General features: G+C 47.6%; 2 protein-coding genes across 2 annotated transcripts; one reads left to right on the top strand and one right to left on the bottom strand.

Annotated features, from left to right (window-relative positions):
* The first annotated feature begins 25,775 nt into the window (after nucleotides 1-25,775).
* Nucleotides 25,776-40,825, top strand: DELE1 (DAP3 binding cell death enhancer 1). Its single transcript, XM_055332810.1, has 13 exons — nucleotides 25,776-25,916; nucleotides 26,488-26,602; nucleotides 26,694-26,817; nucleotides 28,868-29,015; nucleotides 30,172-30,333; nucleotides 30,582-30,670; nucleotides 30,772-30,868; nucleotides 34,408-34,550; nucleotides 35,396-35,554; nucleotides 35,649-35,741; nucleotides 38,320-38,485; nucleotides 38,999-39,238; nucleotides 40,225-40,825. Exons 1-12 carry the CDS (start codon nucleotides 25,886-25,888, stop codon nucleotides 39,235-39,237), a joined length of 1,566 nt encoding a protein of 521 aa, XP_055188785.1. The 5' UTR covers nucleotides 25,776-25,885; the 3' UTR covers nucleotide 39,238; nucleotides 40,225-40,825.
* A 5,406-nt stretch (nucleotides 40,826-46,231) lies between these two features.
* PCDH12 (protocadherin 12) lies at nucleotides 46,232-61,072 on the bottom strand. Its single transcript, XM_055332840.1, has 4 exons — nucleotides 57,873-61,072; nucleotides 53,255-53,352; nucleotides 51,127-51,275; nucleotides 46,232-47,150 (listed from the first exon to the last, which is right to left on the bottom strand). Exons 1-4 carry the CDS (start codon nucleotides 60,750-60,752, stop codon nucleotides 46,663-46,665), a joined length of 3,615 nt encoding a protein of 1,204 aa, XP_055188815.1. The 5' UTR covers nucleotides 60,753-61,072; the 3' UTR covers nucleotides 46,232-46,662.
* Between the last annotated feature and the right edge of the window lie 319 nt (nucleotides 61,073-61,391).

Genomic DNA, 61,391 nt, shown 5'->3' with positions numbered 1-61,391 from the left:
GGGTAAGAGGACTAGGGTTCTGTAGGGCCTGGCACTGTAACACAAAGGTTGTTTCTGATGGCAGCTCAAATGCTGTTGCAGTGCTATGCTGCTGATGTGCATAGGCTACAGCCAGAACAATAACCAGATTACCAAAGAGTCTGTTGCCAAGCCGTGTGTGTGTGTGTGTGTGTGTGTGTGTGTGTTCATGTGTGCATTTTGGCAGGAGGGCTGTAACTGAAATGCCATTGGGCCTGGAGCTGTAGGTGAAAGGCTGGCACACCTGAGAGTGGCTATATAGCAAAGAAGCAGTTCTCTGATAATATGACGTAGGTCGAGCTGTAGCTGGATCCATGGCCTAGGTCCTAGGAGATGAGAGGCTGTTGCTAGGAGCCTGTACCTGGGAGGAAGTCTGTTACCTGGGATAAGAGCAAAGCTACTGTTGTGTATATGACTGTAGCTGGGCTGCTATTGGTCCTGAAGCTATAGCTGTATGACTGCATATCAGGGATTGGCTATAGCTAGGATGCTGTTGCCCAGGCTTGTGGCTGTGCTGTTACTGTGTGCAGGATTCTAGCTGGGATTCTGTTATGCCTGCAGCCATAGCTCTGAAGCTCCAGTGTAGCTGGGAGGCCATTTCCTAGTGATATAGCTGGACTACTGTAGTGTGGGGGCTGTAGCCCAGGCTCTGTTGCCTGGGAGATGAGAAGCTGTTTCCCAGGATGCTGTTCTGGGAGGCAGCATGCACCCTGAGATGGGGCTGATCTGCTGTTGTGCTTGGGATGGTTCGGAGTGTCTGTTGTTGCGCTTGTGGCTGGCTGGGTGGGGGAAGGCAAGCCAGTTCTGCCTTGAGGTCTGGGAGATGCCAGGAGCCTGAGGCTGGGCGGGGGCTGCCACTCTGGGGAGGCTTCAGCAGCTGCTCTGCTGTGGAGCTGGGAAGCCTGTTTTCATTACTGTTTTAACTCTTTTTTTAACCTTGTTTTTCTCTCGGCTGCACTTTCGCTCACTCATTAATTTTGGTATTTTTCTCACGGTGCCTCAGCCCCTGTCACGGCTGCCATGGCAACAGGAGGCAGTGTGCATAGTGCCAAAATATCTGATCAAAAAATAACCAAAATAAGCAAACACCAAAACGGCTGTGCTAGGGGCGATGGCCAAGAGAGAGCCCATGGCTCAGGTCCAGGAAACCCAAGGCTCCCAAAGGACCCCTTTCACCACCCCCTCTTCTTCCTCGGAGAAGCTTTACTGAAACTCCTTATAACCTGGAAGGCCCCTTCCCAAGAGAACCCCACAACACATTCTCCCAGGATTCTGATACTTCCAGTGGTCCCTCCCCAACAGGCAGCTTTGCCTGAGCTGGGAGTATGGGGAGGCTGTGAGAGCTTGGGCTCTCTTCCCAGGAGCTGACAGTCAAATACCTAAAAAGTGGCCTCTAAGAAATGGGCCCTAAGGGCCACACACATCCACACCCACTGACCCACCCTTTTCCTGGGCCCTCCTTCCTTAGGCTTCTTTTGCCTTCTCTGCTCCCATCCCCTACTTGGCCACATCTACTTTCTTCCCTTCATGCCCCAGCATCCTGACAGGATGGATGGAGAGGAGAGAGCTACAGCCTTCAGGCCTGCAGCCTTAGTAGAGATCCCAGGGAGAGATGCCACAAAAGTATCTGACTCTTATAGGTCCTCTGGCCACCTCGAGGTCCAGCTGCCTAGAGGTAATTCCTGAACAGCCCTGAGCACCCACACCCCTCCAATTTCCACTCCTCTTTCCTGGCAGCCTTCTCATTTTCTGGGGAGCCTGCTTCTCTCAAGTTAACATGTCCCCAGGAGAGGTAAAATGATAGAGCTGCATAGGAAATAGCAAAGGGCAAAGGTCTTGGTATTACCTGTCTCCTTTCCCTCATCACCCACTCACCATTCACTTCCCAGCAGTTATATATCGGGCTACTCTTCTTGATATTCTCTCCCCCAACAGTGATAGTTTGATTTCCAACAGGTCTCTGTCCCTACCTGGGAATAGCTAGGCCTCACCTTGTGCTCCTTACTTTCAATTCCTATCCCTGCTGCCCCACTGCCCGCCCCCTGCCCCCACTCCCAGCAGTACTGGCCTTGCCCTCCTAGCAGAGCCATCCTGGGCCTGTTGCCATAGAAACTGGGTAGTCTGCACAGTGTGAGAAGGGGAGGGGAGACAGGAGCAGGGAGGAGGGACCAGACCCTAGGGCCAGTCCTAGGAGAAGGCATATGGGCACTGAGAGAAGGGGGCAAGCAGCCCTGTCCAAAGGAAGGGTGGGACCCTGATTTGGGAAGGAGAACAAGGAGACAGCAAAAGCTTGGCAGGTTCTGTACCCATGCAGCTTGCTCTGCTGCCTCCTGAGGAAGGGACACTCAACTGTGTCCTCCCCTGGCAGGGGAATGGACAGTCCTCTCTCCCCAAACCTTAAAATCCTTCTTTAACAAGAACTGCCTGGTCCAGGATGAAACTCTTTTCCAGAGCCACCACTCTCTTTAACAGGGACTTAGGACACCTTCCCTCCTCTAAGAGCTTCACACTAGCTCAAGCCTCGTGGCTCCAAGCTCTGGAGCCTGAGCAGCCCCAGGACCAGTGGCCGCTGCTGACCCCGTGGCGTGCAGTTCTCAAAGGCCCCATTCATCTCTGGGGGCTGAAGGCGCCATTGTCCCCGGCTGGGGGGTGGTGGGGGCAGTGGGGGGTCTCGACTCAGAAGGAAGGAATGTGTCTGGAGAAGTTGCCCCCAGGGCTCCAGTCCCCAGATCGCCACCAGATCTCCATCAGGACCCCTTCACGACCCCAAGCCCTTTCCCCCATGGGCTCCCAGCCGCCTTCCTGCGGTCTTCACAGAGTGGGAACTGCCCCACCCCTCCTGCTCTCTTCCAGAAACCTTTTCCAAGGCTGGGAGCTGTCCAGCACCTCGGGTCCTGACGGGCCTCAGATTCGCCTTGATCAGAAAAGAGGGTGCTCAGGGCCCTGTGGGCTTGAGAGCTCTCCTCCACCCCTACCAAGACCACAAACCACACCTGGCCTTGGGTACAGCTCTGGACATGGGAATCCATAAGTGCTGAGAACTGACCTGAGGAGCAACTGATGCCTGCCCTATCTTAGCAGAATTGAAGGGTTAAGCACCACCAGGCCACTCCCCTGGAATTCTGTCTCCAACTGGGGCAAAAGAAATAACCATGAGAGGTCAGGCCCTGCCTCTCCCTGCCCCCCAGTCTCTCCCTAAGCCTCTGTTTCAGTTTTCCTCCCGCTGTCTCCCTCCTCCTCTCTTTCCCTCCCTGCTGGGCTGGGGGCTGCTGAATTATCATTTCTCAGCTCTGCTAATGTGCTCCCTGCTGCGGGGAGGGATCATAATTCTGGGAGATGATTAAGTTTCAAATTGTTTTTCTTTGTGTTGTGTAGATGAGGTTTTAATATGGTCCCTCCCCAGACAGGGGCCTGGACTGGCCCCAGCCGCCTGCCCCCATCTCCTCTCTTATAGACCAGGTCTGGGACTATGTCCTTTGGGGTCCCCGCTAAACTTTTGTCCAGGGGGTGATGGGGGCACCATTGTACCCTCGACTCAAAGGGGAATAGATACGATATAGTGGTGAGGAACGCTGGTTTTGAAGTCAGACAAATTAGAATTCAAATCCTAACTCTGCCACTTACTACCACCGTTATCTTGGATGAGTTACCTAAACTATCTGAGCCTCAGTTTCTTCATCTACTAATTGGGGATAATTTAATAGCTGCCTCATAGAGTACTTGTGTGGATTTAGATGATGCATGTAAGTGCTTAGCAGAGTGCTTGGCTCATGGTAAAATTTAGTAAATCTTAGTGGTTATTAATATACACATACCCCACCTGTGTGATCCTGCCTCCCTCATCCTCCTTAATTTTGTTCTTCAGTTCAGTAAATGTCTATCTAATGCCTAATATTTTCCAGGCCACTGTGCAATAGAGATGAAGTTATCTAGGTGTGAGGAGGTTAGTCTGCCTACTTATCTTCCCTAAAACACCCCTTCATTCACCTCATTCCCTCCTTTACAATTTAAATTCACTCTCATTATACCCTCCCACCTACTTCTAGCTCTTCCTTCATTATTCCCACTCAATTCTTCCTTCTTTCACTGCAGTCTTATTACCTCACCTTGATTCTTATCCTCCTAACACACATTCATCTTTCACCTTTTACATCATTCTTAATCCCTTTTGGGGCCATCATAGGAAATAAAGGGGTTGAATTTTCAAATGGGGAAAGAGAATCCTGAGTTATATTCTGTATGTGTGTGTGTGTGTGTGTGCATGTGTGTCTAAGGGTCACACATCACACATGAGTTCACATTCAGCAGTGAGTCTAGAGCAGACTTGTTAAGTGTCATATTTGAACTGCTTATTTGCTTGTCTATCCTCTATGTATAAGCCATACAACCCTTGAAATAGAAGTCTATTTCTTAAACAAACTGAGGGTTAGGAAACCTGGGTGGTTCAGTCAGTTAAGCATCTGCCTTCAGCTCGGGTCATGACCTCAGGGTCCTGGGCTCCAGCCCCAAGTCATCTCCCTGTTCCTCAGGGAGCCTGCTTCTCCCTGTCCCTCTGCCTGCTGCTCCCCTTGCTTGTGCGCTCTCTCTCTCTCTCTCTCTCTCTCTCTGTCAAATAAATAAATAAAATATTTTAGAAAACAAAACAAAAAACCAAACAGGGTTGATGGAAGGAAGGTGGGTGGGAGGATGGGGTAATTTGGTGGTGGGCATTAACGAGGGCACATGATGTGACAAGCACCGGGTATTATATTCAACTGATAAATCACTGCACACTACATCTGGATCTAGATATGTACTTTATGTTGGCTAATTGAATTTAAATTAAGAAAAAAAGAAGTCTATTTCTTTTTTTTTTTTAAGAAGTCTATTTCTTTACCTACCTTCCTTCCTGCTCTGCCCTGCCTCTATCTTTATTACACTCTGAATGGGAAAGCCTGCTGTTTGTCAGTAAGAAAAGCTGATTTATGATAATGTATTTTTGTCTCTGCTTAACTGGCTTTCTACCCTTCACCATACTGGCTTTTTTTGCCCAGTTTTTCCAAGATGTCATTTCACGACTCTTTGAGGGCTTCGTTCAGTGTAAAAACAGAAACTACTCTCTGTATTTTAAACTGAAAGAAAATTAATATAAGGAATTCAATGCTTGCAAAAACATTGAAAACACTTGTGGAATAGACTCCCAGTAACTGTACCAAGAAAGCTAATGCCAGGAGAGCTATATATGTATGCCATGATCAGAAAGATGGGACTCATCATGCCACCATTGAAACAACTAAAAGAACACATTGCCAGAGATTTGCCATCTAGGAATTAGAAGAGACAGGAAATTGGAATGGCTGTTACAGGAGAACCCCATGTCTACAGGATCCTGCTTGCCAGCAGAAAGCCCAAAATAGCAGAAAGAAGGCCTCTTCCTCCTTTTTGTCTTCCAGTCACACAAGTGCACTTAACTGCAAAGGAGTCAGGGAAATGTATTCTAGCTTTCTGGTAGTCTCTGTAACACAGTAGAAGAAAGTAGAATTCAGGATGCATGCCAGTTGACCATATTCAAACTAAGTTGGACTCTGCCCTTTAGAAGTTCACAAACTAGAGGAGATAACACCAGGATCAATGCAGATTGAAAGGATAAGCCAGAAAGTTTCTGTGATGGACCAAACTTCAGCCTCATGAGGTCTGGGACCTTAGCAGTAAACTGATTCCAGACCTAATTTGGACTGTGGAGCTCAGACTCTGCTAATCGCTGGAGGAATAAAGCTGAGGGCAGTGTACTAAGGAGAGGGGAAGAGACGATGACCCATTTGTCCAAGACAGTTCTCATTTCTAGCAAAGGGCTATACATGGTAATCTAGGGCCCTGGGCACAGTCCCAAGAAAGCAAGGCCCATGTTCAGTGGCAGCTTTGCCCACACATTGATTGGTTTTGGTTTATGTGGCCTTATGTGGCTCACCTGTCACCTGCTTCAAGACCATCATTCTAAAATGATGCCACCAGGATCACCACTGGAAGAAGAAAAGCATGGAGGGAAAAGACTAGAGTGGGCCCATCTCTCCAGCAGGTGTACCTGTGCCCAGGAGTGTTTTACTGGGCAATTCTGAGGAACTGACACCTTCCAGCTGTCTATATCTTCTTCCTCCTACAATTCCAGATGTTTTGGCATCTCTCCTCTTCTATGACTCCAGGAATCAGGTCCAGGTTCTAAGGCAAGGAAATAATGGCGGCCTCCAAAATCCCCAATAAATCACAAGTCCAAAAATGCCTTCAGTTTATATCTACTAAGTGAGTTTAAAGGTTTAGGTGTAAGGAGTAGACTGGCATTTCCATATGGCCTTAAAGTGGAAGGTAACACATGCTGGTGGGTAAAGGCGTGTCCTCAAGAGTCCTGTCCTGAATTAGCCACTTACTAATTGTATGACCTTGGGCCAATGATTTAATCTCTCTGAGCTTGTTCCCTTTCTGTAAAATGGGAATAATGAGTACTTATCTCATAAGATGGTCGGATAATTAATTGAAATAATAACACATAAATATGCATAAAGTGCTTAGCCCAATGCCTAGCATGTACTTAACTTTGAATAAATGGTAGCTGGTAGTATTTTTTTTTAAGATTTTATTTAGTTATTCATGAAAGTCACAGAGAAAGAGAGAGAGAGAGAGAGAGTGGCAGAGACACAGGCAGAAGGAGAAGCAGGCTCCACACAGGGAGCCCGATGTGGGACTCGATCCCTGGACCCCAGGATCACGCCCTGGGCCAAAGACAGGCGCTAAACCACTGAGGCACCCAGGGATCCCCCATATTTTTATTATTTCTATCAATATCATATGTTCTGAGCGACAAAAATCTTCCATCTTAATAATCAGGAAATATATAGAAGAGGAGATTCTTGGAGTGCCTGGCTGGCTTAGTCAGAGGAGGATCTAGCTCTTGGTCTCAGAGTTGTGAGTTCAAGCCCCACATTCAGTGTAGAGATTATTTAAATACGTAAAAACTTAAAGAGAGAGAGAGAGATTTCCTTATGCAAAGCTTTCTCCAGAAATATGAGCTCTTAGTCACATTCTAGAAAAATGGGGAAGCAGATAGGCCAGGATGCAAGCCTGTTGCCTCCAGCTGAGCAGTCTGTCACCTTCAATCCTAATGCTGTCCCTGTGTGGTTCCAGTGGGCATCTTAACATGGCCCAGGAGGAGGGGAACATGGTGTCACTTGGGCAAGTGAGGAAGGGAGAGACTGGTGATGTTCAGAGGCCCAAGATCAAAGCAGTTTGGAACATCTGGTCTGAACTTTTTTGCTCCTTTTTCTGCTCTGCTCTCCTTTCTCCAAATTTTCCAGCTACATTTCAATTTTAGTGAACATCTACTGGGCACCAGGCACTGTGTTAGGTACTGTTTGTACAGTTAAGAACAGAGAGAAAGGCAGTTCCTAACCAACTGGCACTCTCAGTTGAATGGGGTTACAAACTATACAAATATATCACACAAATAACCACTTAACTATAGTTATAATAGGTACTTCCAAGGAAAATGTAAGAGAGTAATGAGAATGGATTATAGGGGAACTTAACCTCCCTTGTTAGTCTAGAAGAAGAGGGAAGAGGTAAAGAAGGCCAGATTAGACCTGAGGAATAAGAGTCAGCCAGTCAAGGATGGGGAAGTGCCCTGGGCAGAGTAACTTCCTGCCAAAATGTTAGATGATAACTCTATGGTGTGTTGTCTTGACCAGAGGTATTTGATTCTTAATTGGGGACTTCCAAAAGGATAACTATTTAATTGTGGGATTTTTGAGAAAAATGTGACCAGCTGGCTGTTAGGATCAAGAGGCTTTCTCAACAGCATAAAAGCCAAACCATGTGGCCAGGAGGCCTATCTCTGGGTGATTGGTGTGCATGAGTGTGAGTGTGTATGTGTAGGAGTGTAAAAATGCATGTTTGTGATAGTGAATGTCAGTGCAGGTGTCTATGGATAAATGCAGAACTGTAACTAATTTGACATCTGGGCCGAGCAGCAGAAACACATCTTTTTTTTTTTTTCCAAGATTTTATTTATTTATTCATGAGAGACAAAGAGAGGCAGAGACACAGGTAGAGGCAGAAGCAGGACCCATGCAGGGAACCCAATGCGGGACTCAATCCCTGGGACTCCAGGATCACGCCCTGGGCTGAGGTGCCCAAACACTGAGCCACCCAGGTGTCCCCAGAAACATATCTTTAAATTCAGAGATACTCCAGCTCATGGTAGAATTGGGGGAGAAAAGAGAAAGAAAAGTGTTCTCTCATGTGCATACAAGAGCCCCAATAGTTGGATTCCTCGCCTACAACTTTGGACATTCCAGATCATCCATCTCTGCCAAGTATCAGGGGCAAAATAGCCAACCCTGCTAGGAAAGCATTGGTGTTGAAGGTGGGGAAGGAGGAGAGGCTTTAAATTTCCACAGGCTGTTAGAAAGTATCTGAAATGTTGGCACCCTCTATATTTTTGTTCTTGGGCTCCTGGGGAGCATACCTTTTTGAGACTTTGAATATATACATGCGTATATATGTGTATGAAAGTTGGTTATATGTGTGTATACGTATGTGTGTATGTATATCATGTGTATATGTATATTATGTTTGTATAGGTATACTGTGTGTATATGTATGTATATTATGTGCGTATGTGTATATTACATGTGTGTTTGCATGTGTGTAGATGTATATTATGCTTGTATATGTATATTAGGTATATATATGTGTGTGTATGTAAATTATGTGTGTGTTTATGAATGGATGATTGGGGACTACAATGTAAATTGTGATAATTAAGAACCCCTGTGTGTTTGGGGCCAGCAGGCATGTTCCTGTGCTTTTTCTCTCCCACTATGCCTATCTCTGCTGATCTCACAAGGAACAGAGGCGGTGATTGTCTGCTGGTCAGGGCTGAGTACCTTCACATTAACAACAGTCTGAAAATGTACTGACCGCAACAAGGCAAACTAAAATAATATGCTCACGTTCACCTCCATTCCATAAAGCAAGTGGAACCTGGGCCCATTGCAGTGAATGAGCTTCAATAATTCATCCCAGCTGCCGATGTGATCTTGATATAAAGCTAATTTAACACTGGGGGAACCAGGAGAGGTGAGGAGCAATTATGCCATCACCTGCAGCACATTCTGCTACCTCTCTGGTGCCACGGTAGAAAGCAGAATCCCAGAGTGCGAAAAGGGCCAGAGAGGTCAGTTGCCCCCTTTGCAGACAGTTGACTTTCTGAAGCTGTTAGGATGGTGTTCTATTTTCTTCTTGATGATATTCCCTTTTTTTTTTAAGGTTTTTATTTTTAAGTAATCTCTACACCCAACGTGAGTCTCAAACGTATCACCCTGAGATCAAGTCACATACACCACTGACTGAGCCAAACAGGCCCACTGATGATTTTTTTTTCCTTTTAAAGATTTTATTTATTTATTTGAAACAGAGACACAGAGAGAGCACTAGCAGGGGGAGTAGTAGGCAGAGGGGAAAGGAGAAGCAGGCTCCCCGCTGAGCAGGGAGCCCAACTGGGGCTCTATCCCAGGACCCTGGGATCATAACCCAAGCTGAAATCAGACACTTAATCCACTGAGCCCCCCAGGCTCCCCCTTTTGCCACTTTATAGTTAGGTTGCCTTGGGCAAGTTACTTCTTTCCTTTAAGTCTCAGTTATCTCATCTATAAAATGGAGATGATAATGCCCCCCACTTCATAGAACTGTTGTGAAAAATTAAGTTAAATAATGTTCTAAAGTGCTTACCAGTGGTTGGCATATGCTGTCAATAAATTACTATTATTGCTGTTCTGATTATCCTCAGATGCTCCAAGTTCATTATTACCCCCAGGCTTTGTTTGGCACAATTTGTTCCCTCTGCCTGGATCACACCCCATTCTCTTTATTCATTTATATGCATCTTTCAAATAACAGTTGAACTGTATTCCCTGGAAGGACTTTCTTGACCCTTGTATCACTGGTTCTCAAACTTTAGTGCATATAAGAATCACTGTGTGTGTGTATGCACACGTGCCTATTATAGAACCCATTACCAGTTTTGACAAATTACCATGGTAATATAAGGTGATAACATCAGGGGAAACCAAAACTAAATGAAAGATAGACAAGAATTCTCTCCACTAACTTTACAACTTTTCTGCCAATCTAAGATGGTTCCAAAGTAAAATTTTATTTATTTGTTTGTTTGTTTGTTTGTTTGTTTTAAAGATTTTATTTATTTATTTAAGAGAGAGTGAGAGCCCAGGACCTTGAGATCATGACCTGAGTAGAAGGCACACTTAACCAACTGAGCCACCCAGTGCCCCTATTTATTTATTTATATATTTAAAATATTTTATTTATTTATTCATGAGACACAGAGAGAGAGGGAGAGAGAGAGAGAGGCAGAGACACAGGCAGAGGGAGAAGCAGGCTCCATGCAGGGAGCCCGACGTGGGACTTGATTCCAGGTCTCCAGGATCATGCCCTGGGCAGAAGGCAGGCGCTAAACCGCTGAGCCACCCAGGGGTCCCTATTTATTTATTTTTAAAGATTTTATTTATTTATTTATGAGAGACACACAGAGAGAAACAGAGAGGCAGAGACACAGGCAGAGGGAGAAGCAGGCTCCCTGCCAGGAGCCCGATAAGGGACTCAATCCTGGTATTCTAGGATCATGCCTTGAGCTGAATGCAGGTGCTCAACCACTGAGCCACCCAGGCGTCCCTGATTTTGTGGTTTTAAGTTCAAGCTCCACATTTGATATAGAGATTACTTTAAAAAATTAAATCTTGGGAAGCCCTGGTGGCTCAGTGGTTTAGCAATGCCTTCGGCCCAGGACATGATCCTGGAGACTTGGGATTGAGTCCCACATCCGGCTCCCTTCATGGAGCCTGCTTCTTCCTCTGCCTGTGTCTCTGTGTCTCTCATGAATAAATAAATAAAATCTTTTTAAAAAATTAGATCTTACAAAAAATTTAAACAGCAAGTTTCTGGGCTTCAACTTCAGAGCCTTTGACTCAGTAAGGAAATGGAAAAGCTGATCCTAAAATTCATATCGAATTACAAGGGACTCTGAGTAGCCAAAACAATCTTGAAAAAGAACAAAGTTGGACCACTCACTTTTCCTGATTTCAAAACTTACTACGAAGCTACAGTAATCAAAATAGTGTGACACTGTCATAGAGATAGATGTATAGATCAGTGAAAGAGAATTAGGAATCCAGAAATAAACTCTACACCTATGGTGAACTGATTTCAATAAGACTGACAAGACCAGCCAATAGTGGTGAAGAATAGTCTCTTCAACAAATGGTACTGGAGCAACTGGATAGGATATCCACATAACAAAATGAACAAACAAAACAGAAAAAAAAATGAAGTTGGATCTCTATCTCATATTATATACAAAAATTAACTCCATGTGAATGGAAGGCCTAAATATAAGAGCTAAAACTATAAAACTCTTAGAAGAAAACTTAAAGGGCAAATCTTTATGACCTTGGGTTTGGCAATGGCTTCCTGATATAACACCAAAAGCACAAGCAACAAGAGAAGAAAAGGATAAATTAGACTTTCCCAAAATTTAAAACTTTTGTGCATCAAAGAACACCATCAAAAAAAAGGAAGACATATTTCCTCTTTCTTTTTTCTTTCTTTCCTCCCAAATCATATATTCATTAAAGTTCTCATATACAGAATATATGAAGAACTCTTACAACTCAATGACAAAAAGACAACCTAATTAAAAATGGGCATAGGACTCAAAGGATTTGCATAGACATTTCTCCAAAGAAGATGCAAATCCAAATAGAATGAGAGAGCACTTCACACCCACTAGAATGTCCATAATAAAAAATAATAGAAGCACCTGGCTGGCTGAATCAGTAGAGCATGCAGCTTTTTATCTTGGGGTTGTGAGTCTGAGCCCCATGTTGGGTATAGAGATTATGTAAAAATAAAATCTTTAAATAATATTAATAAAAGGAAAATAACAAGTGTTGGCAAGGATCTAGCAACATTGGAGTTCCCATACAACTCTAGTCAGCATGTAAAATGGTACAGCTGCTATGGATAAGTTTGGTGCTTCCTTAAAAGGTTAAACATGGGGGCACCTAGGTGGCTCAGCAGTTGAGCATCTGCCTTTGGCTCAAGGTGTGATCCTGGGGTTCTGGGATCAAGTCCCTCATCAGGCTCCCCACAGGGAACCTACTTCTCCCTCTGCCTATGTTTCACCCTCTCTCTGTGTCTCTCATGAATAAATAAATAAAATCTTAAAAAAAAAAGTTAAACATGGAACATGGAATTACTATATGACCCAGTAATTCCACTCCTAGGTGAATTGAGAACAGGTACTTAAACAAATCCTTGTCCAAGAATACCCACAGTAGCAATACTCACAATAGCCAAAAGGTAGAAATAAATTTCTGGTAGATAAATGGATAGACAAAATGTGATATATCCATATAACGGAATATTATTCATCAATAAGAAGAAATGAATGAACCTCAAAAACACTGTGGTAAGTGAAAGAAGGAAAACACAAAAAGTCATGTATGATTTCATTCTATGAAATGTCCAGGATATGGGATGCCTGGGTGGCTCAACCGTTGAGCATCTGTCTTCAGCTCAGGGCATGATCCCGGAGATCCAGGACTGAGTCCTGCATGGGGCTCCCTGCTTCTCCTTCTGCCTGTGTCTCTGCCTCTCTCACTCTCTCTGTGTGTCTCTTATGAATAAATATATAAAATCTTAAAAAAAAAGAAATGTCCAGGATAGGTAAGTCCATAGACAGGACGCAGATTAGCAGTTACCAGATGTTGGGAGGAGGAATAGGGTGTGACTACTTGTTGGGTATGGGGTTTCTTTTGGAGATTTTGAAAATGTTTTGGAATTAGATAGAGGTAAATGACAGCACAACACTGGGGTTGTACTAAATACCAATGAAGTATACACTCTTAAATGGCTAATTGCATGTTAGTTAATTTTGCTTCACTTTTTAAAAAAGCATATTCCTGGCCCCACCTTCCAAGCTTTTGACTCAGTGCATCTGGCAAGAGGCCTAGGAATCTACATTTTGTACAAGTATCTCAGTTGTCTCTGACACAGGTAGCCCAGCTACCATATTTTGAGAAACTTTACTGAACTATGTTAAAACTTCTTTGATCCTCTCCTAAAGATCTCTGAGCCTCTCCATTTGTAACACATCTCCTAATTGTACTTATCTGTCACCTCTTTCCCCCTAGACCATAAACTTCTTGAGTCAGGGTCCACATCTTCCTCATTCACCACAAGATCCTCAGCATTTGAAAAGCACCTGAACATTGAGTGTCATCAGCAGATATAGGGTGAATTGAATTACTAAACTGGATTAGCTGGAAGGGGTGAGGGTAATGGGGGGAAAAAATCTAAGGTGCCTCAAGCCCAGGAATCCAGAGTCTGTGTGGTGAGTCCAATGTTTGAACTCTATTCTCTTCAGGACTTCTGTCGCATGACAAAGTGTATCAGCCCTTGGTGTGGAAATCAGCACACTCTGGTTTAGAAATGCCTTCCCCAGTACTGCATACTGGGCTCTTTATGGGAGGTACATCTAGGGAGCTCGTGGCCAAGCTGGGGTACGCGACTTTGTTCTGAGACCTGTGGACATGGCAGGCAGAGGTGCACACCCCAGTTGGCATCACCTGGCAGGAAGACCTTGGCCAGGTTTTCCTGGCTTCCTGGCTAATCTCAGCATCTTTTGGCTGGGTAGCAGGTCTCATTCTTGGCTGCTTCCACAGTGCCTTAGAGCACATAGTCAGCAGAATGGCTTTCCTCATTGCCACTGAGCTGGGCCTGAGCCATCGACTGTGTCCTGTGCTGACTTCTGAGGCCACATCCACACTGGAAGTATGATGTAGCCATGAGGGTATAGGTAAGACATCTCAGGGACTGCCTGAAGCCTCATGCCTGGGCCTCCCATATGGGGCCTACACAAATGCAATTTTCCCCTTACTGCTCTTATCCCTCTCGTCCAAGTCCCCAGAGTCCTCCTCCTCCCTTTGTCTTCTCTGAGTGGGAGAGTGAAGTTTTCTGACTCTGCACTAAGTTTATGAATGTCAATCATAACATCATATCTTCTTACCACATGTAGGAGTTCCAGAAGACATCATATATGGATGGAGGGTTAAGGGCATGTGCATTTCCAGGTTGAGCTTAGTACCAAATCACAGAGTCCTAGATATGCAGCCATACCCTGTCCCGCAAGGAGAGTTCCATGTAGCATGTGCAGAGAAGCTTGGACTGGATGGGATATATATCAGGAAGGAATGGGAATTCAGTATGTACTTCACAAAGGATGATGCTGTGCAATACATCTCACATTTGGAGTAATTCCACCATCCCACTCCAGACTGGAGATACAGCCTTTGGCCTCAACACAATAGGTTTTATGGGGCTTGGTCTGTGGTCATCATGGTTTTTTACATTCAAATGGTCCCATTCAGAGGTCTGTAAGTCTCTATTACCTAGAGGCATCCTCAAATAGAACAGACTGCCCAACAAGGGGGTGAATTCTCTGCACCTGTCAGGGAAGCCTGCAGGAATGAGGTAGGAGACAGGATGAGACAACCTCAAGATCCTTTCCATGTCTGGGCCTATGTTCTAAGTTTCAATGGATAGTGTTCTAAGGTGTCAGACATCCTGAACCATTCATTTCTAGTCTTCTCTTCTGCCTAGTGGAAAAGAGGGTACCCCCTTTCTGCCAGGCAGAGGGTCAGTCCTGGGAAACTTGAAGGAGCAGCTGGACAAGGGGTGGGGGTGAGATAGGATGAGGATGAGAAAGGCCTAGATATGTGTCCTGGTTCTAGTCTACTTGAGCAAACCTCTTAACTACTCTCTGCCTCTGTTTCCTCATTTGGAAAATGTATCAGAAAAAGAAGTAATAATCATTCCCATTTTATAGATGAGGGATCTGAGGCTCAGAGAAGATAACCCGCTCAAGAATTCCTGCATTCAGGATTCAAACTTCAGTTGACTGCAAGGTTGAAGCTCTTCCTTATTAAGAATTACTACTGAGGTGGGGGTGTGCAGGATGAATTGGGGGGAGGAAGAGATACTGTAAAGTATTAAATGCGGACATCCACAGTCACGTATTTTCTGGTTTCCAAATTGTTAAACCAAGAGCAAGTGTTTTAGCTTCAAGGGAACGCGGTATTGTGGGTGGGCTGGAAGGAGAAGGGATGGAGACGCAATATGACTTGACTGTCTCATGCTGTTTCTTTCTCGGGTTTACAGCCTCCGGCAGGCCCCAAGCAGAGGAAGTGCCACGTTAGCGCGTGGCTAGGGCGCCTGTCCCCCAAGATGAGACCCCCAAGGTGCAGGCCTTTTCTGCAGGGTGCCACTGACTCTCCCTACACCGCCCGCACTCCTTCCCCCAAGCCAAGGTTTGGAGGAGGGTGGATGGGGTGCAGCGGTTGCCACAGTTTATGCTCCTCCAGAGCTTCGGAGCAAGATTTCCCCAAAAAGCCATATTAAATAAATAAAAGGAAATTCAGCAGATGGGAACATGAATCAATGAAAACTCCCATATGAGTGCAAAGATTTATGTCAAAAAACAAAACATCAACATCTGGGAGCTGCCGCGTCTCCTCTTGGCTGCTCGCTCGGAATGGATTCTCACTGTCGCTTTCCGCCTCTTTCTGGCCCTGGGAGAGGACAGAGAAATAAGGAATGAAGCCCATTTAAAAAATAGTCATTTTTAATCAGAAATGAACGCTGTTTTCCCCCTCAAGGCTGGAGAGAACGTGATCCGGCGGCGGGGCTGCGGCGCCCGGCTCCGGGATCGCGGGGAGACAGAGCCCCCTGCCGGACGCGAAGGGCCGCCCCCGCGCCCGCCGCCCCCGCGCCCGCCGCCCCCGCGCCCCTCCCGAGTCGGTCACCTCGGGATCGCAGCTGCCGGGCAGCGGGGCGCGCACCCGGGGGCCTCCGCACTGCGGCCGGGCCCCGCGGCTCGATGGCTCCGGCCCCAGCCCGCCGCGTAGGCGGGGGGCCGCGCGGGGCCGGAGCGGAGGCTGCAGCCTCTCGCCAGCGCAGCGCGCTGCCCCTGGGGCCATAGCCAGCCTCTGCGTGGGTTTCCGGGGAGAAGAATTGCCGACATGCGTGCGGCGAAAGAGGAAGCCAGGCCTGAGGGACGTGCAGCTCGGATCAAAGGCCGCAGGTAGCTCTAAGGCCTGGCCACGCAGGCATTATGAGGGCAGGCCCTGGATCCTGATATCCGGGTTCAGATCCACTTCTGCCACGCCAGCTGTGTGACCTTGAGCAATTTAACTTCCCTGGGCCAGGGTTTCATTATCTGTAAAATGGGAATAATAGCACCAGCCTCCTAGGGGACTTGTAAACAGTATATGAGAAAACATGTCCTTAGTACATTGCTCATATACATAAAATGGAATGTTCGCTATTATCATTAGGCTAAAGGCTCCAATCCTCATCATAGTCTGCAAGGCTCTGCCTAACGCATGCTGCTAGCACTGTGGCCTTCATCACCGAGTTTTGGCTGCATTCATCTCCTCTGGCTGCATTTAACCATCCAACAGCCTAGTTCCCTTCTGCCTCAGGACCTTTGCATGTACTCCTTCATCTGTTTGGCAGGGTATTTTCCACCTTCCACTTCAAACCAGCCTCACCTTTCTTAGAACTTGAATTTACTGGGGATCCCTGGGTGGTTCAGCGGTTTAGCGCCTGCCTTTGACCCAGGGTGTGATCCTGGAGTCCCGGGATTGAGTCCCACATCGGGCTGCCTGCATGAAGCCTGCTTCTCCCTCTGCCTGTGTCTCTGCCTCTCTCTGTGTGTGTCTCTCATGAATAAATAAATAAAATCTTAAAAAAAAAAAACTTGAATTTACTTGTCGCATCATCCGGGAAACTCATCCTGATTTGCCCCTCCCCCAGATGTAGCTAGCCGCTGCTCTATACTTCCTTTTTTTTTTTTTAAGATTTTATTTATTCATGAAAGACAGAGAGAGAGAGAGAGAGAGAGAGAGACAGGCAGAGGGAGAAGCAGGCTCCATGCAGAGAGCCGGATGTGGGACTTGATCCTGGGACTCCAGGATCACACCTGAGCTGAAGGTGGCGCTAGACCGCTGAGCCACCCAGGCAGGGATCCCTGCTCTATACTTTCATAGCAGCCTGGGCTTCTCCTTGCTAACAGTGCTCCTAGTTGAAATGTATCCCCAATTTTGTTATGTTTAATGTCCACCGCCTCCTGAAGAGTTTGCTCCAGGAGGCCAGAAGCCCATCCCATTGCATTCATCTGCCATCTCCAAGCCCCAGAACAGTGATTGGCTTGGGTTCTCTATTTGTTGTAAGTGATCCAGGGTGGATGGTGAGACCCTGAGGCGGGAGAGAATCTTAAATCCTCTATACTGTTTCACCAGTTCATTCCAACAATGGCATTCAAACAGGGGCACATTCTGCTGTAGAGTCAGAGCTCCTACTTGTTTGGCCTTTCTAGCTCAGAGCAAACAGCTCTGAAATTACCCTCCCTGCCCACGACCCCCTTTGGCAGTGGGTGTGAGCAACTCATCACGTTGCTGCCAGTAGGAGTCCTGCCACCCAGAAGCAGAGAGGCAGGTGGGAGCAAGGGGCTGCGGGGCAGGTGAAAGTTGTACACTCCACTTCACACATTGAGCTTAATGAGGAATGTTCACAAGAGTGGCAAAGGAGACCGGTAACAGCTCAGCTAAAAACAGGAGTGCCTCTGGCTTCTGTGCTGCCAAATCCCCAGCACTGGAGGGAGGCCCCTGCCTAAGCCAGCCTCAGCGCCCTGAGGGTGCTGTTCTCACCTTTCACACCCACCTCAAAGCTCCACTGATCCGGCTACATCTCCTCTCACTACCCCTGGGGCTTTTTTTTTAAAAGGTTGGATTCACATCCTTCATTTGCTCTCTTAATGGCAGCCCTGCCTGCTCTCCTGGATTCCAAGAGTCAGCCAGCAAAAGGTTTGGAGGCTTAGGGGGGGTGGGGGGAGCTGTTCTTCAGAGTTTTCTCTGCAGAGGCCTGGCTGAGGTTAGGTGCGGGCTCCTTCGAAGATTCAGTGAGACCACCCTTCTCTGTTCAGGTCCCCTCCATTTTCCATGTCTCAGAAAGCTGCATCTTCCAGCAGTGCCTGGTGAATTCTGACAGGTGGATGGATCTGAGGTCACAGCAGGACATCTAATGGAAAAGTCTAGCAGATGATGTCAGGCTAGAACTCAGGAAAAAGAACAAGGGTAAAGCTAATAACTGTTGTCATCTATTGAGTTCTTTCTGTGTGCCAGGCGCTGTGCTAACAAAGCACTTTATATATGATTGCTCAGTGCATCCTCACATCAACCCTGTCAGGAAGGTACCAGTACTATCCCCATTTCGCAGATGTGGAATTTAGGCTAAAAAATTTCAAGTCACTTTGCCAAATTCGCACAGCTAGAAAGTGGTGGGGGATTCAAGTCCAAGCTGTTAGGACTCTGGAATTCAAACTCTTAACCACTCTACTCTCCTTCAGGAGCCAACAATACAGAAGAGTTCAAGAAAAGGGCAATGGACAGAGAACTGAAACATAGGCAATGCTTGGACTCCAGGTCAGGAGGAGGAAAAGGCAATGGCAGACACAGAATGATAGGGAGGTAAACAAACACAGGAGATGCAGTGCAAGGGAAGCTGGAGAGGAAACAGATTCAAGGGCCTGATGTAAAAGATGGTGATTTTTTTTTATCAGTCCTGGGGCCTAGGTAAGTGTGGGAGTATCAAACACCTTTGGGGAATCTGTGCAGATCACAAGAAATCCAGAAAGAAAGCTAGAGACAGGAGACTCACTTGATTGAGTCCTAAGTATACAGTCCTGGTCTTTCCTGGGTTTCAGCTGCAGCCTGCCTTTGGGGTGCATTAGATATCCCGCCCCGCCCCCCGTATTCTGATAAAGCTTTTCCAAAAAGGTAGCTTTCAATGAATTTCTAATATTTGCAGTAAAAGTCAAGACTAATGTGAGAGCAGAGAGGGGAGTCGAGCTAACCCTGAGTTCAAGGTTTCTTTCCTGAATGGCTTGGGGAAATGATACAATTGACAGAAATAAGGAAGTGGGATGATGAGGCCGTTTTGTATGTGGAATTAAGGAGTGGACAGTCAACTGGGTCAAGTGCTCTGGGCCTGGGAGATTGATTGAGCAATGGCTCACTGGTGGTTAATGAGGTGGTCTTTGATGACCACACTGACAGCTGTGTCAAAAGAATAGTGATGGAAGCTGGGAGACAAAGCTGAAAAGCAAAGGAGTGGAGAAGTCATGGGAGGCAGTATGTGTGCTATTTAATTAAGAAACCTGGCAGTAGAGAGAAAGAAACAGAATGATAGCTGAAAAGGGCGGGAGGATCAAATAAAGGATTTTCCCCCCAAGATAGGAAAGGTTCTTGTATATTTCATAGGAGGAAAGAAAATAACTAGTAGAGAGACATATGCTTTGGCATGAGGGTCAGGATAATTATAGAGACAGGGTTCTAGAAAAGACAGGAAGAGAATGGGACTAAGAGCAAACACAGAGTTTGGTCTTAGAACAAAGGGAAGAGACAGACCTCTCCAAGTGAGTCTATGTTCTTGTGATTTCCTCTAACTCATATTCATGCCTTACATTTATTTGTATAATGTGCAATTAAACATCCACAGCTATGCTCATAGCAGCTCTCAAGTGAGAACTTTCTTCATTATCACCATTTATTGACCATGTATGTGCCAGGCAATGTATGTACTGTTATCTCACAAGGAGGCTATAATTGTCATTCCCATCTTACAGATAAGGAAAGTGAGGGAATAGATTTTATCATTTAAGCCTTTTAGTACTGTTTGACTTTTCCCTAGAATAGGGGCTCCTTTTTAACCAACCATCACTTAACTGAGGGTAAAATCCATTGAGCCTGGCCTGCTCCCTGTTCTTGGCAGGCAGGCTCTTCCTGAACACACTTAACACTTAAGTACAAATTGTTTGACCACCTGACCAGCCTCATGTCCATATCCTACCAGGTAGCAGGCTTCCTATGGTATTTTTTTTTTTTTTAAGATTTATTTGTTGGGCAGCCTGGGTGGCACAGCGGTTTAGCGCCGCCTGCAGCCCAGGGTGTGATCCTGGAGACCCAGGATCGAGTCCCACATCGGGCTCCTTGCATGGAGCCTGCTTCTCCCTCTGCCTGTGTCTCTGCCTTTCTCTCTGTGTGTGTCTCTCATGAATAAATAAATAAAATCTTTTAAAAAAAGATTTATTTGTTTATTTTTGGTTGAGGAAGAGGCAGAGGGAGAGAATCTCCAGCAGATTCCCAACTCAGGGCTCCATTCCACAACCCTGAGATCATGATCTGAGCCAAAATCAAGAGTCAGGTACACAACTGACTGAGCTACCCAGGAGTCTGGGTTCTTTCATGTTCTTCTCAAAATAAAAACAAAAACAAACAAAAACTTGTAAAAAGAGCTTTTTTAAAAAATGAAAATTTCCACTAATAGGGGTGACTGGCTCAGTCAGTAGATTATGCCACTCTTCTTTTTTTTTTTTAAGATTTTATTTATTCATGAGAGACACACAGAGAGAGGCAGAGACATAGGCAGAAGGAGAAGCAGGCTCCTTGCAGAGAGTCTGATGTGGGACTTGATGCCTGCACTCGGGATCACACCCTGAGCCGAAGGCAGACGCTCAACCGCTGAGCCACCCAGGCCTCCCAATCATGCCACTTTTGATCTCAGAATACTTAAAAAAAAAAATCTTTAAAAAAACCCCACTAATAAAGTGCAAAAAGAACTTGTATCATTGCTAAGGTGATGACTCAGTCTCAGTGACAAAGGTGAAGTTGATCACTGAATAGAAGGTTCTGGGTGAAAATGAAGATTTGACCCCCTCCAACCCATCCCCCACATAGCAGCCAATAGTCTGTGTAGGGTCCTTCTGGCCTGATCATGCTCCTTCTTCCTTCCTTGGTGTCCCATGCCCTTAGGACAGAGTCCAGACATCTTGAGGCATTTACAAGACTTTATGATCTGGCCCCATTTATCTTTCCAGACTAAAGGGCTATCACTATCCCATACTACCCCCTCCACCACCAACACCACTCCTCACCCAGCTATAGCCACACTGATCTTTTTTTTTTTTTAAGATTTTATTTATTTATTCATGAGAGACACACAGAGAGGGACAGAGACAGGCAGAGGGAGATACAGGCTCCCTATGGGGAACCCAATCTGGGACTCGATCCCAGAACCCCAGGATCACGATCTGAGCCAAAGGCAGGCCCTCAACCACTGAGCCACCCAGGTGCCCCCAGCCACACTGATCTTAAGTTGTGCTCTCTTTGCCTCTCTGGGGCTTTGCACCAGCTGTTTCCCCTACCTGAACTGCTTGCTCTTCCCTTCATCTGGTTAGTTCCCAGACCTAGTCATAGAGGTTCATCAGTTAAGATGTTGCTATTTCCAGGAAGTCTTCCTGACATCCATCCATAGATGTTCTCATAGCACCCTGTACTTTCCCCACTAAGCCACACTTCCTAGTATTTGTGCTGATGTGTCTTCTCCTCTTCATTGCTTGTGAGCTGACTCCAAAGGAGTATAGGTGCAGGCCCCAGCTTAAGGCTTAAGAAACCTGGCAGCTTGTACTTTTGGACATTCAGAAGCTCTGAGCCACCATTTAAGTTCAGCTGCTCAGCCAGAGAGGCCCTGAGACCACATGGAGAATAGAGGGTCAGCCATTCCAGTGTCCTAGTTGAACCTTCATGACTCCAACTGCAGTTGCCATCTGACTGCCACCTCATGAGAGATGTGAAGTGAGACCAGAATTGCCCAGCTGAGCCCAGTCAGTTCATAGAACTGTGAGAGATAATAATAGTTTTAAGCCACCATATTTCAGAGCATTTGTTATGCTGCAGTAGCTAAAACACCATGCCGTATTTTAATTGTCTACTGAGTCTGTCTGCCCTGCTAGACTATTTTCTCTGTGAGGGCAGGGACCACATCCATTTTTTTAAAAAAAGATTTTATTTATGTATTTGAGAGACAGCTTGAGCAGGGGGAGATCAGAGGGAAAGAGAGAGAGGGATAAGCAGACTCCCCACTGAGCAGGGAGCCTGATGTTAGCCTCAACCACATCCATTTTTTTTTTTTTTTAATTGTGAGAAGGCACCTGGGTGGTTCAGTCAGTTAAGTGTTTGCCTTGGACTCAGGCCATGATCTCATGGGTCCTCAGATCAAGTCCCACGTTGGGCTCCCCACTCAGCAGGCAATCTGCTTCTCTCTCTCCCTCTGCCCCTCCCTGCTGTTCATGCACTCTCTCTCTCTCAAATAAAATCTTAAAAAAAAAAGTCACCATCAAAATAAAATTCCCATTCCAGAGAATTTGAGTTGGTCTGGGGTGTAGCTGGTTGTCTACCTTAGGCTCAGGTCATGCTCCCAGGAGTCCTGGGATTGAGTCTCACCTGGCTCTCCCTGCTCAGTCGGGAGTCTGCTTCTCCCTCTGCCCCTACCCGATTGTCCTCTCTCTCTCTCTCTCTGAGGTTTATTTAATAAATAAATAAAATCTTTTTTAAAAATTGTAATATAGTCAGGACATTCTCTATAGCATAAGCACTAATATATTTGTTTTTTATTTTTTTAAATATATTTTTTAAAGATTTTATTTATTTACTCATGAAAGACACACAGAGAGAGAGAGGCAGAGACACAGGCAGAGGGAGAAGCAGGCTCCATGCAGGTAGCCCAATGCGGGACTCGATCCCGGGTCTCTAGGATCACACCCTGGGCTGAAGGCGGTGCTAGACTGCTGGGCCACCAGGGCTCCCCACACTAATATATTTGATTAAATTCAGAATCTTTACAAAAACAAAGACAATAAAAAAAATGTCTAGTACACTCACTGTGAATATACGGTGTCATCAACAAAAGGTGAGAAACTGGATATCTGGGCAGTAGGTTCCTAATATTAAGTTAGTTTCTTTCTTTCTTTTTTTTTTTTTTAAGTTAGACAGTTTCTAGGATCGAGTCAAATTGATTGGGCCACAAGCTCACAACAGACAGCAACCTTGGGACCTGAAGAGAGTAGCCAGTGACTAAGCCAACAAAGCTAAAGATAAGGGAAGAAAGCTGTCATTCTGATGGTGCTCCTCTGGGCAGCACTGAACAGGTGATCTGGTGTGCTAGTGAGGACTCCAGCTGCCCTGCCATCGACCCCTCCCACAAGTGGTTAGTGTTTAGATTTCTTTTTTTTTTTTTAATATTGTTCTTATTTTATTGTTAACTTCATTTTTTAAAATTTTTATTTATTTATGATAGTCACACACACACAGAGAGAGAGAGAGAGAGAGAGAGAGAGAGAGAGAAAGGCAGAGACATAGACAGAGGGAGAAGCAGGCTCCATGCACCGGGAGCCCAACGTGGGATTCGATCCCAGGTCTCCAGGATCGCGCCCTGGGCCAAAGGCAGGCGCTAAACCGCTGAGCCACCCAGGGATCCCAGTGTTTAGATTTCTAGTGACAAGAGACATCATAATGTCATTTTACACAGGGAAACAGGACACCTTATCTTCACAATTTTTTCAACTAGCTTCAGATATGAAGAGCCCTCAGTGTTTGTATGTGGAATGAATACGTTCCTACCCAAATCAATAAGTCCCCGATTCGGGTCTGGTGCTCTTGTCTGTAATCAGCAGCAGCACAAGGTGTCCAGTCAAGAGACATTGTTTGACAATTTATGTCAAGTTCTATGTGGGCCACAAAATGGGCAAATGCCATCCCTCCCCTGAGGGAAAGAACTGGGGAGAGTAGACTTACACAAATGAGATAATTAAATAACAGGACAACATATAATTACTGCTAAATTGTGTGGTAAGAAATTAAGTGCTACAGGAATTGGGAAAAGCAGAGAACAGTGAGGGCTCAAACAGTTGGGGAGTCATCACTGAAGAGCTGGATGTGGCCCAGCTCTTGAAAAGAACTGCAGACGGGCTGACAGGAGGAAAGGTGCAGAAGTCCCAGGAGGAAGAACAGAGCCAAACCAGCACGCTGGTTATTTTGAGGCAGCAACACAAGGAATGTGAAAGGTGGCTGCCCCAAATCCCAAAGCAACGGTATCTCTGAATAGTTTCCCAATATTTGCACTCCTGGGCCTTTATTTTTTGTTTCTTTCGCTTCCAATTGCTTTCTCCCTTCTCCACCTAGCAAACTCTTCACTCCTATGTAAAGGTCCAGCTCAAATGCAACTACTTTTCTGAATCGTGCCTCAGTACCCCATAACGCAGCGCTCATGCTTCTATTGGAACCTATCTATTGTTTTCGCCTACTCACCTCCACCACTGCAATGAACAGTCACTTATGTTAGGCTTACTACGTGCTACAGGCTATGCTAAACATTCTATTTTATTTAAAGATTTTATTTATTTATTCATGAGAGACACAGGCAGAGGAAGAAGTGGGCTCCATGCAGGGAGTCTGACGTGGGACTCGATCCCGGGTCTCCAGGATCACGCCCTGGGCTGAAGGCGGCGCTAAACCCCTGGGCCACCGGGGCTGCCCTAAACATTTTAAGTGTACCATTTATCCTCAACACTTTCATAAGGTATTCTGTCTATCTTATAAAGAACCTGAGGCTTAAAGTGCTTAAGTAAACTGCCCAAGAACACATAGCTAGGAAGTAGGAAAGCTACGAGATTCAAGCCATTTGTGGAACACCAGAGGCCCTTCTTAAAACACTGGACCGTGTGTTCGTCGAGGCTACAAATGTTCTTTACTCATCTGTCATCTCAGATTCTAGGATGGAGGCTGCCATATGGCTCAAATAGTGTTGAACAAATACAACTTCCTATCACATGCCAAGGTCTAAAAATAGGTGATCCCAGCAAACTGTTACCGCAGGTGTAGCCTTCCACCCAACCAAAAGTCACGTATCTGGGGGAAAAGAGGAGAGTGGAAGTATAAGCATCCTGCATTTGAATGAGTTCCTTTATTTTATAGCTTCTAGTGTGGTGAAAGAAGAACCTTTCTCTTCCACACAAAATGCACAGATAACACTGGGTGGGTCTGAGGATGAGGACTCTAACAGTGTGTGTGTGTGGGTGGGGGGGAGTCTCCTCTTAGGTATTTCGAAAGCAACTCAGGTTGTTTCTGTCAAGGCAGGAAAGACTAGTCGAAATCCTTCCATCAGATCCTTATCAAGGCACAGGCCGAGGCCCAGAGAGGGGAAGGGGTCGTGAGGAGCATATGCGGCGACACAATGCTGAGCCAGAGCTGGAAGCCCGGAGGCAGAACGCTGCTGCCTCTCCATCGCTCACCCCACCCCGTCGTCGGTCTGGGCCGGGGCCGGGGCCGGGGCCGGGGCCGGGGCCGGGGCCGGGGCGGCTGGGACTCCCGGCTTCCCGTCGGACGCTCGCGCTCCTCTCCTCCCCCCACCGGCCCCGGCTTCCACCGCCTCGTGGTCCAGTGGCGGGGCTGGGGAACAGGGTTCCCCGTTCGCGTTTCCACGGCGTGTGCAAAGTCGTCCTCTGCTTCGAGGCCGCCCTAGCCCTGCGTCCCCGCAGTCCCCTTCCTGACGCGGCCCGGCTTCGCCACCTGCGACCTCCCGCCGCCGCGCGCTCTCCCCTCCGGGCGGGCGGCCCCTCGGCCACGGGGAGGTGGGGCCCACGTCCCTGCCCTTGCCGCAGTTCACCTCCTCGCCAGCCCCGAAGACGCCCGCACCCCCACTTCCTGCAGCGCGGCGCGCGCCTTCCGGCCGCTCTCCTTTCTAATTGGCCGGCCGAGCGCTTCCTCAGTCCGCGGCCCCGCGGAGGGTGCCGCAGCGGCCCGTCGAGCCGCCGCGCCGGGGTCTGGGCTCGGCCTCCGGACTGCGAGTTCCCTATGCTGTTGGCGACATGTGGCGCCTCCCGGGACTCCTGGGCCGAGGTAAGGGGCGCCAGAGCCGCGGGTCGTTAGGCAGCTGAGACTTCGAACGGGAGGAAGAGGCCCGGCCAGAGGACGCGGCCCAAGCATTAGCAGGCGGGGCTGGAGGTGAGGGAAGGCGGGGCCTAGGGGGGGCGGGGCTGCTCCCGCCTGACAGGGGCCGCGGGAGTTCGAGGTGTGGGTGGGGCTCAGGGGAAGAGGGTGGAGCTTAGAGTCTCGGGGACGGGCGGGGCTATTGGAAGGGGGAGGAGTCAAATAGCTGGTGCTCGGCGTCTATGAAGGATGAGGCGGGGCCAGTGGGAAGGGGCGGGATTTGGGGACGGGGAGCTTCAAACACGGAGGGAGTTTGTGTGTGAATGTCTGGTGATTTTGTTGTAACAGTAATTGTCAGCACTGGGAGGACATCAGAACACCTGGGGAGCATCTTCAAAATATGCCCTGAGTGATCCTGGTTTATTGGTTCAGGATGGCACTTCAGAAACTGTACTAAGCAAGAGTCCCACGTATGTGCCTGTTTAAGAACTGCCTCATTTCTGTGTATGTCGAGGTGATTGACCTTTGTTGTTCTACACAGTTCTTCCCCGACTGCTGGGACCTGGCCTCCGAGGGGTAACGCCCAAGTCCACCAACCCAGATGGGTCTCAGACTGCCTGGTCCAACCTGCTGGTCCCTGTGACCAGCTTTGACAGGTCAGATACTTCCATTCTGTCACCCATCTCTTCCTCTGGTCTCCTCCTCTCACTTGGGATAGAAGTTGATAACCTTTCTTGCTTTATCTAGGGCAGGCCCCCATGGCCCAGGCCCAGGCACAAACAGGGGCCCAAGGTCCCATGGATGGAAGGATGCTTTCCAGTGGATATCTACCCGTGTTTCCTCAAACTCCTTGTGGGATGCACTATCATGGGTAAGGCTTCCCTAGCTCTGTACTTGACCTTCTGTGTGGATGAGAATGTTCCTGCATGGGAATAGAGCCTAGAAACAAGAGCTAGGGCATCATTGTCCCCACACTCAAAATTTGATTAACCCATGGCATTGGAGCCTATTTGGGGAAGTATTGCTGCTTCCCATCCCCCTGCCCTATTCCTCCTTTTTCCAATAAACATTTTTTTAATACCCCTGAGCCAGGCATTTTTCTTAGGTGCTAGTGACACAGTGGAGAATACGATAGATATGATTTTTGCCTTGATGAAGCTTACAATGAATAATACTAATTAGCTAACTTCTTGTGTATTAATGCAAATATCATATATGCATTACCATATTTAATCCTTAGAAATATCTTGGAAGGGAAATATAATCTCCATTTTATAGATAAGGGAAGTCAGGTTCTGAAACTTTAGGTAACATGCTTAAGGTCATAAGCTATGAAGTAGGGAAGCCATATTTCTTCAGGAGCTCATGCTCTTAGCTTCTGTGCTCTACAGCTTATTGTTTATTTCTCTGTGTACTCAAATTCTTTCTCCCTCAATGAAGATGTAAACTCCATGAGGACAGAGGCTGTAACTTGTCTTTGCCAGTGTACCCAGCACCTGTTGTAATAAGTATTTGGGTGTGCACAGGACAGATCCTGGTCCATGATTAGTTGCTCAAAAAAATATTTGTTGACCCTGATCTATAAAGTCAGTGCTCATTAGCGCACACTAGGTCCAACAAGGCAGAATCTCTGCCATGCAGGCTCTGCACATGTGCCTCTGCTTCTGTCACATGTCTTCCCTATCACTTCCATGCTATGTAACTTGGACAGGTGACTTGACTTCCCTGAGCATCAGTTGACTCATCTGTATATTGGTGTCATCAACAGAAAGGAGCCTGGAGTCTCCATGGCAGGGCCACTTCTCTCTGTGGAGCTGTGGACTAGGGGCATAGCGTACCTTGGAGAGCAGAGCATTTGCCCAATTTGTCAAAGATTGGAGCCCTAGAGCAATTCCACAGAGAGTCCTTCTAGAAACTGGACCTGGAATCCAGGGGTCTTAATGCTGTTCCTCACTGCCTTTGTGAAAGGTCCTGAGTACAAGCTGTCCCCACTGCCATGGATACACGTCCCTGTTATTACATGCTGGCACCTTCCCTTCCTTCTGGCTTCAGCTCACCCATCACCCCTACAGAGAGGCTTTCCTTGATGCCCTATTTTGTCAGACCTCCCTCTTATGCTTTGTGTAAACTCCTGGTTTGTTTCTTTTTTGGCATTTATCATAAAGTTATTGTGCTTATTTCTCTGTGTACTCGAATTTTGTCTTTCTCCCTCAGTGAAAATGTAAACTGCATGAGGACAGAGACTGTTAACTTGTCTTTACCAGCGTACCCAAAGCCTATTGTAATAAATACGTATTGGGTGTGTACAGGAAGGGACAGAGAAAAGCACTCACTGGGCTAGGAGCTAGCTTAGGTCTTCCACAGACCTGTCAGAGAAGAGACACCTTCAGCAAGTCTGTACCTGTGAATGTGTCTGTAGTGGGGTGGCTTGGGCAGAGGGAAGGGAAGAGTTGTACTCCAGGCTAGAGAAAGAGACTGAACCTGATGGGGACCTGTAACCTGTCACTGCATTTGTGGCCAAGCCCCAGCTTAGCACGTTATTTCTTGCCTGCTTAGACTTTATTTATTCACTAACTCATTATGCATTTAATAAATACATGCATGTATATATTAGTTCTTTATCTTAGTATTTTCCTAGGCTCCGGGGACACATTGATGAGCAAAGCAGACATGATTCCTACCCTCGTAGTGCTTAGAGACTAACAGGAGAGACAGACCTTAGCTAAATAATTGTTGAGGTGATGATTTAAGTACCAGGGTGACCAGGGCTCTACAGGGGAAGTGTGGGCACTGGGAGAGTATGAGTTGGCCTCAGCCAGGAGTCTGGAAAGGTTTCTCGAGGAAGTGATGTGTGAGCTGCAGGATGAGGCTGGAGGAGGTGATGAGTGCAAAGGCGGGCCCTGACGTGCTGTCTTTCCCAGGGCACCCTGGCCGTGCTGGCCCTGCAGCTGGCAAGGCAGATCCACTTCCAGTCATCCCTACCAGCAGGACCTCAGCAAGTGGAGCGTGGCTCTTGGCACAGTCCCCTGGACCATTTCCTTTCGTCTCCCTTGTGGCATCCGTGCTCCTGTGAGTTCTTAGTCCCAGGGACAGGAGGGCTAGGCTGAGAGTTTCTCTGGGCCAGGAAGCATCTCTGGACACACCTCAGGAAAAGAGCCATCAGCAGCTCCTTGCCTTTCCTATCTGAAGTCAGAGGAAGGAGAATGTGAGGAAGTTCTATCCACCCAGGGTGTGGGCCACACCTGCCCTTCAGTGTCCTCCCATGTCCTCCCCTCACCTCCCATGGAGGGAGCCCCGCAGGGATCCAGGCCACTTTAGATCCTGGGTGTGGCTTCCTGCTTACCACTCAGCCAGTTGGGGCATTCTCTGGCTAGTCATTCATTAATAAATGAATCTTCATTGAATAGCTATTATGTACCATGGTACCCAGGCAGTGCTGCCTAGTGGTTAAGTCCCTAGAATTAGTGTCAGGGTTCAAGCCCCAAAGCTGTTGCATACTAGTCTTGTGTCCATGAACAAGTCACTTTTAACTTAATTGTGCCTCAGTTTCATCATCTATAAAATGGGATAATAATAAAACCTACCTCATAGGTTTTGGGGAGAAGTAAAGGAGTTAATACATGCCAAAAAGTTAGAATAGTGCCTGGCACATAGTAAGTACCCAGTACATCTTAGTTTCAGTTCTTGTTCTTATGATTATTATTATTATTTTTTAAATATTTTATTTATTTATTTGTGAGAGACACAGAGGCAGAGAGAGAGGCACAGGGAGGAAGGAGAAGCAAGCTCCGTATGAGGAGCCTGATGTGGGACTTGATCCCGGGACTCCAGGACCACACCCTGAGCCAAAGGCAGACGCTCAACCATCGAGCCACCCAGGCATCCCTGTTCTTAAGATTATAATCATGATTGATACTATCATCAAACAAAGTGCCAGGTACTGGGGCTATAATAATGAAGAAGATAGATGCCTCCTTACCATTGGAAGAATTCAGGCAGAGGAATGATTTATACCTTCAGGCAGGAGATCCACATAAGTGTGGGCCCCTCTTGACCCCTACAGAGGGAAGTGGCAAAGGAAATGGAGAAGGGGGGTGGAGGTGTGTGAAGGAGGTGTCAGGAGAGTCCACAGTCTTCCCCCAAATCTCAGGGAACACTCAGTAAAGCCTGAAAAGACCGAGCTGATCCCTCTTCTGATGTGATTGCTCTTACTGGGTCTTTCCAGCACTTCGGAGGCACATCCTCCCCAGCCCTGCTGGCCCAGCTCCCAGGCATACTGGTCTCAGGGAACCCAGGCTGGGCCAGGAAGAACCCTCCACTCAGCCCGAGAACCTCTCTTCACACAGCTCTCTGAGGGCATCCAGTCTTCAGGATCCCATTGAGGAAGGTATGTTTCTACCTTCTAGAATCAGCCAAAGGTAGAGGGGGTGGGTAATTGGACAGATGGACATTTGTTGCTATGTATTCTGGATAAGGGAATTGTCATTCTTGCAGGGCCCCTGCTTTCTGAGGAATGATTTTGTTTCCTGGTAGTGGTGCTGCTGGAGGGGCTGGCGAGACTGGGATGGTGGGAGAAAAGGAGAAACCACATTCTTTCTCCTTGCCCTGACTGGGTGTCACCCATTTTCCTTGCAGATCCCAGTGATCTCAGCTTCCTGCACACCAGTAGTAGCTTCAGATCCAGGGAAAAGCCAGCCCAGCCTCAGCCCACTGGAGAAAAGCAGGTATTGTTCAGATTTGGCCTCCGGATCCTCATAATATTCCCCTGGGCAGGTGGCAGTTCCAATGAACAGTCCCATGATGAATCTTTATATTTCTTCCTCAGGAACAAGATAAATCAAAAACTGTTTCCCTTGAGGAGGCTGTGACTTCCATTCAGCAGCTCTTCCAGCTCACTGTTTCCATTGCTTTCAACTTCCTGGGTAACTGGGTGGACCCTGCCTCAAGGCAGGCAGATAGGAAAAGTGGAAGGGGTATGGGGCTAGTCAAACAGAATTAGGGTAGGGAGTAGTTTAAACAAGAGAGAGTAGGGATCCCTGGGTGGCGCAGTGGTTTGGCGCCTGCCTTTGGCCCGGGGCGCGATCCTGGAGACCCGGGATCGAATCCCACGTCGGGCTCCCGTGCATGGAGCCTGCTTCTCCCTCTGCCTGTGTCTCTGCCTCTCTCTCTCTCTCTGTGACTATCATAAGTTAAAAAAAAAAATAAAAAAATAAAAAAAAATAAAAATAAACAAGAGAGAGTTTATTTTCTCCCAGGTAGGTAAACCAAGTGGTGGCATGGTGGCACAGTGTGTCAGGGGACCCATCCTCATGATTCTGCCATTCTTTTTTTTTTTTTAAGTTTTTTATTTTTATTATTATTATCTTTTTATTTATGATAGTCACACACAGAGAGAGAGAGAGAGAGAGGCAGAGACATAGGCAGAGGGAGAAGCAGGCTCCATGCACCGGGAGCCCGACGTGGGATTCGATCCTGGGTCTCCAGGATCACGCCCCGGACCAAAGGCAGGCGCTAAACCACTGCGCCACCCAGGGATCCCGATTCTGCCATTCTTAAAACTGGCTTCCATCTCAAGGTCCAGAATGTAGGCTTATGGCCACACTTACTTGCAGAGACCAGGAAATGTAGCCTTTAGCTGAATGACCATGGCCTTACCTGGAAATTCTTTTTTTTTTTTTTTTTTTTTTAAGATTTTATTTATTCATGAGAGACACACAGAGGCAGAGACACGGGCAGAGGGAGAAGCAGGCTCCCTGCAGGGAGCCCGATGTGGGACTCTATCCCAGGATCCCAGGATCAGGACCTGAGCTGAAGGCAGATGCTCAACTGCTGAACCATCCAGGTGCCCTTACCTGGAAATTCTGTCACTGTGTAAGAAGGAGAAGAGAAAATCTTGGAGGATACCTTGAATTTTCTGACATATTTAGGCAAGAATAGGCTCCTGAGATTTGGAGCAAGCCCCCAAGTGTACAAGCAGGAACCTCTTACATCCGGAGACTCCAGGAGCCCCTCCACCATTTGTCTTGTTCTGCACGGTGGCTTGGCTTAAGGGCCATGCCTTTTAACGTGGTGACTCAGATAATGGGCAGGGGGTGAGAAGCTGGGATTCATTTCTTTTGCTAGGCCCTATTTTAGGTGTCAGGGATACAGTGATTCCTAAGATAGAATCCTTACCATCATGGAGCTGACAGGTGAATTGGGAGAGGAAGAAAAACAATACAAAGAGAATTTCAGATGGTGGTAAATGTCATAGAGAAAAATCAATAGGGGATGTGTCTGTGACCTGGGGAAGGAGCGACTTTGGATTTGGAAGTCCTTACTGATGGGAAGAACTTTGTGCTAAGACTTGACTGACACACCAAGCCAGTCTTGTTTCCATCTAGAGAAAGAGCTTTCCAAACAGCGGGAACAGCAAGTACAAAGGTCCTGAGGCAGGATTCAGTTTTGCTTGTTAAAGGAACAAAAGAAAGGTGAGTGTGGCTGGAGCTTAGAGATGACCAGAATATTAGAAAAAGAAGTCAGAGAAGCAGGGAGGGGCCAGATCAGGCAAAGCCTTCTGAGCCAAGGAGGAATGGATTTCCTAGGTGAGATAAGTCAGTGGAGGGTTTTACACTGGAGCGGGGGGGCTGTTACATGATCTGAGTTACTTTTTCACATTTCTCTGGCAGTTGTATGGATGCCAGAGGAAACGGGGGGGGGGGGGAGACTGGGTTGGAGCTGTTACTGATAGCATAGTAAAGCCTCATGGTGACCTGGTTTAGGTTCGAGGCAGAGGAGACAGAGAAGAGAGATGGATGAGGGAGCCCGGCTGGGGAATGGGGACAGGGTGGGTTCCTTCGTCCTCTTGGGTCTTCTCAAGGACAGAGGGCTCTTTCTGAATCCTGGACAGTGAATTTTCAGGCAGCAGGGAGGTGACTAATTCACTATGGGCTGAATGGAACCTGGCTTCTGCCTCATTAGCTTTTTGTGATTTTGATGGGCAGACAGTCTCTTCTGAGAATTTTCTTGCCCATTCCTTCATTCATATATTCATTTATTCAGCAATGCTAAGCAGTGTGGCTGAACACAAAGGGAGCATAAGCCATAATCATATTTTGCATTTGTATAGAGCTTTCACCCTATGCAAAGTTATTTCTTCTACATTCTTTTTCTGCTTCTGCCTCCAGGATTTTGCAGTCTAATTGAGGAGACAAGGCTTGTACTCTGGAAACAGTTTAGTTCATAGAAAAAGGCTTGTATATTAAGTAAATGCCAAGAGAATGTATAAAGTCTGAGTGTGGTCTGAAGGTTCCAGAGGTGAAATAGGCTGGGAAGGCCTGATAGTGGAGGCAGAAAGATACCCTGGGCAGGAGAGACAGCTTGAGCAAAGGTTTGAATTGGGACTCAGCTGTGCCCAGCCCCTTCCCTGTTTTTTTGTCTGCTTGATCGTTTGGATGATAAAATGAACATGGGCTTTGCTGTCAGACACACCTAAGTTCAGGTCACAGTTGTCTCACATTCTCTCTCACGATTTCCTCCTAAAGCAGGATTAACAGTATCAGTTGTTACCAGTTGTATTTAGTTGGTTACAGGCAGCCTAAACCCACTCTGGCTAGCTTTTTTTTTTTTTTTTTTTTTTTAAAGATCTTATTTATTTGAGAGACAGAGAGAGACCATGAGTCAGGTGAGAGGCAGAGGGAGAAGCAGAGTTCCAGCTGAGGAGGGAGCTCAGTCCCAGGATCATGACCTGAGCCTAAGGCAGACACTTAATGGGCTGAGCCACCCAGACGCCTCCCCTCCCCCCAGTCTGGCTAACTTAGGCACAGAAGGACTCCATTGGGATCTATTGACATCCCAAGTCTCGGAAAGGACAGAAGTCAGGGAAGTTCCTGGGATCCTGGGGGTAGTAACTTTTTTTTTTTTTAATTTATTTATGATAGTCACACACAGAGAGAGAGGCAGAGACACAGGCAGAGGGAGAAGCAGGCCCCATGCACCTGGAGCCCGACGTGGGACTCGATCTCGGGTCTCCAGGATCGCGCCCTGGGCCAAAGGCAGGCGCCAAACCTCTACGCCACCCAGGGATCCCTGGGTGTAGTAACTTAGGGACAGGGTCTTCAGAGTGCTGCTGTCAGAATAAACCTGCAAAAGCTGTTTTTTCTCATGCCTCAAACAGACTGAGATTCAGATTTCTGAGAGAGGGACTTAGTGGTTGGGAAGAGCCCAGCACATTGATTGCCAACATGGGATGGTGGGGAAGGGCTGCTGCCAGAGGGAAATTGGGATGCTGTCACCAAGAGGAAGATGTTGTATAGGAGGGCAGAGCCCACTGCTGTCTCTGGCAAACCAGTGAAATATTGGGAGGATGGAAACATGCAAAGTGTCTAGCTCCAAAAAGCAAGGAAGCAGCCTGTGAGTATGTGGCCAAGGATGTGGGGAAGTTCACGGAAGAAGCTGGGTTTCTGCCCTGTGCTTTCTGCAGGGACAGAGAACATGAGGAGTGGGGACTACACGGCAGCCTTTTCTTACTTCCAGAAAGCAGCAGACCATGGCTACAGCAAAGCACAGTACAACGTGGGCTTGTGTCACGAGCATGGCAGGGGCACCCCCAGGAACCTCGGCAAGGTACTGCACCTTCTCCCTGGCCCCAGACCTGCCCCCTGGAGCTGCACTGCCCAGAGCTGACCTCCAGAAATGAGCAGTGGGCCCACCTTGGAGGGAGTTCAGCTTCTCTCTCTCAGCCATGAGAGAAAAATAACAAGCTCCTAACTTCTAGGAAACTAGATTCAAAAGGAGGCCACAGACTTTGTCTTTTTTCTTTGCAGCCATATCCTTAGGACCTAGAATCTTATGTTGATGAATGGATTAATTCATCCTAAAAAAGTAGGATGAGTACACAAAGATGTTATAAACAAGAATGTATTTCTTAGAATTGTATACGATGGCAAAAGAAAAAAAGGAAAACAATTTGAAGTTCCTTCAGTTGTGAATTGGTTAATAATATCTATGTGGGCCTTAAAAATGAGGCCGTAGATCTATATTTACTGGCAGGGAAAGACATTCCTGGTATATTGTTAAGTGAAAAAATTGGTTAGAAAATTGTGACTGTTGTTCTCTCACTCTGTTTCTTTCTCCCTATACTCACATTATATATGTGTGTGTGTGTGTGTGTGTGTGTGTATGTGAGTGTATGTGTGTATGTATAAATACCTGTGTATGTGGGAAGAAATTTGCAAAGCTGTAAATGAAAAGGTGAACAGAGAATGATCTTTAGGAGGCAGAATTTCTTGGGATTTTGTGTTTCTATTTTCAGTTTATCTGTATTTTGAAATTTTGGCTTATCTGTATTTTCTGACTAATCTGTATTGATTATGTACTATTTAATTAGAACAGTTTTTACAAATTTCACTCAGAGGGAAAGCTGGCTTGCAGAGGTACCAGTTGACTGGGTGTCCCTCCTTTTATCCCAGGCAGTCCTTTCTTACCAGCTGGCTGCCAGCCAGGGCCACAGCCTGGCTCAGTACCGCTATGCCAGGTGCCTGCTGCAAGGCCCAGCCTCCGAGTGGGGTCCTGAGCAGCAGAGTGCAGTATCTATGCTGAAGCAGGCTGCAGACTCAGGCTTGAGAGAGGTGAGTGCCTGAGGGGGGTCTCTCCTGAGCCCTTGGAGCATGTAAGGCCTGGAGTGACCAAGATAACCTTTCTCCTTTCTCGACTTACCCACAGGCTCAAGCCTTCCTCGGCGTGCTTTTCACCAAGGAGCCACACCTGGATGAGCAGAGAGCTGTGAAATACTTTTGGCTTGCAGCCAACAATGGGGTATGCGCTCTCCAGCATCGGGGCTTGTTGGGGAGCGAGTCTGATGAAGGAGGGGATTTGGGAACTGGTGCCAAGCTCCACTGTGCACAGGAGGAACACTGGGCCAGCTTCGAGTCTTAACTGTCACTGACTTACTGTGTGACCCCTGGGCAGGTCTAGTGGGTGTGGTGGAGCTGGCTTACACCAGTCTGCAAAGAGGGGTTGGTGGCTTAAAATCAGTTTATGGGAGCAGTGTTTGCATGGCAGAAATTACTAAATGCTACAAAGCCGGGCTCATTTCCCTGGAAAGCCAGTCGTTACATTTACCAGCACACTCCTGGCTGGTAGCATCTTGTTTCCCTGTTTTCCTTATCTCAAAAATCAGGGTAGTCCTGAATGCCTCGCTTGCCTACTGCCTCACAGGGTGGCGGTTGTGAGGATCAAAATCTGAGGTCACAATGTGCAAGCACTTGGTAAGCTGTGCACAGGGCAGGTACATCATCATGAGTGGTGCAATTCAGGGAAATTGGAAGATGCTGAGCAGTTTTAGGGGGTGGGGTAGATGTCTGGGGGCATTGGCATCCAGCCTGCAAGACCCAGAGTCTGTTCTCCACTGTATTAGTTTCATGGAGTGTTTATAAGTAATAGCAGGAAAAACATGTCCAGAGGGGTTAGGAAAATACTGAGTTACACAGGTGTCTTTAATGCAGGACATCTCAGAACTTTACCCCAGTGTGAATCACCAAAGACGTCTCTGGTTTGCTATATTCCTCAAGTGTCCTTGACTGTGATTTTTTTGTTTTTTGGGTTTGTTTGTTTTTTTGTTTTGTTTTGTTTTGTTTTTTGTTTTTTGCTGTTCCATCTGGAAGGACTAGAAGTACTGGATGAAAGCAAACCATGTGCATGTACTAGAATTGCCCTTCATAGGGGCTGCTGCTGTTCTCTGTTTTCTGGCCAACACAATGATAGCTGCAGTGTACTCTTGGGCATCAGAATACTTCTTATTTTTACTCTGTTATCTGTCATTGCCATCTGAAGGGGACCAGTGTCACTGGCCAGTACTGCCTCTATGCCTGCCTTCCTTGATAGATCCCCAGAGCCTTCCTCAGGCTGAAGGTGCTTTGCCTTCTTTGTGTGCTGGACAAGCCTGGGGGCACTTTGGCCTGCTTTAGTCACCCAGCATGCTAGAAGGAGAAGTGCACAAAGGGATGCTAAGTAATGCTGTGTTGGGCACAGTCCTCACACCCATTCTAATAGGAGTTGTGTCTTTGTAGGTTTGTACTGAGCAGTGTTGCAGGGTGGGTGTTTTGGCCTTAGAGGAGTATTCAGTACTATATGCTAAGCTGTTCTATGGCCATGAGTCCACCATATTTATTATGTAGACTTAGGCATGCCTGTTACAGAAACTCTGTCCAGAACTTTGATGCTAGAAGGTAGAAGAGAAATGGGATCATGGTTGGGAATCAACAGAGTATTTTGCTTTTTTAAACTTGGGGGCTTGAGGGGCACCTGGGTGGCTCAGTGGTTGTCTCAAGAATAAATAAGTAAAATCTTAAAATAAATAAAATTTAAACTTGGGGGCTTCAATATAATGATACTATTCCACCAAAGAGGGAGAGATTAATGATGTGGGCAACTGAAGGTGTGAAAATAATCACAGTAATTTTTTTTACGATTTTATTTATTCATGAGAGATAGAGGCAGAGACACAGGCAGAGGGAGAAGCAGGCTCCATGCAGGGAGCCTGATGTGGGACTCGATCCTGGGACTCTAGGATCATGTCCTGAGCCAAAGGCAGATGCTCAACCACTGAGTTAGTGGTTGAGGGACCAGGCATCCCCCTAATCACAATAATCTAAGCACTTTTCAATAATCTAAGCACATTACATGTATTAACATGTAATTCTCATAATAATGCAGTAAGGTAGGTACTATTATTATTTCCCACTTTATGGATGAGGAAACCAAGGCATGGAGGCATAGAATAATAATGTCTGAGGTTCCACCACAGCAGGTGGTAGAGCCACAATTGGAACCCAGGCTGGCTGGCTCTCCAGGTTGTGCTCCGAAGCCCTCCCTGCTACTGGCTTCTCGTTCTCAGAGGAGAGAGGATCTAGAGCCTTTTAAACTTCCAAAGGAGGAACATTCTCTGTAACGTATGTGTTGCAGCAGCGACTCAGCAGAGATTCAGAAAAGCATGCAGGGCATGCCTTTGGGAAGCCGAGCCTCTGCTCTTGACCCTGGGACTCTTCCACCTTAAGTAGGAGCCTGACCCCCAGGTTCCCCATAGGTAGGCTGGTTGCTCCCTGTGGCCCTCACTTATGCTTGCCTTCAGTGCCGGCCTCAGTGACAGAAGCTGCCTGGGCAGCTCTGGCTCGAATCTCCCTGGGCAGAAGGATCTCCGTCTCGTCTGTGTTGGGAAAATGTGGGCCTCTGGCTTTTCGTCCTTGAGCTCCTTTGGGACAGGGAGGGTCAGAGCTGGGCCTTGAACCTGCCGTATGAAGCCCGGCATGCCTGACTGTGCCACCATCCTCCCACCTTAGCATTTCAGTTCTTCACCCCTGCCTGTGTGCCTGTCTGTCTGTCACTTCCCCTTTAGGACTCCCAGAGCAGGTACCACTTGGGGATTTGCTATGAGAAGGGCCTTGGTGTGCAGAGGAATCTGGGAGAGGCCGTGAGATGTTACCAGCAGTCAGCGGCCCTGGGCAATGAACCTGCCCGCGAGAGGTTGCAGACCCTCTTCTCCACGGAGGCAGCCACTAAAGGTACGTGTGGCTTCCCTCCCCTGAGCAGAGTGCCATGCGATGGAGAAAGGGGTGGCAGTAGCCCTTGGTCCACTTGGCATTTCCTGCCTCCATGATGGGGAAGAGCACACTTTTTTTAGTCAGATGCACCTGAGTTTTAACCCCTCTGCCTCTGAGCTTGGACTCCATGTCTTAGGTTCTTCACTTCTGAAAGTGAAGGTGGTCCTGGTGCCTTATTCAGAGGTAAGGATTAATTGAGAGGACTCTTGAGGGCTTAGCACAACCCAACCGGGCACCCAGCAGGTATTGAAGAAGTGGTAGCTACTCTGATGATTTTTCGGGAGAGACAGTATCACAAGACTGCCTCCTTGCCCTGAGTTGCCCTCTGAGGGCTCTACAAGCCCTGCTCACTCATGAGTTGGTTGGGCTGGCCTGGATTGACAATTCCAGAGGCAGCTAGGTCCTTTAGGAAGTACTTGCTCCAAAGTAGGAACCAACACTGTGTGTCAGAGTTGCTCTTGCTTCTTCTCACAGCCCTGGGGCCCAGCGACCCGGCAGTTACAGGATTGAAGTCCTTCTCCAGCCCCTCCCTCCTCAGCCTCAATACGTTACTGGCAGGAGCCTCTCGCCTCCCACACGCCTCGAGCACAGGGAACCTTGGCCTCCACTGGAAAAGTGGGCATCTTGGAGCCAGCCCTGGGGCCCCCAGGAGGGCCCTCCCCCAACACAACTACCCCTTGGAAAGGAGTCTCGTCAGCCTTGGTTTTGGCTAAGGTGAGGTCGGACATGGGTCACTGGTGCTTCTCCCACTGGTGTTTGGGGGTAAGGGGGAGAGTGGAGAGGGTGGATGGTAACAAAAATAGGTGTCAGTGACCCTTTCCAAGGTGGAAATGCCAGTGGACACTGAGGTTCTCAAGTGCATGGCTAATAAATGACTTTGACCTTTCCCCCAATTGGTCGCCTCCCAGATGAGCAGTGGAAACATTCACAGTGATTCCTGGTTCTGTGCAGAGAAGGGATTCATTCAGTGACCTGTGAAAAACTCTCCTGAAAGGTCCAGAGACCCTGGTCCTCACCTTGGCCTATGACCTTGAGTAAACCCCTTACCTATTCCCTCCCATGTCTCAGTTTCCTCAGGCTCAGACTACTTCAGTTTTTGCCACCAACTGACGTGTGTGCCCTGGTGGTTCACAAGAGGATTTTAGCTACACCAATTAATACTTTCTTTTTTTTTTTTTTTAATTTTACTCATTTATTTGAGAGAGTGAGCAAGAGAGCACAAGCAAGGGGAGGAGTAACAGAGGGAGAAAGAGAAGCAGACTCCCCACTGAGCAGAGAGCCCTACATGGGGCTCGATCCTAGGACCCCAGGATCATGACGAGCCGAAGGCAGACACTCAACCGACTGAGCCACCCACACACCCCTAATTAATATTTTCTATCTTAGTCGTTGGATATTTAATATACAATGCAAAATGTGACTAGCACATAGTAGTTTGACAGATATTAAAAATAATCCATTCAAAGAAAAGCCTTGTGAAATTGGATAAAGGGGAGACAGATCCAGAGAGGTGGCACAAACTGCAAGAGTAGTTCCATGAATGGTTAAAACTTAGGGAACACTTGCCATTGTCAAGATGAGTCCCAACATCTGCTTTTGTTCGTCCCCCATGGATTCAGGACCGTCTCCTGTTTCACCTTTAATCTGAAAGGAACGAGTTTCTTGCCTACTTGCTTGATGTGTGTGCTTGACTTTTTCAGACCTCCTCACTTCAGCCCTGAGGAAGGGAGTCTGTGGGTTCTCAGAGAGAGAGATACCACAACTTGAATCCCAAAGCAGAGGCCAGTTACCTACTCAACTCCCTAAAGAACCTCAAGCGCCTGCCCCAGTACAGTAAAGAAGAAGAAAGTATGTGAAGACCCAGGTCCTGGCCATGTCACCTTGAAACAGTGACCCGACCTGCTGCATTGTTTTCTCAGCTATAGACCAAAGGTGTTGGTGTCTGCCCTCCTACCCTACTGAGCTCACACGGAGCCTTTCACTGCAGAAAGGACCTTGGCCCTCACTTCAGCCTGGGGAGGCAGAGTGGTGCCACGGTTACATGGCTTTATGAGTCATCAGGCCAGGAGAAGACCCAGACCCTCTGATTCCTGGCCCAGGGGCTCCCTTGCACGATTTCACACAGTGGCTTTACATAGAAGTGTTACTGTCATCCTGCCAATGTGAGGAAGGAAACGGAGACTGAACACCTGGAGGCTTGGAGCAGGAAAGTGTAGATTTTGAGATCCTTGTTTGTAAAGAGTATAAAGAGTATGCTAGAAATGGATGGGAGTTTAATAAAATAGATATCGGATTATCTCATCACTGTTGCCCTTGAGTGTGTTGGGGAGAGCTGGGGCTGGGCAGGGGGAACTGAAAGCTGAGGCTCCAGCCTCATTTCTAAACTCTCCATTAACTAATTTGAAGGATCTTAAAAGCTTCTCCAAGAGAGAGACTTAGGAAAAAATGATTTCTGAGTCCACGCTAATGACTCCAATTACTGAATTTGTGCATAGCTGTTCCCTGGCTTCTGGATGTTAGCCCAAGTTCAATAGCATAGATGTGGTTGAAGGGGTGGGGGTGGGGGAGGGACTGAGGACCAGATCCTCTAGTAACTGTTCAAATGGGAAAGACCACCTAGCTTGGCTAGTTGAAAGGTGGGAGGAATTGGGCAGGAGAGGGTTGTTTCCTCTCTGCTGCCCACCTCTCCACCTCCCCAATCTCTGATGGGTCCTGCCATACTTTTCCAGCATCTTCCTCTCACCACTGGCTTCCTCCAGCTCCAGTGCCTTCCCTGACTGCTGCTCCCTTCCCAGGCTGCCCTGCACACTGGCCTCCCCACCTTCATGCTGGTCACCTCATGCAGCTGCCTCCCACAGATGACGCCTTGGGATCTGAGACCTTGTTGTCTTTGTATTCTGGTATCCTCAGCACTTAGCAGGTAGGGGCTCCATACACACATTGGTTAGAGCTCAGGTTTTTAAGCTGTACAATGCACTAATCTCTCTGAGGAAAAAAAAAAATCTGTGGTTAAATAAGTTTGGGAAACGCTGTACCAGACATCCCTTTTTTATAGATTCACAATGTACATCAGCATCTTTAAGGTTCAAAGAAGTCTTGCAGTAAAGAACTTGGTTAACCCAATGTTTACCAGTCTGAGCTGAGCACAGAGCTCAGCTCCATGCAGACTGCTGATCAGTCTTCCTGGAGCACCTTCTGTAAAATGGCATTTTCTGCCCTCTTGCAGAGCCCGACTCTCCAGACTCATTCTTTCCTATTATCATTTTGGTTACTGATTCCTTCTGGGGAGCAAGGAGCAGTTCAGACAGCTCCAGGACAGGGGGTGTCCTGTGTTGATGACCAGATGCAGCCCTCCATGCTTCTCAGTCATTACAAGTTAAGTACTGATTCAATTTGGGGTGCCAAACGTGGAGGTAGGATATTTTTAAGCTCTCCTTGTAGACAGGAAAAAAAGGAGAGTCATGAGAGAGATGTTGTCAGGGGCCCAAAAATCCTTGGCTGTTCAGTCACTGCGGTTGCCACACAGCCCCCAGGGGATGGGCTCCATCCACATACCCAGGCCCTGCTGTGCTTTTGCCATTAAAATTCCATTATTAATGACTCACTGCCAGTGCCCTGAAAGGGAACAGGAGGGGGAGGGCAGGAAAGTGGCCCCTGCCAGGAGGGCCAGCATGGGTTAGGATATTGCGGGACCCAAGCCTGGGGACCTCATACCCTCAGCAGGGAGACTTTTGTGCAGTTCTCTGCTGCCTCAGTTGCGTTATCCAGAGATACTGTTTCTAAGGAGTCCTGATTCTGCAGTCAGAACAAGGCTGTTTGATTCATCATTGTATCTTCAGTGCTAACACAGTGTAGGGTACTTAGTAACTATGTTCAGTAAATATTTATTCAAAGAATGAGTGATTTTATGCATTGCCCCCTCTCCACCTGACAGCACCAAGTCTAGCTAGCACAGGGTAGGTGCTTTAAATATTTGTTGCATGAAAGATTCTGTATCTATTCTGGATCTAATCTACCTACTGCTATTTCTAGTGCTATTTCTGACACATAGTAATCACTCAATAAATACAAAGAGGTTTGTTGAATGAATGTTTCTGATCATGCCTCCCTCCTTCCCCCACCCATACATTGTACTCCATGCTTAGTAGGAACTGGAAAGAATTGACCTATTTTCTAGGTGCATACTAGGTGCCAGGCCGAGCCCGTGCTAAAACAACTCTCTTCCTCTTCTGTCTACCTTTGGGGATTTGGTTCTCTACAGAGTCCCATGGGTAGTGGTTGCCATCTCATGCTTGTTCAGCCAGAGGAGAGGTAGGGTCAGTGAGCTGCCAAGCTGACGTTGGGTGACAGACAAGGAGGCTGCCTGCCAATCTCAGAGCTGCCCCCAGGCTCCAAGTAAGCACTACACTCCCGGTGCTGGAGAACGGCTGACTATTGATAAAAAATGTCCCTCTGCGCTTTCCAAATTGAGACGACACTTAACTGCATGTTGGCTGACTTGCCTGCCCCCTCAATCTCCCAGGGGACAGAGCCCATCTTGGTTGAAAACCGTTCTGAGCATGTCTGAAGTCTCAGCTTTGACATCTTGGCTGATGCGAAGAAGTTTCTGTAACCTTCCTGTTCAGCATGCTCACCTGTCACCATGCACCCTGTGTCACTCCCCGCCTGCTACTGGGAAAAGAGCTAAGTGTCCCCATGTTAGGAGGTGGTTGCATGGTGCATGTTGAGAGCACTCACCTCGAGTGTCTACATCCCCACTCCGACCGGACGTCTGTTGCCTCAGAACAGGAACAGCTGTACCCATCAGTTGTCCAGGGTCCACAGGGAAGGCAGAACCAAGGACCCACAGAGAGGATTGCAGTGGGCCTTCATCTTATTTAGCTCATAGACCCCTTTGAAAATGTGGTGAGAACATTGACTCCTCATAAGAAAGTGTACATCCTTCTAATTTTGCATGCAGTTTGGCCAATTCATGGATCTTGGAGCCCAGCCATGGATCCCAGGTTAGGAACTATTGGTATATTAAAAAGAACATTAAAAAAAAATGAACATGATATAGACTCCAGATCCAGATCCTAGCTCTTCCACAAACCTGCCATGTGGCTTTGTCCAAGTCAGTCTTTTCAAATCTTGCCTTTTCCTTGGTGATAATATGTTCTGGCTCTTTATGATTAAAATTGTAAAAAAAGGGTGGGGGGGAGGGATCCCTGGGTGGCTCAGTGGTTCAGCGCCTGCCTTTGGCCCAGGGTGTGATTCTGGAGTCCCAGGATCGAGTCCTGCGTCAGGCTCCCGGCATGGAGCCTGCTTCTCCCTCTGCCTGTGTCCCTGCCTTTCTCTCTCTCTCTCTCTCTCTCTCTCTCTCTCAGAATAAATAAATAAAATCTGTAGAAAAAAATAATAAAATTGTCTATGTTTGTAGAGGTTGAGGCCGTGACTGAGACCAGAACAGCATAACTTTTTATAGGTTAACATATTCCTTAGAGAATCTAATAAGGACTTCGTATCTCCTGTCTAGAAAAAATGCCCATACACAAGGTTTTGCCTACTAATCACAAGGTCTAAGGACTACACAGTAAGGACTTCTGTACTACAGTGAAGCAATGATCTAGGGTATCCAATGATCCAGGTGATAGCCATGGTTCCAGGTTTCTTTTTAATTAATTAACATTAATTTAAAAATTAATTTCTTAAGTTGCCTGTTCCCCTGTCCCTTCTCTCCACCCTCCCAACACCAGCTTGGCATCAAACATCCACTAGTAGTTGGGGCAGGGGGTGGGGTGGACTGGCAGTCAACATTGTCTGCTCTAGTTCTAATCTACTCAGACTTTGATTTCATATAATGGAAACTTTTTTTTTCTTTCTTTATAGTGACATCTTACCTAGAGCTCCAATACAGGTACAAAGGGACACCGAAGCATTGATTTATCCATTTATTCATTCATTCATGCATTCAAGTAGGTATGCATCAGGTGTGGCTTTGTGCCAGTCACCTGGCTGGTCAGTGTGGAGACCCTGCCTGCTTAGTCTCCCCTGGCTTCTCTCATTGACTTGGGGAACCCAAGAGCTTAAAAATCACTGACCTTGTAAGGAGATTACTTGGGCTTGAAGTGAGGTGATCAGAGACCCAGAGACTCTGCTCTTTAATCACTTAACTTTGGGGAGCCTCGTTTTCCTCATCTGTGATATAGAATAACAGGATAATGGTGCCAGATATAGAATAACAGGATAATGGTGCCACGTTGGATTCCAAGTATACATGGCTTCCACTATTCTTGGCAGAAGTACGATTGGCCCATTTCTATGAACAGTGAATGTGCGTACTGGCCTCCAAAAGCGGGCAGAAGGAGGAGCACAGAGAGGAGTTTTCGCCTTCAGAGTGGAGGAGAGCCCCTGCTACTGAGAAGCTGAATGGCTAACTGAATAACTGCTTGGAAATTTCCAGGAAAAGTATAAGGCTGAGCCTTGGAAAAATATTTGCTATTTCTTTGCTCCCTCCTGCCCTGGAAGTTTTGCTGCTGTCAGTAACAATTTCATAGACCCAGTTCATACATTGTCCTCGAGGGCCTGAATTCACAGGCCCAAACCTGCTGTGACAGAGGAAGATTTACCCACGAACGCTGGGTCTGCAAAGATGGGCTAATTGCTGGGAAAGGACAGGAGCCTGCAGAGGCCCAGGCCTTCATCAGGTCAGATCTGAGTCGCTCTTGTTCTGTGCTTGGAAATGCAGAGCCGTGTAGGCCTTGGCAGCTTTAGAAATAAATGTACTTCTCAACATTGTTTCATGAGGGGAATTCAGACTAAGTCTACTACTGGCAAAAAACTCACCTGTGGGGCTTTTTCCTTTCCTTTCCTTAGCTGGCAGTCTAATGCCTAGGTCAAGGACATAGGTATTGATATTGGTCCAGTTTGGTTCCAAAATCTTCGCTCTGTCTCTACTCTTTTTTTTTTTTTAAAGATATATTTATTTTAGAGAAAGAGAGTGTGAGAGAGCCTGCTTGTGCAGAGGGGGGGAGGGGGAAAGGGAGAGAGGGAGAAGGAAGCAGACTCCCTGCTGAGTGTGAGTAGCCTCACCTATGCTGGATCTAATGACTCCTGAGGTCCTAACCTGAGCCAGAATCAAGAGTCAGATGTTTCAGCAACTTAGCTACTCAGGCACCCCTCTGCCTCTTGATCTTCAACAAGACACTCTGCTTCTCCAAGCCTCATGTCCTTGTCTGTGAAATGGGGATAACACCTCTCTCCCAGGGTTGTTGGAAATTAAATTAAATCCTAGTGTAAAGGCTGGGGCCTGGCTCACATAAACATTCTATAAATAGTCATGCTTTTCTTAGCCCTAATTTTCCAGCTGAGAAGCAGGTTATTTGATAATGTAACATTAGAGAAGTGAGATCAAGAGTCTCCATGTTCGGGGATCCCTGGGTGGTGCAGCAGTTTGGTGCCTGCCTTTGGCCCAGGGCGCGATCCTGGAGACCCAGGATCGAGTCCCACGTCGGGCTCCCAGTGCATGGAGCCTGCTTCTCCCTCTGCCTATGTCTCTGCCTCTCTCTCTCTCTCTGTGTGACTATCATAAATAAATTAAAAAAAAAATTAGAAAAAAAAAAAGAGTCTCCATGTTCATCACCGTGTACTGACCACTGCGTACCAATATGCCCTACTCCTGTCCAGGTCCAGCACACCCTCTTGCCAGTGAATAGGCAACAAGGAACCCTCACTCTGCTACCCTTCCCTCCCCATCTTGACAGGTGCAAACAGGAGAATGAGCCAGTGCTTTTCCTTTATTAGTAGGTCAGAGAGCTTTGCCTGGTACCTCAGGATCCAGCCCCCCACCCTCAAGTATGTGATAAGGCCATACTCTCTTGCTCATGACACTCCTTGGCATCTGTTCCACAGGAGGACTGACCCTCCATGCTCTACATGTGTTTTGCCAGCAAACACTCACTTCAGCCACAAATGTCTCTGTCCTCCAAAAAATTCACAGGCAAAGCCAGCCCCTAATGAGGGGCTGTTTTGATCGGCCAGCTATTAGTTGGGGGGCCCCTGCCTCCTCTATGGAGCAGCATGGGTCACCCTAAAGTTCTAGGGCCACCTCTGGACAGTGAGTTCAAAGATTGTCGAAAGCAGCTCATGTCCCAAGATCCTTAGGGCCTGGGCTCCCTGACATCTCCCAGGGCCCCCTGTTCCTGGATCCACAGGCCCCTGCTGCTGCTGCTGCTGCTGCTGCTGCTGCTGCTGCCAGTCCTGCCCTCGGCCTCCTTCTTTCCACCTGGGCCCCCCTGTCCGTCCATGCCTGAGGCCCCGCTGGTGGCCAGGTCCAGACTGAGGGTCCTCCCGCAGACGGACAGCCGCCTCAGCACCTCGGAGGCGGCCTCCACGGGCACGCCCGAGCGCTGCCCCAGAAGCATTTCCAACAGCGAGCTCATCTCTGAGAGGAAGGTGCTGGCCAGCCGCGTGCCTGTCAGGCTCAGTTCAGGCCCTGCCGCCTTGCCGAAGGTCTGGAAGGTCCTGGGTTCCTCTACGGCCGGAGTGTCCGGGGAGAACACGTTGTCGCGGTAGTTCATAGTGAGGGGCAGAGAGAGCCTCGCCATCCAGGCCGGGTCGGGGACGCTCAGCCGGTCCAGGGCCAGGCCTGCATGGGACGGATGAGGGGACCCAGTGAGAGCCAGGCAGCTGAGGGTGGGGCTGTGGGCCGGCCCAGGGCTCCGGACAAAGGAGGGAAGGGAAATGGCGGGGGACAGATGGGGAGGCCCAAGGGCGACCGGAAGGAAGAGGCCCTAACAGGGAAGCTTGTTGGGCAGGAAGGCTGCCGACTGAAGTACCCACAGGAGCAGAGTGGGGAGGAGGCGGCGGGAGGAAGAAAGCCTAGAATTAGAAACTGGCCCTTTTCTAAAGAATTTCCCGATCCTGCAGATCCTGCTGTGTGACAGGCTAGGTGTCTTCCACCCACCCGGTCAGCCAGGCTCTTCACTCCCTCAGGGCACTAGTAGCTGCGAATGGGGGATGGGTGAGCATCCCTCTCCTTAGCCAAGGCTGGAGTTCCTGGCTGGATGCTGCCATCTGTTTGTATTCATAGCAATAGTGACCATTTATTAAGTTCTTCCATGCCATAATAATTTATGTGATTCTCTCATTTAACCTCTGCACAAACCTTTGAAATGAAGAGTGCTATTTCATTTTATGGATGAGGAAACGAAGTTCCAAGACATGGAATCACACATCTACTAGGCGACCAAATCCAGATTTTGTCCCCAAATCTGATGACTTTGAAGCCTCATGGGACTGTACCCTCCTATCCACTCTCTCAGGAGCTCCCCCTTGGCCCCCCGGGTGCTCCGGGTGCACACCTGTGGCCTCCAGATTCCCCAGGCTTGCTAAGGTTTCTATGGGCACTGTGCCCTGGACTCCTCAACCTTCGCTTCTCAAGCCACAGAAAACCCAGATCTAGAGGCAGCGCTGGGAAGGGGCTGTCTGCTAAAGCGCTGTCCCAGGAAGGGGACAGAGGGTTATGAAAAACTATCACCTAGAGGCACCTGGGTGACTCAGTCAGTTAAGCATCTGCCTTTGGCTCAGGTCATGATCCCAGGGTCCTGGGATCAAGCCCTACATCAGGCTCCCTGCTCAGTGGGGAGTCAGCTTCTCCCTCCCCCTCTGCCCCTCCCCTTCTGCTCATGCTCTGTCTCTTGCTTTCTCTCTCTCAAATAAATAAATAAAATCTTTTTAAAAACACCGCAAAATTGTCCCCTAGATCCTTTTTTTTTTTTAATATTTTCTTTATTTATTCATGAGAGAAACAGAGAGAGAGACAGAGACAGGCAGAGGGAGAAGCAGGCTCCATGCAGGGAGCCCGACGTGGGACTCGAGCCCAGGTCTCCAGGATCACATCCTGGGCTGAAGGTGGCGCTAAACCGCTGAGCCACCCGGGCTGCCCTGTCCCCTAGATCCTTAATGGCCCCATCACACTTTTCCTTTTCCCATCTCCTCAACAAAAATGCTATCTCAAACTAGCCCTAGGCCAGATGGTAGAGGTCAAGCCAAAAAAAGAAAGCATAAATCTTATGGTTAAGAAACTGTGTCTTAAAAAAAAAAGTACAACATCCACTTGAGCATGTATTTAATGCTTGCTTAAAGGTGAGCTGCTTTAGAATCTGTGCATAAAAAAAAAAAAGGATCTGTGCATAGAATAAAAGACTGGAAGGAGGTATGTCAAAATGTTAACTGGAATTACCCCTGGACAGAAGTGATTTATTCTCTTTTTGTTTAGCTACATTTTTCTACCTTAACCAAATATTACTTTTGTAATTTGGAAAAGTTATTCCAAAATACAGCTAATGGCTGTTTATATTGATAAATGAGTTTCTGTCTTGCTTTGTCACGGTGGAGCTTTGCAGGCTGTGAGGCAGGGCAGGCCTCTTTCCACCTGGTCCAGCCCACGCCCGGGACTTAGTGAGCATTTCTTGAATGACTCAGTGAACATAAATATTAACCCTGGGCATTTGGGAAATGTAAACCTTAGTTCCTTGAGACTTGGGGTAATAAGATTGAAACTCTTCTAGTGTTACAGAATCAGGCCTTTGTACCAGGGTCAGAGAGCTTCAGAAAGAATGGGAATTGGAATGAGAAAATCACTGGAGTATATGAGAATGGCTGGGCAGCAATGGTGAGTCCACCCAGAGGCAGGTGGACGCAAGGCTGGCCTGGGCTTGATTTCCCACCTCTGCCATTTATGAGCAGTGTGACCTTGGGAAAATTGCTTAACCTCTCTGAGCCTTCTTTGTCTCTCATAAAGTGGTGAAATAGTAGTACTCATCTTGTCAGGTTGCTATGAGCATTCACTGAGCTCATGCTACCAGTAAGGTGTTATCCTCATCACATTATCAGATGGATGCAGCCATGACCCCTGGGGTCAGCGAGCTCACCCATAGCCCCTGTGCAGCTCCGCCCCGTGAGCAGCATAGGCTCTTCTATCCTCCTGCCCTCATCATCCCTCAGCAATTTCCATGCCCTCTGTGCCGCGGGGAAGCAGGACCACGTGACAACTGAGCACATAGGTTCCAGCCCAGAGCTGGCCAGTAGAGAGACAGTGTGAGCCATAAAGGTCATTTTAAATTTTCTAGGAGGCATGTTAAAAAAGTAGAAAGAAATTCTGTAATTAATTTGTAAAAAATTTCATACTTAATATCATTTTATCATGTAATGAATATTTTTAAATTAATGAGATATTTCACATTCTTTTTTCATGCGAAGTCTTCAAAATCTGAAGTGTGTTTTATGTTTATCACATCTTTTTTTAATAGTAAGTTACTCTTTTTTCTGCTTTTTATTTTTATTTTTATTAAGTAAGCTCTATGCCCAACATGCAGCTTGAACTCACCACCCTGGGATCAGGGGTTGCACACTCTACCCGCTGAACTGGGCAGGGGCCCCCTTATATCATGTCTTGATCGGGACTAGCCATTTTCCAATGTGGCTAATGGCTACTGTGTTGGAGCTCACGGTTGTAGATTCTACACAATGCTATCCTATAAAACTTTCTATATGTGTGCCGTCCAAAGCAATGTCCACTAACCACATGTGGTTACTGAGTGTTTGAAATGTGGCTGGTATAACTGAGGAACTGAATTTTTCATTTTACTTAATTTTAATTAGATTAATTTTACTTACTTTTAATTTAGAGCCACATTGCCAGTGTTACTAACCATTTTCTGTACAACCTTGGGAAAGTTACTAGACACCCTTGCCCCTCAGTTTTTTCCTTCATGAAATGGTGATCATGGATAGTTTCTGTCTCATAAAAATTTCTCATGAGGAATATGAATGCATAGAAAGCTCTCAATGAATGTTAGCTCTATTTTCTTAACCAAGGAAAAGGAAGTCCCTGCCATGCTTTTAGTGTGTTTGCAGCCAGATAGATCACATAGGCTATGTTCAGCTGAGGAACAGATTATTAACTACCAAAACAGAAAACCACAGTTTAGGAAAGAACAGAGGTATGGTGTTACCTCAAGGAGGCTGACCAGTATCCAGCTAGCACATTCCTGAATTAAAGTCAAAATGAATTTTTTCTCTAGAAAATGTTATTTTGGTTTAAATTAGAAATATGAACACATTAAAGAGTTGACTGAGTTCTCAGAATGGAAGGATATTTAAACCCACCCAAGAAACACAAATGGGTGGTGAGGGGGTCCCTGATGGCAGGCAGGCCCGGGTTGGTTCCCCTTCAGTCACTGATGAGCTAAGTGACTCCGAGCAGGCTGTGGTATTTCCCTGAGCCTCAGTTTGCTTATCTCTAAATTGGAGCTCGTAACATCTACCTCCAAAGACCATTTGGAAGCTTAACCGCGCTAATGTGTAAGATGCTTCCCAGTACCTGGCACACATCAAGAGCTCATTTACTATTCTTAGGATTTTTAAAGATTAATCAGAGTAGAATCTGGTCTTTAAACAAATGAAGGCTGTTGGAAACGTTAGGGAAAGTAAAATGTTACTGATATTCCTGCCCAGAAATAGAACGTCTGTGTTTTTCTTGTGGAAAAGTCTGACGTCAGGACATATGAGGGGGTCGCAGGGGCAGAAGCAGGCTCAGGGTGATCCTAAGGAGTCCTTACCTGTGTGTGGGTCCAACAGGCTTGACAACTCTTCTTCTAGCAGCTGCTTCACAGACAGGTCCTCTTCAGGATCCAAGGGCCCTTCCTCCTGGTCTGGTTCTGTCTGGCCAGCCCTGGCACCTAGGCCATCTGTATCTGGGATTATGCTCCTGCAAAGGAGGCCAGCCAGTCCACGAGTGAGAAAATTCACACACCAGATTCATTCATTCCTGCTCATGAACATTCTTCTACTCATGTCAGCATTCATCCACATAAGGAGGTAGATACAGAGCCCAGCTTTCAGAGTCAGACCAACCTGGATTACGTGGTCCCAGGCCTGCCTACTCTGCATCTGTTGCCTCATCTGTAAAATGGAGGTAATAAATAACACCCACCTCAAGGGGCATGCAAAATGAGACAGTTTATGTAAAGAAACTAGTACCTGGCACAATGTAAGCACTCAGCAAATACAAGAAACAATTAATGCATTGGCACCATTATTCACCAATGAATAATTCCTTCCCCTTCCTTTGTGTTGCCTGGCCCAGGGTAGGAGTGTAGTAACTTTGGTTGAAACAGTGCAGTCATCTGTCCATCCATCTATCCATCCACCTCCACCCATTCAACTATGACCTCCAGTGAGAGCAGAGATTTCTATCTGTCTCATTCCCTGGTCACCAGTGCTCAAAACAGGGCCCCAGCACATAGTAGATGCTCAATTAATACTTTGTGGACAACATGGCTGAATATTCCCTACTCCCTATTTGAGGCCAAATCCCAGACCAGAATAGCAGGGCAAAAGAAGATGCAGCTGGGGTGAGGCATCAAAAAGCCACTCAGACTCTACCTGACTCCTGCTGTCTCTATCCTGTCCTCTCCCTCCCACAGACCTTGCCTGCCTCCTGGAGGAGGCCAGTTCCTGAGGCGGCTGGAGTATGGGGAGGCAGGTCTGGCCCCACAGTTCAGCAGGTGGGAAAGGTCCCTCAGATTTTAAAGGTCTCAGGTCCTTTGTGCTTTTTTTTTTTTCCTGTCACCATTTCTGCTGCCATGAAGGGATTAGCAGGGAAGTGGCAAATTCGTAAGTAATGATGACAACAACTAATGTTTATTAAGCAGTTACTCTGAGTCAGACTTTATGTTTTGCTAAGTATATAGACCCTCTCTTCAAACTTTTCCCATCTGTAAGGTGTTCTCTTGTCATCATTCCCAAATTGCAAATGAAAAAAGGAAGACTTGTGAAAAATTCTACACCTTGCCCAAGGTCCCCATGGACTAAGTGTTAAACCAAGAATTCAAATCCAGACTCATGTGACTATGGAGTATGTATACTCACTGCTGCTCTACACTACCTCCCACCATCTTTGCAAAACAAAAAAAGAAAGAAAAAAAAGCTATGAATTGTCAAGGCAAGAGCTCTGAGCCTGCATTCAGGTGCTGGGAGCTGGTCCCGGCTTTGCCACTCACTGGCCATGTGACCTTGAACAAAGTCACTTTGGGAGGAAAGGACTTAGCAATGGTTATGCACCTACTATGTGCCAGTCACTGGGCTATGGGCCTAGAATATGTTTGATTGTTAAATCCTTAACCTATCACTGCAAATAAGTGTGATGACCTTTCTTTTACAGATAAGAAACTGAGGCCCTGAGGATCTATCTGGCTTGCTCAAGTTCAGCATAGCTGGGTTGGATCAAACTACTCAGAGCCCCAGTTTCTATGTCTGTAACAAAAAAGAGTTAGATTAGATGTCCTGTTGAGCTCTCTTTAGTTCTAGGACTGCCCAAAGAATACACCCACACACCTATGTCCTTAGCCAGGGAAACTTCATGTTATGTTAAAGGATCAAGAGAAAGAAAGCTGAAAATTACACATTTAAAGCCCATAGCCCAGCACCTCTGCAATCAGGGGACAGGTAGAGCCTCAGGGATGAAGTCATTTCCTTAGAGATCTGGGTCCTGTAAATACAATAAATACAGTTGCTCCAGGACCATGCTGCCCAGGATGGGGGGATGGATGCTGTCCGATGCTCTCCCAGGGGGGCCACTGTCTGGAATGTGTTCACCCTTCCTCAGATCACAGAGGTTCCAGGGGTGAAGGCAAGCTGATGGCGGGGGCAGTGCTCGAGAAGCCTGTGGGTCCATGTGCTGCTTACCTGCCTCCGCTGGGCTTGGCCAAGTATTTATTTCCCCGGTGGTTTGGTTTGGGCTGGAATTGGCCCTGATGCAGCAAGGACAGCAGCTGGGAGATTTGCTGCAAGACAGGAAAAATCTGTTGACTCCACACAATTCCGACCCAGCACACTTCCTTGCCGGATGTTTCCCTCAATGCCGGCGCTTTCTTTTTATAGTCTTTCCTCCAGCTTCAGATGTTTGTGCGATCAGATGGGGGATGGTGAATGGTGACGGAGGCGGTGACGGAGGCAGGGACCTGTGCTGGCAGGATCCTTGCTTTGTTCTGTCACCACAGGACCTGGGTATCCCAGGGAGAGAAGGAGGACCCCCCCTGGGCCCACCCCTCACTCTCACTCTGAGCAACCTCCCCCCACTGGAATCTGTGAAATGAAGCTGAAGAAGGCATTTCCCGACCATAAATTCATATTACTTTGATACAGATTATCTTAAGGAGTTGTTTCCCCACCTTCAGGAGTACTCAGCCAATTTTGGTGGGCCAGACATAAGACTCTGCAATGGAGAAAGCAACATTGGTAGCATTCAATCATTCCTTTATTCATCCTTTCATTCATTCAACAAGAGTGAGAATGAAAACAGAAGGCACTGCCAGCTGAAAGGCCAGAGGAGATGGTGGAGGCTCAGAAAGGTTGGGGAGGTGGGCAGGAGTCAGGTGAGGTGTCAGGGCCAGAACCTGCAGGGCCCTATGAAGGCAAAGGTGACAGACCAAGTTTCAGGAGGCCGAGTTCTAGTTCAAGGTCATTTCTAGTTTCTGTAGTGTCAGGCATGTTTTTAGAGATACTCATACCTCAGTTTCCTATTCTCTAAATTGGAGCTGGAAATACGCATCCAGCCTTCTTCACGGGGTTGTTGGGATTAACTAACCCAGTGGTTTGAGAACTTAAAATGCAAGGATTATGGGTTGTTACTCCTAGAAATACTGCCGATGGTTCCTGGGCCTACCCCCAGTCTTCCCTGAGAAGGCCCACTCAGCCTCTCTGGGCAGCTCCAGCTAGAAAGTACCAACCTCAGAGGACAGTTGGAAAATTAGGAGATGAGGCCTGGGTCCAGTTGTCTGCCTCAGGGCAGATCCTACCTCCTGGCCCAGACCAGAAGCCTCCTAAGGCACCTGCAACTCTTCCAAGTGTTAGCTGGTAGTTCAGGGACACTCTCTGAGTGCCGCAGCCTGAGCATAGTGCTGTCATTCAGGGTTGCATCATAGTTAGAATGTAAACTATTGTATCTATCAGACTCAGATTCAAATCCTATATCTGGGGACACGTGAGTGGCTCAGTGGTTGAGCATCTGCCTTTGGCTCCGGTGATCCCAGTGTCCTGGGATTGAGTCCCACCTCAGGCTCCCCGCAGGGAGTTTGCTTCTCCCTCTGCCTATGTCTCTGCCTCTTTCTCTGTGTCTCTCATGAATGAATGAATGAATGAATGAATAAATAAATAAATAAATAAATAAATAAATAAATCTTTAAAACAAAACAAAAAACACATCCTACATCTGCCCGTGCCCCAGTTCCATCTGGGTGGCCTTGAGAAATTACTTAAGCATTTTGAGCCTCAGTTTCCTCAGCAGTAAAAAGGGAATAATAACGAGGCCCATGTGGTTATAGTTATAAGGATGAAATGATTGAAAGTATATAATTCATTTATGTATTCTTTTTTTTTTAGGAAGAATTTTTTTTTTAAGATTTTATTTATTTATTCATGAGAGACAGAGAGAGAAAGAGGGAGAGAGAGAGAGAGAGGCAGAGACACAGACAGAGAAGCAGGCTCCTTGCAGGAAGCCTGATGTGGGACTTAGTCCCACGACTACAGGAACATGCCCTGAGCCAAAGGCAGGCGCCAAACCGCTGAGCCACCCAGGGATCCCCTCATTAATGTATTCTTTTAAAACTTTTTAAAGTAATCTTAAGGGATCCCTGGGTGGTGCAGTGGTTTAGCGCCTGCCTTTGGCCCAGGGCGCGATTCTGGAGACCCGGGATCGAATCCCACATTGGGCTCCCGGTACATGGAGCCTGCTTCTCCCTCTGCCTATGTCTCTGCCTCTCTCTTTCTGTGTGTGACTATCATAAATAAATAAAAAATTTAAAAAAAAGTAATCTTAAATCTTTTTTAAATTTTTATTATTTTTTAAAGATTTTATTTATTTATTTATTTATTTATTTATTTATTTATTTATTTATTTATAGAGACACACAGAGAGAGGCAGAGACACAGGGAGAGGGAGAAGCAGGCTCCATGCAGGGAGCTCGATGTGGGACTTGATCCCGGGTCTCCAGGATCACACCCCAGGCTGCAGGCGGCGCCAAACCGCTGCCCAGGGCTGCCCTTAAATCTTTTTTTAAAGTAATCTTAAAAAACCTTTTTTAAAGTAAACTTTTTAATTTAAGTAACCTTTTTTAAATTGTTCATGGTAGGACTTGAACTCATGACTCCAAGATCAAAAACCATATGCTGGGATCCCTGGGTGGCGCAGCGGTTTGGCGCCTGCCTTTGGCCCAGGGCGTGATCCTGGAGACGCGTGATCGAATCCCACATCAGGCTCCCGGTGCATGGAGCCTGCTTCTCCATCTGCCTATGTCTCTGCCTCTCTCTCTTTCTCTCTCTGTGACTATCATAAATAAATAAAAATTAAAAAAAAAAAAAAAGATCTTAAAAAAAAAAAAAAAAAAAAAAAAAAACCATATGCTCCACTGACTGAGCCAGTCAGGTGCCCCTATTTCTTAATAGATCTTATGACAAGCACTTAATAACTTAATAACAAGCATTTATGATAAGCACTTAATATGTGTGTAATCTCATTTAATTCTTACAATAACTCTAGGGAAAAGATACCACCATACCCATTTTGTTGATGTGGAATATGAGGCTCAGAGGGGCTACACAGCAGTTAATGGCAGGGCTAGAATTTGAACCCAGATCTGACTCACTGTGGCACTGTGCTGCTGGAAAGACATGAGCATTAGGCAAGCTGCTTCCTACCCTTAATCTGATCCCAGATGGGTACCCTTCAGTGGATTCAGCCCCAGTGCTTGCTCTCAGCTGTCTGTGTTCGCCAACAACCAATACAGTATTTAGCTCAAAAAGCTCACTCAGTAAGCATTTGAAAATGGATGGATGGATGGATGGATGGATGGATGGATGGATGGTGGATGGATGGATGGGTGGATGGATGGATGGATGGATGGACGAACGAATGAATGAATGGTTCTGGGCAATCTCGAAGGCTACATAGGGCTCAGGGCAAGACTTCTCAGAGAGCAGTAGGGCTCTCTCCAGGTGGCTTCCTGAGGAGGATGTGGGGGAAGGAAGCTGTGTCCTTCCTTGACAGGAAACCTGAGCCAATTGCCTGGCCAAACAGACATGTGCCTTGAGTGGGCAGCCTGGCACGGGGAAAGTTCTCTGAAGTGCAGAGGAACAGATCTGGATGTGAGATCAGGCACCGTCCCTGAAAAGGATTTCCCATTTTTGTCTAGTAAATTCCAGGTTGCTACATATTTTGTCCTTCATTATTTTATGTAATCCTCAACTACTGGGAGGCAGACACAGGGTCAGTTTAGCATCATAATTGCCATTTGGGGAAAATGAAGCTCTGATACTGACAGATTTGCCCAAGGTTGCCCTGCTATTGAGTGGCTATGCTGAAATTTGAATTCAGATCAGACTCCTAAGTTCCAAGACTGTTTCCGCTGCCCCATCCTGCAGACCTAGCTAGCAAAATCTTTTTTTTTTTTAAGATTTTATTTATTCATGAAAGACACACAGAGAAAGGCAGAGACACAGGCAGAAGGAGAAGCAGGCTCCATGCAGGGAGCCTGATGTGGGACTCGATCCCGGGTCTCCAGGATCATGCCCTGGGCCAAAGGCAGCGCTAAACCGCTGAGCCACCCAGGGATCCCTAGCCAGCAAAATCTAGTCTCAGGCAAGTCCAGTGCAGCCCCAGAGCCCAGGAGCAATGATGCCCATGCTGGCCTGCTTCACAGGGAGGTTGCCCGGATGAGAAGAGGGCAGGAGGAGATGAAGAGCTTTGCAGAAGTAATTGTAACCATTTGCTGAGTGCTGACTGTGTGCCGGACATAACTCTAGGCTTTAAGTGCACTCATTTCATCTTCAAGCACATTTAGGAGGTAGGTGCTGTTTACATAGGTGTCTTTAACAGCAAAGCGGAGTAACATTGCTGTGGTTCACGGCTAGGAAGAGATGAAGCCAGGATTTGATCCCAGGCAGCCTTATCCCAAAGCTTTTATTCTCAAATGTGTCTTTTGTTGTGTGTCTGCTTGTGCCAGGCCCCGAGTAAGTGCTTTACAGGAATTAACTGATCAAATCCTCAGGACAACTGCGAGGCAGATGCTCTTACCATCATCTCTATTTTATAGATAGGGAAACGAAGGCTCAGAGACAGTAAGTAAGTTGCCCGGGATCACACAGCTAAATTTTGTTGACCCAGAGCTGGGCCCTGACCCACTGTATCCACTATACCATAAAGTCCCTAGTGAGCCTAAGGAATGAATGTGAGAAACGTAAGGGTAATGGGGTGTCTGATGTGGTGGTCCAGGGCTGACCACAGAGAAAGGTGCCCATACCCAGGTACCTGAACAGGGGGAGAATCCATGGTGAGTTCCTCTACAGGGTTCCGCTCCGCAAAAGCAGCCACAGATAGCCGGACCAGGCTCCGCAGGATCTGACGGGGACCAGACTCTTTCTCGGGGGTCACTTTGCCATTGAGATTGGGCTGCCGCCTCAGGGTTGCAGATGAGGCTGGTGGACTCCGTGGGGCCTCCTCGCTGCCTGCGTCTCCTGACAGCCTCCCTGCTGGGCTGCCCATAGCCTTTGGGGTCCTTGAGCGCAGCTGGCCCATCACAGGCTGGGACTCAGGAAGGTTCAGGTTCTCCCGGGAGGCATTTCGCTGCCTGGGATGGTTGAAAAGGAGATTGACAGTATCCTGCAGCACCTCTCGGCTCTCAGCCTGTGTTCCCTGGTTGCCTTGGTTACGCAGGGTCCTATACAAGGTTGGCGTGAGGTGAAAGGGGGCCTGCAGGCAGGGGTCCCAGCCTGCTTCCATCATCCCTTCCTTGCCTGTGTCCTTGTGGGGCTGCCTGATGTCTCCAGGCTCATCCACCTGGCCCCTGAGCACGGGCACAAGGTGGATATCCGCCTTCTGGATGTGTTTCTGGGGCCTCTTGGGCTGGTGGCGGTAGGTAGATTCAGCCTCCCGACAGTTGTAGGCTCTGTTGTCCTTCTTCTCTGTCCTGCAGATGGACATGATCAGAGCCAAGATCAACCCAAAGATGGCCAGCAGTACGAGGAGGCAAATCACTGTCAGCACCGAGGTGCTCAGGGTCCCAGGCTCCCGGGCCCTGTCCCTCAAGTGATCCACACTGGTGACAAACAAGACCCTCAACAAGGCTTGGGTCTGCAAGGAGGGGATGCCATGGTCTTCTACCACTATCACCAGTTCCCACTCACTCCCAATGAGACTGCTGGCATTGGTGATGTTGATGAACAACTGCCCCAGGTGGGGGCTGAGGACAAAGAGACAGGCTTCATTCCCACTCCTAATGCTATAGAGAAGCTCTCCATTTGCCCCTGAGTCTACATCTCTTGCTACAATGGTTGCCAAAAGGAATGGCCGGGAACTATGGGTTGTCAGTGGTGGTGTGTCAGCACTCGCTGGACCCAAGCCATTAGGAGTTTCAATGGGCACCAGAAGGTGGCCTGTGGAGGCATTTACGAGCACTGAGAGGATGGCTTTTCCATCACTGAGTGTGGGATGAATCACTTCTGGGGCATTATCATTGACATCCAAGAGGCTGACCCACACAGAGACGCTGGATGCAAGTTGGGGCTGCCCCATGTCCTCTGCGATCACACGGAACTCAAAACTGGCCATTTGTTCATAGTCTAGTGACCTCTGAGCAGTGACATCTCCTGTGTCTGAGTCAATAGCTACCAAATGAGAAACTGGGGAGTCCTGAATACGATATGAGATTTTTCCATTAATGCCCAAGTCTGCATCGTGAGCCTTGACAGTAATGAGGTGAAGAGAAGGTAGGTTGTTCTCCCGAGTAGAGACCTCATACCTGCTCTCTTCAAACACAGGTGCATTGTCGTTGGCGTCACTGATCTGAATGCTGAGCTGTTTCTTGGCTGATAATGGCTGGGGTCCTTGGTCTTGAGCCAAGAGAGTGAGGGTATATTTGGGCCACTGCTCTCTGTCCAGTGTGGTGTTGGTTAGCAGCATGTATGTGTTGCCATTGGTCCTTTTCAGCCTGAAGTGGCCCAGTTCTTGGCTCAGCCAGCAGTGGACCAGACCATTATTTCCTGAGTCCAAGTCATCTGCCATGACAAGAGCAATGAAACTATCCTTTGGAAGAGCTTCTGACACCAATGATGGCTGGGAGGCCCATGTGATGTGGATGCTTGGGGCATTGTCATTGACGTCCAGAACCTTAATGAGTACTTTGCAGTGGGCTGGGATGGAATTGGGACCCAGGTCCCTCGCCTGGACATCTATCTCATAGGCAGGATTCTTTTCATAGTCTAGGGGTTGACGCAGAATCACCTGGCCTGTCTTTGCATCAATACTGAAGGTGTCCAGCACCTCTGGAGGCACGTGCTTACTGAGGAAGAATTCCACCTCCCCATTGGGACCTTGGTCAGGATCCGTGGCAGTCAAGTTTATGAGGAGAGTACCAGGGGCAGCATCTTCTTGGATTTCTAATGCCAGTGAGCTCTCAGCAAAGACTGGGCTATTGTCATTGGAGTCCAGGACATTGACCTTGACTAAGCTGGTGCCTGACTTGGGGGGGTTCCCACTGTCATAGGCAGTTAGCACCAGATCAAAAAACGAGTGGATTTCCCTGTCTAGCTCCTTCACCACCACCAGTTCTGCATGTTTGGTCTCATCAGGCCCCACGATGACATCCAGGGCAAAGTGCTCACTGGGAGACAGCATGTAAGAGTGCAGGGTGTTGGGGCCAGTGTCCGGGTCGAGAGCTCTGTCCAGGGGGATCCGGGTGCGCAAAGAGGCACTCTCAGAGATTTCCAGCTCCTGCTTACCTTTGGGAAACTGTGGCTCATGGTCATTGATGTCCAGCACCTGGATCTCCACATGGATCAGAGCCAAATCCCCCGTGGCAAGCACGTCAAAGGAAATCAGGCAAGGGTCCTGCTGCCGGCAAAGCAGCTCTCTGTCCAGCCGCCTCCCTGTGCTAAGCAGGCCGTCCTCAGGGTCCACCTGGATGGGGAGTGCCTGAGACAGCTGCAAGACCTGGAAGGACGCCTGTGTTTGTCCGCGTCTGTCCTCCCAGCTCAGGTCCCTGGACAGCTTTCCTATCACTGTGCCAGCCGGCACCTCTTCCGCCACTTGGTATTTCACAGTGAGAGTGGCCACCTCCTGACAATGCCCTGGAAGGAACAAGTAGCTGCCTGACCCCAAAAGCCCCAGCAGTAGTAGCAGAAGTAGCATCATGCTTACCGCCAGGATGGGCTAGGCTCAGAAACCACTAGAGTTCTTCAAAGGCCAGGCAAGTCCTCCAGTGTTTCCTGAGTGGCTCGATTAGTGTTCTCCTGCCCCCAGATCTGCTGTCACAGCCTCGTCCCATAATTGGAAGATGATGGAAGTAGAGGATTCTCAGGCAAGGCCATCTTCATCTGAAGAGATCTCAGAGCTCCAAGCATTGATGAAGTGAAATTGCCAAGGGACACCCCACACAGGGGCACCCGTTGGTCCCCTTCAGTAAGTGATGGCCAAGAGCTGGTCCAAGAGGGACTTGACCCAGTAAAGCAGGATGTGGGGATCTGACTTCCAAACAGTCGCTGGGCTAGGGAAATGGAGAAGCAGCTTTTTCCTATGGAAACCCCACCTACAGGAAAAGGGAGGGTTATGCGTTTCAATGCCAATTAGAGAAGGAGGGCTTCCCGTGAAGTGCGAGGGGCCTGCGGCGGTGGTGGCGGAGGGTGGGCCCGGCCGCGAGGAAGGTACTAGCCACGCGAGGCGGCCCCTGAGAGAGAGGGAGCTGCTGTGTGGCCAGGTGGGCAGAGAGCTGAGACCCTGTCTGCCCCATTACCCTTCCTGGGAACGGCACGTTCCTTGTTCCTTGTGTCTCTC

This window comes from Nyctereutes procyonoides, unplaced genomic scaffold (assembly GCF_905146905.1).
Source record: "Nyctereutes procyonoides isolate TBG_1078 unplaced genomic scaffold, NYPRO_anot_genome, whole genome shotgun sequence".
Classification (NCBI taxonomy): Eukaryota; Metazoa; Chordata; class Mammalia; order Carnivora; family Canidae; genus Nyctereutes; species Nyctereutes procyonoides.
The sequence above is the reverse complement of the archived record's forward strand: the minus strand, read 5'-3'. Positions and strand labels throughout refer to the sequence as shown.

What these genes read in the sequence shown, in the direction of transcription:
- PCDH12 (XM_055332840.1), bottom strand. Translation starts at nt 60,752, where the DNA reads ATGATGCTACTTCTGCTACTACTGCTGGGGCTTTTGGGGTCAGGCAGC. An exon ending in TGGATTCTCCCCCTGTTCAG is followed by an intron (nt 53,353 to 57,872) that starts GTACCTGGGTAT and finishes CCTGTCTTGCAG; the next exon opens with CAAATCTCCCAGCTGCTGTC. An exon ending in CCTGTTGGACCCACACACAG is followed by an intron (nt 47,151 to 51,126) that starts GTAAGGACTCCT and finishes CGTCCCATGCAG; the next exon opens with GCCTGGCCCTGGACCGGCTG.
- DELE1 (XM_055332810.1), top strand. Translation starts at nt 25,886, where the DNA reads ATGTGGCGCCTCCCGGGACTCCTGGGCCGAG. An exon ending in CAGACTCAGGCTTGAGAGAG is followed by an intron (nt 35,555 to 35,648) that starts GTGAGTGCCTGA and finishes ACTTACCCACAG; the next exon opens with GCTCAAGCCTTCCTCGGCGT. An exon ending in CACGGAGGCAGCCACTAAAG is followed by an intron (nt 38,486 to 38,998) that starts GTACGTGTGGCT and finishes TTCTTCTCACAG; the next exon opens with CCCTGGGGCCCAGCGACCCG.